This window comes from Lolium rigidum, chromosome 6 (genome assembly GCF_022539505.1).
Source record: "Lolium rigidum isolate FL_2022 chromosome 6, APGP_CSIRO_Lrig_0.1, whole genome shotgun sequence".
Taxonomy (NCBI): domain Eukaryota; kingdom Viridiplantae; phylum Streptophyta; class Magnoliopsida; order Poales; family Poaceae; genus Lolium; species Lolium rigidum.
In genome coordinates this window covers 43,162,663-43,232,863 of record NC_061513.1, presented here as the reverse complement: position 1 = coordinate 43,232,863, position 70,201 = coordinate 43,162,663, and the positions used below count along the sequence as shown (strand labels likewise).

Sequence of the window (70,201 nt, the reverse complement as noted above, 5' to 3'; positions counted from 1 at the left end):
TGTTCATATTTAAATAACCTTAGAGTGCATGATAGATCATTGCAATTACACTAAGTACTAACATAGCATGCACACTGTCACCATCACACTATGAAGGGGGAATAAATTGCATCAATACCATCATAGTAATAGTTAACTTCATAATCTACAAGAGATCACAATCATAACCTACGCCAAGTACTACATGATGCACACACTGTCACCATTACACCATGGAGGAGGAATAGACTACTTTAATAACATCACCAGAGTAACACACAGATGAATAGTGATACAAAGCTCATATGAATCTCAATCATGTAAGGCAGCTCATGAGATCATTGTATTGAAGTACATAGGAGAGAGATTAACCACATAGCTACCGGTACAGCCCTTAGCCTCTATGGAGAACTACTCCCTCCTCATGGGAGACAGCAGCGTTGATGAAGATGGCGGTGGTGTCGATGGAGATGCCTTCCGGGGCACTTCCCCGTCCCGGCGGCGTGCCGGAACAGAGACTCCTGTCCCCCAGATCTTGGCTTCGCGATGGCGGCGGCTCTGGAAGGTTTCTCGTACCGTGGCTTTTCCGTATCGAGGTTTTAGGTCAGGGACCTTTAAATAGGCGAAGAGGCGGAGTCGGAGGGCTGACGGGGGCGCCACACAATAGGGGGGCGCGCCCCCCCCTTGGGCCGCGCCGCCCTGGCGTCTGGTGGCCCTGTGGCCCTCCTCTGGTGGCTCTCGGGTGTTCTGGAAGTTTCGTGGAATTCTAAGATGCTGGGCGTTGATTTCGTCCGATTCCGAGAATATTTCCTTACTAGGATTTCTGAAACCAAAAACAGCAGAAAACAACAACTGGCCCTTCGGCATCTCGTCAATAGGTTAGTTCCGGAAAACGCATAATAATGACATATAATGTGTACAAAACATGTGAGTATCATCATAAAAGTAGCATGGAACATAAGAAATTATAGATACGTTTGAGACGTATCAATGGGTTCGCGTTTCTCCCAGCTCAGGAGACTTGTGGAGGAGTGCTGGTAGCCTGGGACTCTGCAGTCCTATCTTTGGAGCACATATCCTTTGACTCCTTCCCAGTGAATGCAGAGGTGAAGATGGCCGGATGCGAGCCATGGTGGGTGACAGCAGTGTATGGGCCTCAGTCTAGGGCTGATAAGCTGCAGTTTCTGGGAGAATTGACGGAAATAAGAAGCCTGTGCCGTGGGCCCTGGCTCTTAATTGGGGATTTCAATATGATCCTGCGAGCATCAGAGAAGAACAACCTGGATGTTGATCGCACCATGATGGCTAGTTTCAGAAATTTTGTGGGGCAGTTGGAGCTGAAGGATCTATATCTGCATGGTCGGCTATTCACCTGGAGCAATGGACGCGAGATACCGACCATGACAAGGATCGATAGGGCCTTGGGCTCGGTGGATTGGGACCTCATGTTCCCGGATGCATGTCTGCAAGCATTGGCGGCATCTTTCTCGGATCATGCGCCGCTGCATCTATCCCTGAATAATGGGCTGAGGCCCAAGAGGAGGTTCAGGTTTGAGGTGTTTTGGACCAAACTACCGGGGTTCATGGAAGCGGTTAAGGAGGCATGGGTGTGTGATCCAGCGGTTGTGGATCCCTTCAAGCGGTTGGATGTCTTGTTCAGAAACGCAGCCAGGTATCTGCAGGCATGGGGACAACGTACGATAGGCAACATCAAGATGCAGTTAGCGATTGCTAATCTAATCATCTTGAGGTTTGATGGTGCCCAGGAGCGGAGACAGTTAGAGCCACAGGAGAGATGGTTGGTCAGTACCTTGAAGTTGTCGGTCTTGGGGCTCTCATCGCTCGAGCGAACAATGGCGAGGCAGCGCTCTAGGGTTTGTTGGCTTAAGGAAGGGGACGCAAACTCCAGATTATTCCATGCGGTGGCGAATGGGAGACAGGCAAAGAATTTTATTCCGGCGGTGCGTGTTGGGGAACGGATAGTTACTGACCAAGCCGACAAGGAGGATGCCTTCTTTCGTGCATATTTTGAGCTTTCGGAGCTTTTGGGACGGAGCCCGGTCAGGGAGCACACACTCGATATGGAAAGTGTGGGGATACAGAGAGCGGAGCTGCAAGACTTGGAGGATCTGTTTACTGAGGCAGAGGTGTGGAAGGTTGTTCAGGAGCTACCACCGGATCGTGCTCCGAGCCGGGTGGTTTCATTGGTCTGTTCTACCAAAAGGCTTGGAGTATCATAAAGCATGATGTGTTAGCAGCGGTGTTTAAGCTGGCAGTAGGTGATGGGAGAGGGTTCGACAAGCTCAATGCCTCCTTGATCACCCTCATTCCGAAAAGGCCGGATGCCATTGATCTTGTGGATTACAGACCGATAAGCTTGGTGCATAGCTTCGGGAAGCTGTTTTCCAAGTTGATCGCCAATAGATTGCGACGAAATTTGGGGCTTTTCGTGAGTGCCAACCAGTCAGCGTTTGTGCGAGGGAGATGTCTCCATGACAATTTCCTCCTTGTCAGGCAGGTGGTGAGAAGGATCAACGCCAGGAAAGTGAAAGGGTTTTTTCTCAAATTAGACATCTCCAGAGCCTTTGACTCCCTGTCCTGGGCGTTTTTGTTCCAAGTGCTTCAGAGGATGGGTTTCGGTGATAGATGCAGGAGATGGATCGGGTTGCTTTTGCGCACGGCCACGGTCCGTGTCATGGTGAATGGCGTGCCAGGGAGGAAGTTCAGGGTGGTTTGTGGCCTTCGGCAGGGCGACCCCACTTCGCCTCAACTCTTTGTTATAGCAATGGAGGTTCTCACCATGTGCTTTGTAGCGGCAGTTGAGGCGGGACTTATGGGCAACCTGCCGGGGTGCAGACGATGTGGCTTTGTTTTTCAAGCCTGAGGTGCAAGATTTGGTCACGGTAAGGGAAATTATGAGGGTTTTTTGTGAAGCTTCGGGACTGCGAGTAAACTACGCCAAGACAACGGCAGTGGTGATCAGAGGGGAGCATGAAGATGGTTGGGTAGTGCGGCACATTCTCCAGTGTGAGATTGGGGAATTCCCCTGTAAGTACCTGGGGCTTCAACTCTCCACGGGCAACCTCAGAAGGGCGCATTGGCAGCCGATGCTCGATCAGGTTATCGCCTCACTTCCGGCGTGGCAAAGGGGTTTGTTGGCTAGGTCCGGGCGTCTGGTTTTGATCAAGGCTGTGGTAATGGCGAGGCCGATGCATCAGCTGCTAGTTTTGGACGCTCTGGCGTGGCTGTTCGAGGAGATTGATAAGTGGATGCGGGCGTTCTTTTGGGCTGGGAAGGATAAAGTGAATGGTGGACAGTGCCTAGTCTCTTGGCAACAAGTTTGCAAACCAGTGGAGTATGGAGGCTTAGGTATTTTGAATCTGCGGTACGCAGGGACTGGCGTTGAGAGCTCGTTGGGAGTGGCTGCGCCGCACGGATCCGGGGTGGCCATGGCAAGGCTTGCCGATGATGAGGGCCGTGGAGGCCGACGGGGTCTTCAACAGTTTGGTTGAGATCAAGGTTGGGGATGGAGCTAAAACCCTTTTTTGGACTGATAGATGGTGGAATGGGCGGGTGATACGTCCCTTTTGCATCACTATTCTATATCATAATTTACTGTTATTCATTGATATATTTCATATTTAGAGATGATACTTATGTTATTTCACCTATTTTGCATGTTTCATGATTATTGGAGAATCGCTCACCGGAGTCAGGATTCTGCTGGGAAAAGCATCGTCAGAATGCAATATTTCGGAAGATCAACAATTGACGGCAATTATACTGAAGATCTTATTTTTCCAGAAGACGAAGCCAGCCAAAAGGATGGACCAAGGAGGGCCGCCATGGCCCCCCCCATAGGCCGGCGCGGGCCCTGCCCTGGCCGCGCCGCCTTGTGGGGAGGGGGCCCACAGCCCCCTCTGGCCTCCTCTCCTTCGCGTACTTATTCGTCTCGAAAACCTAAGCTCTGGAGAATAATCACGAGGAGACACAGCCGCCTCTGCGGGGCGGAAAACACCAGAGAGAAAAGAGCTCCCCGGCAGGCTGAAATCCGCCGGGGAAATTCCCTCCCGGAGGGGGAAATCGACGCCATCGTCACCATCATCGAGCTGGACATCATTGGGATCATCATCACCATCATCTCCATCATCATCACCGCCATCTCCACCTCTGCACCTCGTCACCGCTGTAACATCTAGGGTTGAATCTTGATTGTTTGGTAGGGGAAACTCACCCGGTATTGATTACTCCTTGTTATTGATGCTATTGAGTGAAACCATTGAACCAAGGTTTATGTTCAGATTGTTATTCATCATCATATCACCTCTGATCATGTTCCATATGATGTCTTGTGAGTAGTTCGTTTAGTTCTTGAGGACATGGGTGAAGTCTAAATGTTAGTAGTGAATTATGTTGGGTAATATTCAATGTTATGATATTTAAGTTGTGGTGTTATTCTTCTAGTGGTGTCATGTGAACGTCGACTACATGATACTTCACCTTTATGGGCCTAGGGGAATACATCTTGTATTCGTTTGCTAATTGCGGGGTTGTCTGGAGTGACAGAAACCCGAACCCCGTTGGTATATCGATGCAGGAGGGATAGCAGGATCTCACAGTTTAAGGCTGTGGTTAGATTTATCTTAATTACTTTCTTGTATTTGCGGATGCTTGCAAGGGGTATAATCACAAGTATGTATTAGTCCTAGGAAGGGCGGTGCATTAGCATAGGTTCACCCACACAACACTTATCAAAACAATGAAGATTAATCAGCTATATGAAGCGAAAGCACTAGACTAAATTCCCGTGTGTCCTCAAGAACGTTTGGTCATTATAAGTAAACAAACCGACTTGTCCTTTGTGCTAAAAAGGATTGGGCCACTCGCTGCAATTATTACTCTCACATTTTACTTACTTGTACTTTATTTATCTGCTATATCAAAACCCCCTGAATACTTGTCTGTGAGCATTTACAGTGAATCCTTCATCGAAACTGCTTGTCAACACCTTCTGCTCCTCGTTGGGTTCGACACTCTTATTTATCGAAAGTACTACGATACACCCCCTATACTTGTGGGTCATCAGCGGGCGATCAGTGAAATCGCGCCTCTCGTGGTTGCATCAGTCAGTGCGGCAAAGAGAAGGAGGAGAACGGTGAGGGAGGCCCTGCAGGATCATGCTTGGGTGGGAGACGTTCCGACCAACATCGGTGCGGAAGGTGTCCGGCAGTGCATCCGAATTTGGCAAGCAGTCAATATGCTCAACTTGGATGTGGCGCAAGAGGATGTGATCGCTTGGCCTTGGTCGGCGAGTGGAGAGTACACAGCCAGCTCCACTTATAGAATGTTGTGTGTTGGGAGTAAGAGGTGGGAGGGAGCTACGTATGTCTGGAAGAGCATCGCACCGCTCAAGTGCAAGATTTTTGCGTGGCTTGCGCTGCAGGGTAAGCTGTGGACCTCGGATCGGAGAGTACGGCATGGATTACAGGACGTCGTTTCGACTTGCTACACCTGCCTGCAAGAGGTCGATACAGTTAGGCATGTTTTGGTGGGGTGTGTTTATGCTAGACAGGTGTGGCATCGCTACTTTCGGCTCATGGGCATGGAGGTGCCATCACCTAGGGAGACCGACAGCTTGCAGGATTGGTAGTCACTTGCCAGGAAGAGGTTCAGGAGGAAGGAGAAGAAGAGCTTTGACACTTTCATCATCCTGATTGCTTGGCGTATATGGAAGCAACGCAATGCAAGGGTTTTTGACAATGTGGCCAGACAGTTCTCGGAGGTACAACTGGTGGAACAGATCTTCGAGGAGTGGGATCTCTGGGCAAAGGCAGGTCTTCGAGGGTGTAATTTTTTCGTGAGAGTAGTTCACTAGAGTTTTAGTGTGTGTGGTGTGGTGTTGTTCTGGTCACCGCTGTCCGCAGCCGGTGAAGTTTCTGTAAACCTTGTTCTGCCTTCTATAAAACAAAGGTACGCAATTGCGTACTCTCGAAGAAAAAAATTTACCTGGCAAGCATGGCTTCGTAGAAGCAGTTTGAGATAATGCAACCTCTAATATGTTTGATTGCAAACAATTCTTACACTGCACTAGTTGTAAAGCAAAGTCTCCGGTGTTTGCTTGCCCAGAAATCGTATTTCAGTAGATTACATCGTGTATCCCGAATGCAATCACGCTCTACCCTTCTTGGTGAGCTTACCCAGTTAACCGTATATGCCGACAAGGTGTCCGACGAAATAGGACCAAAGATCTCATAACCAACAAGGTTAGCATACGGATAATAGTTCTAGCAGTGGATCATAGTGTTGCACCACAAGTTCACGAACATCAGCTCGTGATGCAGTATAAGTTCATCAACCAAGGGGTAATTACATAAATATCACCTCGTAAAACATACAGACTTGCCATTAGTTCAGATTAAACCTAGCTACTCCCAAAACATACATCATGGATGCGATCTTCATCATCATCAGTAGAACAAGCACCAAAACAAGCATCCAATGCTCGGGCTCCTCAGAGGTGATACTTCTTCAAGAAGGCACTGAACCAGGCCATCCTGCCTTCTACCCATTATGTCAACGATTAGGTAGAGCTCTTACGGGGGCTAGGTTACCAGGATACGACCGTTCCGCAATAGAACATGGCACTAATGTATCCCCTAAGGTCCCAGCACCTTTTGATCAATACCGAAATCATAACATTAACATTTCTATATGATAATTTGAGAATGAAAGTCAGAAGTGGAATGGAAACATGGATTTTGAGTTTAGTTTGATCGGGATGAGGAATTGGACAGGATCGGGCATCAATCAGTGCCCTCCGTCACAACGGGAAATGCACTCATGAATTGATGAATTATCCGCCACTGCTGTTGATGCCAGTCGGGTTTGTCTTTTGCCCTCCACTTCTTCTTGAAGTTGGAAGTCTATGACGAGGGAGCTCCTCGGCAATGCCCACCTTGAGGGGCTTAGGATGATGGAATCTTGCAGGTTAATGATACGTCTCAAACGTATCTATAATTTTTGATGATCCATACTTGTTTTACACCAATTCATATATGTTTTGTTTACACTTTGTTGCACTTTTACATGATTTCCGGCACTAACCTATTGACAAGATGCCATAGTACTAGTTCCCTGTTTTCTGTTGTTTTTGTATTTCAGAAAAGTTGTACATGAAATATTCTCGGAATTGGATGAAATAAAAGCCGAAGTCAATATTTTACCGAAACGAAGACGAAGTCCGGAGGGGGGAAGAACAGGCGCACCAAGGCGCCCAGACCACCCATAGGCGCGGCCTAGGCCTGGCCCACGCCTAGGGTAGGTGTGGGGCCACCAGGCGCCCCACCGACCTCAATCCTCTGCCTATTTATATATCTTCTCGGGAAAACCCTGGATACCCGAGCCTCCATCCACGAAAAGTTCCGTCGCGGCCGCCATCACCGAACCCATCTCGGGGGGTTCTGAAGCTCTTCCTGGCACCCCGCCAAGGGGGAAATCATCGCCGGAGGCATCTACATCGCCATGCACGCCTCCGAAGTGATGCTTGAGTAGTTCATCCCTAGACTATGGGTCCATAGCAGTAGCTAGATGGTTGTCTTCTCCACTTTGTGCTTCATGTATCGATCTTGTGAGCTGCCCTACATGATCAAGATCATCTTTATGCAATCCTCTATGTTTGGTTTGCTGGGATCCGGTGAATGTTGAATACTATGTTGAGATTGATTATATATTCATGTCATATGTTATTTGTAATCTTGTATGCTCTCTGTTGCTAGTAGAAACTCTGGCTAAGTGGTCACTTGTGACTCCAAGAGGGGGTATTTATGCTCGATAGTAGGTTCATGCCTCTAGTTTCCTGGGAGAGTGACTTCATAACTTCTAAAGTTGTAGATGTGATGTTGCTACTAGGGAGAAAACAACAATTTTTATCCAAGGGTAATTCTATTGTTTACTTTACACACATTGCTTAATGCGATAGTCTGTTGCTTGCAACTTTATACTGAAAGGGGTGCGAATGCTAACCTGAAGGTGGATTATTAGTCATAGACGCAGTTGGATTACGGTCTATGTATTATGTTGTAATGTCCAATATCAAATCTCATAATAATTATCTTGTCATGCATGGTCGATATTCTGTCAATTGCCCAGTTATAATTTGTTCACCCAAAATGCTATTTCTTTATGGGGAGACACCTCTAGTAAACTGTGGATCCCGGTCCTATTTCCTTTACAGATAAACTCAACTGCAATCATGTTCTGTTTACTTTCTGCAAACATCTTCTTCCATTCGATACATCTAATTCTTTGTGTTAAGCAAACCGGTGAGATTGACAACCTCATTGTAAGTTAAGGCAAAGTACTTTGGTTGTGTTGTGTGCAGGTTCTACGTTGTTGTTGATGCCGGTAGTGCGTCCTGCCACTAGTCAGCTAGCAACACTTTCAGAAGTCACGGCTTTCTCCTACTGGTCGATTAAACCTTGGTTTCGTACTGAGGGAAAACTTGTTGTTGTGCTCATCACACCTTTCTCTTGAGGTTCCCCAACAGTGTGTCCACATACGACGAGTACACGCCATCAAGCTTGTTTTCTGGCGCCGTTGTCGGGGACTGAAGAAAAGTTACACCATAGAGATTTCCAACCCCCATGGCAATCTGCGCATCGCAAGTTGTTTTCTGGCGCCGTTGCCGGGGAGAAAGAGGATTTCTGCAAGGGGAGTCTCTCATCTCCAATCTTTTTTACTTTGTTATAGTTTTCTTAGTTTACTTTACTTTGTTTTGTTTACTTATTATTATATCAAAAACACACACAAAAAATAGTTTACTTTTATATTTGTCTTTATATCTAAAACACAAAAAAATTAGTTTCTATTATAGCTGTTATTTCTGTTGCTTAGTTTTGATTTTGCTAAAATGAGTATTCCTGAAGTTGAGGTTCGTTCTTTTAAGCAACAAGGGGGGGGGGGGAGTTTGAAAGATGCTTGGTATAGAATAAGTAATGCTCATCATAGATGTACTAAAAAATATTCTACCATGATCCTTGATGACCCACAAGTATAGGAGATCGCAGCAGTCTTCGTGGGTAGTAAAACCCAATTTATTGATTCGACACAAGGGGAGACAAAGAATACTTGAAAGCCTTAACAACGGAGTTGTCAATTCAGCCGCACTGGAAACAGACTTGCTCGCAAGAGTTTATCGAGTAGTAACAGCTTTATAGCGAGTAGCAGTAGTGAAATAACAAGCAAGCAAAGTAACGAGACAGCAGTAGTGATTATAGTAAACAGCGAGGATTAAAATACCGTAGGCACGGGGACGGATAACGGGCGTTGCATGGATGAGAGAAACTCATGTAACAATCAAGCAGAGCATTTGCGAGATAATAATAAAACGGTGTCTAAGTACAAAGCAATCAATAGGCATGTGTTCCAATTATAGTCGTACGTGCTCGCAATGAGAAACTTGCACAACATCTTTTGTCCTACCAGCCGGTGGCAGCCGGGCCTCAAGGGAATCTATCGGATATTAAGGTACTCCTTTTAATAGAGTACCGGAGCAAAGCATTAACACTCCGTGAACACATGTGATCCTCACATCACTACCATCCCCTCCGGTTGTCCCGATTTCTGTCACTTCGGGGCCATTGGTTCCGGACAGCGACATGTGTATACAACTTGCGGGTAAGACCATAAACAATGAATATCATGATGAAATAATAACATGTTCAGATCTGAGATCATGGCACTCGGGCCCTAGTGACAAGCATTAAGCATAACAAGTTGCAACAATATCATCAAAGTACCAATTACGGACACTAGGCACTATGCCCTAACAATCTTACACTATTACATGACCAATCTCATCCAATCCCTACCATCCCCTTCAGCCTACAGCGGGGGAATTACTCACACATGGATGGGGGAAACATGGCTGGTTGATGAAGAGGCGTCGGTGGTGATGATGGCGATGATCTCCTCCAATTCCCCGTCCCGGCGGAGTGCCAGAACGGAGACTTCTGGCTCCCGAGACGGAGTTTCGCGATGTGGCGGCGTTCTGGAGGGTTTCTGGCGACTTCGACTTCCCTCCTTGCGTTTTTAGGTCGAGGGCGATAAGTAGTCCGAAGGAGGGCGTCGGAGGCCGGCCGAGGGGGCCACACGCTAGGGCCGCACGCCCCCCTCCTGGGCCGCGCCGCCCTAGGGTGTGGGGCCCTCGGGCCTCCACCTGACTTGCCCTTCTGGCTCCGTGAGTCTTCTGGGAAAATAGGGCCTTCTGTATAAATTCCGAGGTTTTTCCTGAAAGTTGGATTTCTGCACAAAAACGAGACACCAGAACAGTTCTGCTGAAAACAGCGTTAGTCCGTGTTAGTTGCATCCAAAATACACAAATTAGAGGCAAAACAATAGCAAAAGTGTTCGGGAAAGTAGATACGTTTTGGACGTATCAACTCCCCCAAGCTTAGCTTATTGCTTGTCCTCAAGCAATTCAGTTAACAACCGAGCGATAAAAGAACTTTCACGAACACATTTGTTCATATGATGTAAATATTCTCATGCTATGGCTAACACTTAGGCAGTTCATAATAAGATACATGCAAATAAGATCATCTAATAGCTATGTCAATCATGGAAAGGTACCAACAATTAATAATAAGCATCATGAATCATGTATATAAGCAGGATTGCAATGTTCATAAAAGAGTATGATAGAGTGGTATCTCGCTTGCCCATATTTGATCAGCAAAACATAAATGCTCGAGCACCTCTCGAAGTTCATAGAAAGACTAGAAATAGTGATTGTCAAAGATAAAAGCATCAAAGTTATACCACAATCAATCATATTTTGAGACAAGCATATTACACTAAGAATGACAGTTGTGCTCTCAAGAAAGTGCTCAAAGAAAGGATGGAGACACAACATATAAAGATTGACCCTTCGCGGAGGGAAGCAGGGATTAACATGCGTTAGAGCTTTTCATTTGTAAAGCAGGAGTAAAATTATTTTGAGAGGTGTTTGTTGTTGTCAACGAATGGTAATGGGTACACCAACTACCTCGCCAACCGGAATTCCAAGAGCGGCTCCCATGAAGGACGTTATCTCTACCAGCAAGGTAGATCATCCCTCTTCTCTTTTGTTTACACACGTATTTTAGTTTTATTATGGGTGACACTCCCCCCAACCTTTGCTTACACAAGCCATGGCTAACCGAATCCTCGGGTGCCTTCCATCAATCACATACCATGGAGGAGTGTCTATTTGCAGAATTAAGTTGCTTACTGATGAATCAGAGCAAAACATGTGAAGAGAATTATTAGTGAAAGTTGATTAATTGGGGCTGGGAACCCCATTGCCAGCTCTTTTTGCAAAATTATTGGATAAGCGGATGTGCCACTAGTCCATATGAAAGTCCGTCAAGAATAAATGACAAGGTTGAAAGTTAAACACCACATACTTCCTCATGAGCTATGAAACATTAACACAAATTGAGAAGCATTTTGAAGGTTTAAAGGTAGCGCATGAGAATTTACTTGGAATGGTTTGAAATGCCATGCATAGGTATTTATGGTGGACACTTTGGAATAACTTGGTTTTCATGTGTTTGGAAGCACGAGCAGCGTTCCCGCTCAGTACAAGTGAAGGCTAGCAAAAGACTAGGGAGCGACAAATTAAGAGAGCAAGAATCGTCATAATCATGCTTGCGGCAAAATAAATTAACCGAGGCATAAAAGTGATACCGGAACTCGAAGCAATGTAAATCATCGAGGCTTAATTGACTTTTGTTCAGTCATATGCATGCGTGAGCATGTGCCAAGTTAATTCAAATGAATTATTCAGAGGAGGATACCACAATATCATACCTATCTATGAATAAAACAATGCAAGCAAACATCCATGACATGTTACTCATATTAATAAATTGGAGCTAAACATGAGAGATCATGAACTACTAGACTTCCTTAAATGACATATACCTCACATGAACCAACTAAGAATGCTCACATGGATGAGTATATGTACAAAAATGAAAACAAATAGAGTTCATACCAGCCTCTCACCACAATCAGATTGTCGAATATCGTCATTATTGCCTTTCACTTGTGTAGCTTGGATAATATGAAATGAAAACCACGCTCCAGCCACCGAAGACCATTGAACTCATAAAGAACTTTACAAAACCAAAGAAGAACAGCAAATATTTTTGGTGTTTTCGAATTTAGAAACAAGAACAAAAGAAAACAAGCAAACAAAGCAAAATCTTTTTGGGTTTTCTTATAGCAAACCAACGATAGCAAATAAAGCAAGACAATGCAAGAAACCAAGATAAACAAGTGGTGAAGAGAAACAACAGAAATATTTTTGGTTTTTTTGTGTTTTAGGAAAGAAAGAAAGCAAGAACAAGAAAATGAAAAACTAAAAGAATACAGAAAAACAAGATGGCAGAAATCTGCCAAAACCTGACAGCAGTACAGAAATCGATTTTTACAAAAATCTTCCGTTGCTCAGCTCGAAAAGTGTTCAACTAGTGAAAGTTAGATAACAACCTGGGGAACATGCACAAAAATTGGCAGATCAAAATAACGTTCTGGCTGTGCGCACTAATTTTTCTAGTAACAGTACAGAATCTGTTTTCAGGCAGCACTTCCCCAAATATCATCTCCCTCTCATTAGAAAACCACTCAAAGAAACTAAACAAGTATGTACAAGTATCCAGCAACCATAATATGCAAAGAATGAGTGATGCCGGTATACCTCCCCCAAGCTTAGGCTTTTGACTCTTCTTGATCACATTATATCACCCTTCTCTCTTGACCCTTGAAAACTTCTGCCACACCAAACTTCTCATAAACTTCATTAGAGGGGTTAGTACTCAAATTTTTTAATCCACTTTAGTCCTGTAGTGACACATTGCAAGAACTCAATAAAACATTAGCTACAGCTCTCCACGTCTAGAAAGCCTCACTTAAAGTCCACAAGAGACAATGCAAAAAAAACAGAGACAGAATCGTCAAAACAGAACAACAGCCAAGTAAAGACGAATTTTTAAAAGGTACTTCTGTTGCTCAAATCAGAAAACTCAAAACTAATGAAAGTTGCGTACATATCTGAGGATCACTCACGTAAATTGGCAGATTTTTCTAAGTTACCTACAGAGAACCCTACCCAAATTCGTGACAGCAAGAAATCTGTTTCTGCGCAGAAATCCAAATCTAGCGTCAACCTTCTATTAGAGACTTTACTTGGCACAATAATGCAATAAAGTAAAGATACAAAGGTATTGCTACAGTAAGTAAAACAAGTGGAAGAAGAAAGAAATGTTGTTTAGTTCCTCTATGCATATAAAATGAATTTGTTAACAAGGTTGATCAAGTCTTGCCACCAAATAAATTTTACATAGCATAAGAAGAAATAAACCTCAAATCAATCATGTTACCTTGAATTGTATTGATATGGATCCAATCATAAGATTTTGATATTCTTCTTTAGGCTCATATATAGGACAATCAATAGTTCCCACTTTGATAGTTCTCACATTAGAAATTGTATTAACTCCACACGCTTTCTCAATCCTCTTGGGAAAATAAACGGTATGCTCCCTATCATCAACATTGAAAGTAACCTTTCCTTTATTGCAATCAATAACAGCCCCTGCGGTGTTAAGAAAAGGTCTCCCAAGAATAATAGACATATTATCATCTTCGAGCATTTCCAACACAACAAAATCAGTTAATATCAAGCAGCTTATTAGTAACTTGAACAGGAACATCCTCACATATACCAACAGGAATAGCAAGTAGATTTATTAGCCATTTGCAAAGATATATCAGTAGGTATCAACTTATCTAAGTAAAGTCTCTTATAAAGAGAAAAAGGCATAACACTAACACCGACTCCCAAGTCACATAGAGCAGTTTTAACATAATTATTCTTAATAGAACAAGGAATAGTAGGTATACCTGGGTCGCCCAACTTCTTTGGAACTTTTCCATTGAAAGAGTAATTAGCAAGCATAGTGGAAATTTTCTCATTGGGGATTTTCCTTTTGTTAGTAACAATATCTTTCATATACTTTGAATAAGGAGGCAATTTAATAGCATCAGTCAAAGGGATTTGCAAGAATAAAGGTTTCATCCAATCACAAAATTTATTATAGTGTTCTTCTTCCTTTGATTTTAGTTTCTTAGCAGGAAAAGACATTTGCTTTTGCACCCAAGGTTCCCTTTCATTACCATGTTTCTTAGCAATAAAATCTTCTTTAGTATACTTTTTATTTTTATCTTGCTTTTCAGGTTCATCTTCAACCTCTTCTTTATCAGAAACATCATTCTTATCATGATCTTTATCATGTTCATTACCACTTTCAGTTTCAGCATCAGAAATAGAAATACTATTAGGATCATTAACAGGTTCGGAGGATTCTACAACATTTTTATGTTTCTTCTTCTTTTTCTTAGATGGAGCACTAGGTTCAATGCGTTGAGAATCTTGTTCAATTCTTTTGGGATGCCCTTCAGGATATAGAGGATCCTGGGTAGAGACACCACCTCTAGTTGTTACTTCATAAGCATGTTTCTCTTTAGAATTATTTTGTAAGAAGTTATTTTGCACTTTAGTGAGTTGATCAATTTGAGTTTGAACCATTTGAAAATGTTTAACAAGCATCTTAACATCATTGGAGGTTCTCTCCACAATATCATGCAAATTGCTAATAGCTTGAGAATTTTCTATTAGATGATTCTCTACTCTTATATTAAAAATTTCTTGCTTAACAATATAATTATCAAACTCATCTAAGCATTGAGCAGGAGGTTTTGAATACGGAATATCTTCCCTAGTAAAGCGCTGAAGGGAGTTTACCTCAATCGTGGATGAAGGGCGAATTATCTCACATATATCTTCTATGGGAGGTAGATTCTTCACATCTTCAGATTTAATACCTTTCTCCTTGAGAGACTTCTTGGCTTCCCTCATATCTTCATCATTCAATTTAATTAAACCCCTCTTCTTCAATATTGGCGTTGGAACTGGTTCAGGCGTAGTCCAATCATCATGATTCCGGCCTATTTTGGCCAATAATTCTTCAGCTTCGTCTGGAGTTCTTTTCCTGAAAACACAACCAGCACAACTATCCAGGTATGCCCTAGACTCAATGGTTAGTCCACTATAAAATATATCAAGTAAATCATTCTTTTCTAAATCATGTCCAGGTCGAGCTCTGATAAGAGAACAAAATCTTGCCCAAGCCTCAGGCAATTTCTCTTCATCTCCCTGGTCAAATCTATAAATTCTCTGTAAAGCAATATGTTGAGCACTAGCAGGAAAGTATTTTCGAAAGAAAACATCACGCAAATCAGTTGGATTTTTAATAGAACCAGGAGGCAAATTATTATACGAAGTTTTAGCATCATCCTTTAATGAGAAAGGAAAAATTTTAGCGACAAAATAAGTACGCATCTTGATATCATAAGAAAACAAGCTACTCATAGAAGAAAGTTCAATCATGTGTTCTACAGCACTTTCTTTTTCAGTACCACAAAAGGGTGCTTTCTCTACAATAGCTATATGAGATAGATCAAGAGAAAAATCATAATCTTTATCCTTAATGCATATAGGAAATGTGGCAAATTTAGGATCAGGAGATAACTTATGTCTAACAGTATATTGTGTGAGAAACTTTTTAATTTTACTTGCATCAGCAGTAGAATTGCATCTATTAATAAGATCATCATTAAGCTCCACATAATCTTCATCAGGATCATCACTAGAATAATCAAGTTCAGGTGAACTAACAGGTGTAGTAGCATTAGGAGTTTCAGCATTTTCAATTTGTCTAGACCTAGCAATTGTAGCATCTAGAAAGGATCCCAATGAACCACTATCATCAAGCACAACAGAAATATTATCAATATTATGAGAGTTTTCAGATTCAGCAGAAGTACCAGCATGTGAAGCATGTGGTGGTGAAACAAGTTTATCAATCACAGATGGTGAATCAAGAGCAGCAGAGGTACTCAGAGTTGTACCTTTTCTTGTAGTGGATGGTAATATGACGACTTTAGGATCGCGAGTTTTACCCATGACGGAGAATTTGCAGCGAACAATATCAATCCAAGTGAACTTCCAAATAAAGCTATGCTCCCCGGCAACGGCGCCAGAAAACGGTCTTGATGACCCACAAGTATAGGGGATCGCAGCAGTCTTCGTGGGTAGTAAAACCCAATTTATTGATTCGACACAAGGGGAGACAAAGAATACTTGAAAGCCTTAACAGCGGAGTTGTCAATTCAGCTGCACCTGAAACGAGACTTGCTCGCAAGAGTTTATCGATAGTAACAGTTTTATAGCGATAGCGTAGTGAAATAACAGCATTAAAGTAATAGAGACAGCAGTAGTGATTATAGTAAACAGCAGGATTAAAATACTGTAGGCACGGGGACGGATAATGGGCGTTGCATGGATGAGAGAAACTCATGTAACAATCAAGCAAGGCATTTGCAGATAATAATAAAACGGTGTCTAAGTACAAAGCAATCAATAGGCATGTGTTCCACTTATAGTCGTACGTGCTCGCAATGAGAAACTTGCACAACATCTTTTGTCCTACCAGCCGGTGGCAGCCGGACCTCAAGGGAATCTACTGGATATTAAGGTACTCCTTTTAATAGAGTACCGGAGCAAGCATTAACACTCCGTGAACACATGTGATCCTCACATCACTACCATCCCCTCCGGTTGTCCCGATTTCGTCACTTCGGGGCCATTGGTTCCGGACAGCGACATGTGTATACAACTTGCGAGTAAGACCATAAACAATGAATATCATGATGAAATAATAACATGTTCAGATCTGAGATCATGGCACTCGGGCCCTAGTGACAAGCATTAAGCATAACAAGTTGCAACAATATCATCAAAGTACCAATTACGGACACTAGGCACTATGCCCTAACAATCTTACACTATTACATGACCAATCTCATCCAATCCCTACCATCCCCTTCAGCCTACGAGCGGGGGAATTACTCACACATGGATGGGGGAAACATGGCTGGTTGATGAAGAGGCGTCGGTGGTGATGATGGCGATGATCTCCTCCAATTCCCCGTCCCGCGGAGTGCCGAACGGAGACTTCCGGCTCCCGAGACGGAGTTTCGCGATGTGGCGGCGTTCTGGAGGGTTTTTGGCGACTTCGACTTCCCTCCTTGCGTTTTTAGGTCGAGGGCGATAAGTAGTCCGAAGGAGGGCGTCGGAGGCCGGCCGAGGGGGCCACACGCTAGGGCCGCGCGCCCCCCTCCTGGGCCGCGCCGCCCTAGGGTGTGGGGCCCTCGGGCCTCCACCGACTTGCCCTTCGGCTCCGTGAGTCTTCCGGGAAAATAGGGCCTTCGCATAAATTCCGAGGTTTTTCCCGAAAGTTGGATTTACGCACAAAAACGAGACACCGAACGGTTCGATGAAAACAGCGTTAGTCCGTGTTAGTTGCATCCAAAATACATAAATTAGAGGCAAAACAATAGCAAAAGTGTTCGGGAAAGTAGATACGTTTTGGACGTATCAATCCTCCTTAGAAATTTTTACGTTGGTTTATCTAGCTGGAATAGATATGTTCTGGATACTCTCACAGGGGTAATTTTCTGGGTGCTCCCTCTTTAGAAGCCTGCAATTTAATTGAAAGCTTTATAGAAATTCCACCTACTAATGTTGTTAAAACTAAGAACACTTTGGAGGTTGTTAAAGAAAGACTAACCTCCCAAGAGAAAAGTTTGCCAAATTGCCTTAGTAATGCTAGCCAAATTAATGATCCATAGAAAGTATCAATAAAAGAGTCACTATTTTAGAAGCTAGCAATACCCATGATAATATAAATCTTAGGATTGGTAAGCTAGAGGAGGCTATAAAAACTTTAAGTTCAACTTTTTCTTCTCTTGGGTTTAAGAAGGAGAAATCTTTTGTGGGAAAAGAGCAAACATTTATGTATGTTCCCAAGGCACCTAAACCAAAACCCCATAACGTGCTTAAAATTGATAAAAATTTTAGTACAACTAAGAATGGCTTACATGTTGAATCATCTACAGGGGTATCTAAAGTGCCTAGCTGAAAGGCGTTAAAGAAAAGCGCTTATGGGAGACAACCCATATTTTATTTACAATAATTTTTCTTTTTGTTGAGTCTTGGAAGTTATTACCTCTGTAATAACCTCTCCTTATCATTTTTATTTCGTTTTTTGCCAACAATAGCCTCTAATAGGGAGAAAGTAAGATTTGGGGAAGTTGTTGTCCTGAAAACAGATTTCGTGCTGTTACCATAAAAATTCGTAAAAATATCCAGAACGGAATTTTGTGCTATCATTTTTTATGCATATGCTCCAGGTTATTATATAACTTTTGTTAGTTGACCACTTTTCGAGATAAGCAACAGAGCATTTTCGGAAAAATCGATCTTTACCTGTTGTTCTGTTTTGATAAATTTCTGGCACTATTTGCATTTGCCTCTTAAATTTCTTTATTTTTGAGTTCTTTTGATCAAAGAGCTTTTTGAAGAGTTGATACAGTAGCTAGTGCTTTAATAGATGTTTGATATATGTTAGTACCGAACACAAGTGGATTTGTTTATTTTGATTGAACTTGCTGCTAATAGAGAACTGTTTGAAGTTTTGTATGAATGAAGTTTTCAAGTGTAGGGAGAGAAGAATGATGTGATGGGATAAAGAATGGGAAAAAACTCAAGCTTGGGGATGCTCCTGCACCCCAAGAAGTAAGCAAGAGGTACAAGCGTTAAATCTTGGGGATGCCTTGGGCATCCCCTTCTTCATCAACAAAGCATCAGGTCATCTTTCTAGACGCTATATTTTTATTGCTTCATATAATATGTGTTGTTCTTGGAGTGTATTTATTTTTGTTTTTAGTTTATTTTGTTTTGTTTGATGTAGCATATGGTTGTATCCTAACATTCTTGTGTGGGAGAGAGACACACTCCGTTTTATTTACATATAATGCTCTAGTTTTCGCTTTTATTGTTCTGTGAGTGTTCTAGTTTTCTAGGACTGCGTTTAGCTCTTGTTCTTTCACTCGAATTATGTTCAGGGCTCGGTAGTATTGTTTATTTGTGTATGATTAGCTCTCTGGTCCATAATGTATTTCATCTCTGAGAGCTATTTCAAATAAGTTGATTGGTGTTGGAGACGAGTAAAATGTTTCATTCCTATAGTGATGCAAAGGGAAGCTTGTCTAGACTGTGGCAAAGACTTTGGCATGTCATGGTGGATGCTATTCTTGTCATATGCTTAGTATTTATTGTTGTAGCATGACTTTTCTCAAATGGCTGAGAGTGTGTGTCATTGAAAGAATCATGTGTTGTTTCCATCATAAAAGCATAATATCGTGGTATTCTCCTTTGATACTTTATTGGGTTGACTTGGCGCATGCTCATACCATATTATGACTATAACCAGTCAACTAAAGCCTCTATGATTTTTTTTTGACTTTTAATATCACTTTATGCTTTGATTGGTGATGTTTTGTCGCTATGCATGATTATGACCATTATTGCTCTCTTAGTTGGTCGCTCCCAGTCTTTTGCTAGCCTTCGCCTGTGCTGAGTATGATCTCTACTCGTGCATCCAACCACAATTAACCAAAGTTTGCCAATTGTGTCCACCATATCTACCTAGTAGCATTTTTGGTATTCCAAGTAAATCATCGTGTTTTTATTTGTCTTCCAAATTAAATTTTGGCATGAGAAAAGTAGTTAGTAAAGCTCTCACGAACTTGATGGCACATTTACTTTCTTGCACTTAATAAACTTGGTCATTGTGCCTATCTTATGAAGTTTATATGTTTGCAAATTGTGAGTTGGGAGTTGGGAGTTAGTATAACCATGTTTTCATGGGGAACAGTTTCGACATTGCACTTATATTTAGTTGATGTCAAGTTCTTTTGTTTATGGATGTCTAGCGGTGCGAAATAAAGTGGAAACTTATAAGTCCATGGAGTTTGTATATGAGTTAGAGAAACGTCTAGGCCGCTAATCTAAGCCATGGATCATTCATGGTGGAAATTTACAGCTAAGCCATAGTGAGCATTCTATGAAGCATTTGCAATAAAAAGCTATACTCATAGTAAATAAAAAATTGATGAGATTTTCATTGTCTGTTTGTCTTGTCATTTTGGCATGGGATTGCTCTTACAAGAGTACCTCCATATCATCGGGCAAGAGGTACCCCGTTTGCGGTTCTCAATGATACATGTATACTTACAATGACAAGAACTTATTTGGAACCTAAGTTGAGTAGCATGAGGTTTAGGTACTCGCATTCAAGTTCCATGAGATTTTCAACTTGTGATTTGCAAGCATATAGCTCATTTTTGACTAACTTTAATCATTCAAGATTCTTATGATAGGGGCAATGAGAGCTCAAAGCTAATAAGTACCATACTTCTTGGAAGGTTTATAAAACTTGTTTATCTTGCTTACTCTGCAAAGAGTCTCTTTTTTACTTTTATGTTGAGTCTTCACCTTCTACTTTATGCACCGATTAAGAGAGCATAGTTGTCATTCTTAGTGTAATATGCATAGTCCCAAAATTATTATTGATTGATTCATGATTGTCCTATTGCTTACTCTCAAATTACTTGTATCTAGTCACCCTTTAAACTTTGAAGATGTCCTTGTATTTATCTTTTGTTATTCCATAAGGACATGTTGAGTACTACTTTGTTATGTTTACTCTATGATTATAAACACACAGTTTCTTTCAATGCACTATTATTCATGATCCTTTGTTTCAGTTACTCTTTATGTTATAGCATAGTTGCTAAGTTTTATTAAATTATATCTATCATGCCTATGTTAGAGTACTTAGATCCCAGCTCACAATGCTTTACATGCTTGATCAAGATTGTGTTGGCTTCATGGCACCTTTAAAATTATCTTTGTTATCACTTACCTACTCGAGGATGAGCAGGAGTTAAACTTGGGGATGCTTGATACGTATTAAACGTATCTATAATTTTTGATGCTTCATGCTTGTTTTACACCAATTTATATATGTTTTGCTTACACTTCGTTGCACTTTTACATGATTTCCAACGAGGCGGTGCTCTGAATGCCCCTACAAGAAGTAGGAAGCGCTGCCAAATGGAGAGATGGAGTTTCTGATTACCCTCCCTTCCTTCAAGGACTTGGACCGGGTGGAGGGAATTCAAGTTGGGGTCCCATCTTTTAATTCTACTATTTCTACTTCCAAGTGGTTGTCAGCCGAGGTGCCTGACAAGTTTGAACTTCAGAAGCTTTGGCTCCATGTTGATGGTGTGCCACATAGTGTGCGCCATTTCTTGGGGTGTTGGGCTATTGGATTGCTGGTGGGCAAGACAGTTGATGTCGACCTTAATAGCCTTCGACGCATGGGGGGTTGTTCGCTTTCAGGTTGCCATGGAGTCCAAGGTTCTGGAGAAGCTGTCTGATGATTCGAATGTCTTTGTTAAGTCTGATGTGCTTGTCAAGTTCAAGGGGCTCCAGTTTCGGTTTCGACGGGAGCCCGATGATTTTGTGCCTGATGCCAACTTCATCCCGCTAATTTGGCTCTTGCATGAGAACCTATTTATCTTCTCTCTCATCTTCTCTCCCCTCCAACTAATCACAAATATTATATTTAAATCCTTATAGTCTGTTGACTTAGCTTCATTGTACTTGCTCTTATATGGAGTACTTGTTCTAAATAATGTGATGGCGTTGACTAATAAAATGGGCAACATTGCACTGTGTCATGGACGGCGCAACATGTGCGGTCACCAGGAAGTGAAATCGATATGATATGGCCCGCACAATAGAAATACGCAGTGGCACCTAGATCCAACAGAACCCGGTTTACCGTATGGGCTAATATTTCGTATTTTCGAACCTCTAAATTTTTAAATAGGGATACATATACTTATGTGCGTGTCAAATTATGTACCGAAATTCAAAAATATGTAGTTTAAGGAAAAATGATAAGTTTACAGTGAACAGTCCCAAGGAATACCGTACATTTCCTAAAGGCATGTAACTTAGTACGTGCAGAATCAAACTCAGAATTGAGAACCAACCTAAGGTTGGTGGTTATACCCCCAGCCCACTAGAGTTCAAACCCCAGATTTTACATCTGTTGTCTCATAAAGGCGAAATATTCATTCCGTGGGAGACGATGTTCCCGTCGACAGCGAGGCGCCTGTGATGACTTTGTCAATTTCAAGGTCCAACACGCCAGCTCAGTCTTTCGGAGGTGCTCATAGGGGTGAGTGTATGCACGTGTATGTGGTTTGTACTGCGTTCCTCAAAAAAAAAAAAAAAATCAAACTCAGAACTGTTCCAATCAAGATCAGCAGTACACATGTTCTAATATTCGCCTTACACGTTAGAAATAAACTATGGCTGGATAACGATATGATAATCTTTGTCTTGACTTTCCATGCTAATGTGCAGTATAGTAACTCTGATGGGTCTCAGTTCTTCCACCCATTCATCTCACGTGGCGAGAAAAACGACACCGGATGCTGACAAATTAATGAAGAGGTGGACTTTGGACTAGTCAGAGTAGATTTTAGACTTTATTAGTGTTGACACATCATTAAACGAGGAAATAGATGTTTATGTATGTTAGTCACGTTACACTCTACTATAACTAGTCTTGGCAGCTATATGTTCAGTTCAGTGACAGAAACTCAATTCGGCTCCCGGGTGCGTATGATCCCTCTACCATAAAAGCATATTTCCAAGTGTTAAAAAAATTTGACAAAAAAATTTACATGTACATCTCCATAATATATGTGTATTCGTGAAGTTTCACGAAAAAATGATATTTTTTGTAGTCTAAGCGAAAAAGAGAAAATTTATCTTGTGACAAGTCTTTGTTTCAGCGGAATTTTGCCTTTTTTACACATGTCACATGACATGTCGATTTTTCATACAACGACTTTGTGAGCGTGTAGCACATGAAGATGTACGTGCGAAATTTTTGTTTCAATTTTTTTGACAATTTAAAATATGTCTAACATGTATTTCAAAATAAAGGGAGCATACGCTCCAATGTGCCAAAACATCACTCCCGTTCAGTGAGTCCCAAAGACTTATCCTTAAAAGCGACAGAAACACACGGAAGGCTATAAAACCGAGCCCTCTCTTTCATGTCTTTCTAAGCAAAAGCTGCACAGTATCAACTATACCAACTCACCATCATGGAGGTGGAGATGAGCTCATACACTCTCTACTTCCTCTCTTTCGTCACACTGCTTTTGATTCTCGTGTCCCTAGTTAGTCGCAAATCCACACGAATCAGTTCCTCCAACAATCTGAGGCGGCCTCCCGGTCCATGGGGTCTGCCGTTCGTTGGGAGCCTCCACCACCTCATCACGTCCCAGCCACAGCTCGCCCTCTGGAACCTGGCCAAGAAGCATGGCCCGGTGATGCACCTGCGGCTGGGCCAGGTCGACACCGTCGTGATCTCCTCCCCGGCGGCGGCGCAAGAGGTGCTACGGGACAAGGACATCTCCTTCGCGTCGCGGCCGAGCCTGCTGGCGACGTATATCATGTGCTACGGTAACATCGACGTCGCCTTCGCGCCCTACGGCGCCTACTGGCGCGCGCTGCGGAAGCTGTGCATGCTGGAGCTGCTCAGCTCGCGCAAGGTGCGGCAGTTCGCGCCCGTCAGGGACAGCGAGACCATGTCGCTCGTCAAGGAGATCCGCGCCACCAGCCGAGGGGGTCAGCCGGTGAACCTTGGCAGGCTGCTCGTGCTGTGCACCAGCGCCATCACCGGGAAGGCGACCTTCGGCGAGCGTTGCGACAGTGACCTCCGAGACAGGTTCATGTCGGCCATGGAGGTGGTGCAGGCTAACGGCTCGGGGTTCTGCGTGGGGGACCTCTTCCCTTCTCTGGGGTTCGTCGACGTCGCTAGCGGGATGAGACGCCGTCTCCAGAGAGCGCACCAGCAGGTCGACACCGTAGTTGACAAGATTATCGCCGACGCCGAGGTACGACGAGAGGAGAAGAAGACAACGACGGCAGGAGATGACCTTCTAAGTGTCATGCTTCGGGTGAGGGACGAGGGGGATATTGGGTTCCCCATTGGCAACACAAACATTAAGGCAATCATAGTGGTAAGTGTTCTTAAGTTTTTGGAAATGTTGGCGTGACATATTTTTTTGAGATGGATAGACTACATGTTGAGAAAAATAGTTTGACACATTATAGATTTATGTATTATTTTTTACGTATATTTATTATAGGATTTATTTACGGCGGGGACAGAAACCACATCGTCCACCGCAGAGTGGGTCATGACAGAGCTCATAAAAAATCCTAAGATGATGATGAAGGCACAAGCAGAGGTGCGGCAGATGTTGGACAACAAAAGCCCACAAGACCATGAGAACCACATGGAGGGGCTACACTATACGAGGATGGTGATCAAGGAGACCATGAGGCTACACCCTGCGCTGCCACTCCTGCTCCCTCGTGTTTGCAGGGAAACCTGCGACGTCGGTGGCTTCGAGGTCACGGAGGGCACCAGGGTCTTTATCAATGTGTGGGCGGTGGGGAGGAGCCCTGAGAACTGGCACGAAGCAGAAGAGTTTATGCCAGAGAGGTTCCAAGATAGCGAGGTTGACTATGACAAGGGTACGCACTACGAGTACTTGCCATTCGGAGGCGGGAGGAGGAAATGCCCTGGCGATGTCTTTGCAACGGCTGCATTGGAGCTCATTGTGGCGCGGCTACTGTATTACTTTGATTGGAGCTTACCAAACGGAATGCAACCAGACCAGTTAGACATGGATGTGACGGTGGGCGCCACTGCGAGGAGAACAAACCACCTGCACCTAGTGGCCTCGCCATACAAAATTCCGATGGAAAATTGAATATTGCAAAAGGAATCTGGTGATGAAGGATGAACAAAATTTAGGGCATGGGGAACCAATGTATACATCTAAATTCTCCGGAGATCTGAATAATAAAGCTCTAATCTCGTGTCTATGCACGTGTCTACTTTTCACATGTGTTTCACCCTAGTGTCAACAAGTTCAACCAAAACGATCATTGAATCACAATTTGAAGTAAAAGCATTAGGCCTGACATGTGGCGAGCAACTGAATGAGATAAGCAGGTGAACAATCGACGGATGATCCTGATGGACGTGCCTCGGAAGAAACATCTCTTTTGTCCGAGTTTATTTTCTTTCTTCAGCTGACCCTTTACATACAGAACGCGTGTAAGGTTCAGGTCTGATAGGCTCTGTCTTTCTTTTTTTTATCACAAAAGCTTTTGCCGTGCAATCCCAACTACCCAGAGCAAGTTTCTAAGGGAGTTTCCCACATGAAGTTGCCATCGAAACGTGAAATCATGTAAGACGGCCACGTTACCACGTGAAACACATGCTGAACACATCAAGACCTCCAAGAAGTTATGGAATTCATGGTTTCGTCTAAAATAAAGACCTCAAGACAGTTATAAAGGACTCGACGAGTAGCAATCAGTGAGAGAAATTGTATCTATTGGTACACATGTTTGTATGTGTGTCAGTGTGTGTTTTAAGGATGATACACATGCTTTTGTCAAGCAAGTCTGCTCTATAACATTACTACTCACTATATCATAACCTCAGGGGGAATGGTTATGGTGCTAGAGGATCAACAAAAAAGGGGCAAAAATGGTGCCTGTCAGTAAACCGTAATTCCACCTCATGGTGCTAAGCTGAACTCCTGGCGCACAAGGAATGACCAGCATGGCTTTGCCGTGAACCAAATGATGTCGGTATAGCCATTGATGTGATAATATGTACACGATTCACCAGTCCCTCACCACCAGTCTGGAATTTTCAATCTCCTATTCCTGTGAATCGCCAGATTAACTGCAGGGATTTTGTGCTTCACCTGCCGCCATATCATGTTCACAGCATCACCCTTCCTGGGAGGGTACTGGAACTCATAGTGACTAGAGACATTTTTTAGCTTTGACCACATCTCAACCCACTTCTCTTTAGGCATCTGTCTGAGCTGGTTCAGCAAGTAATCGGGTCTTAGAGCTTCCTCAACTGAGAAGAAAAGTGAGAACTCACTGTAATCAATCTCATCCTCAAAAGGCAGCTCAATTCGGCTGCTGATGATCACAGGAACACAGTGACTGACAATGGCATCAAACAAGCGGCATGAGGAAGGAGTATCCCCGGCAGGATGGAGACAAAACTTTGATGACCGCATACCTTCTGTAGACTGTAGGAGTAAACAACTTCCAAAATATCAGTACTGATATAATGAAGCCTCAACAGAAAAGAAACTCATGCTAACATACTGAAACCATAGACAAAAGCCAATATAGAGTTAAGGCACTAGTAAGGTGAGGACAAGTACATATAATTCTATGTCACCAAATAAAGAAGCATCAGAATGACAGAGATGCTTACTGTTTTAATGCCATCGCCCGTGGCAAGACTATCCTCAAAGCGCACACCTTCTTTGTCTTTTAATATCTTAGCGAGTTTTTTGCGGATTTTCCCTTCCTGAAAAAGAAAACCTAAGATGCCATACTCTGGAAATAAACTCAACTACCATAAATGCTGTACTGAATGATGAAATCAGGATGGGTGACATCCGAAATTGATGACATACATCTTTCCTAACTGTGCGTCCCCGAAAGAAAAGCAGTGTAGGGCGAGCCTCAAATGGATCAGATGGGTCATCGTTAAGGAAGGAATCTACAACATGCACATACGGTGCTACAACATCTTTCTTCAAGGAAGCCAATTCCTTTGTATATCTCCCAAAGTCTGAAACTATAAGAACAGATGCATTCACCATATCTCTCAGAAATCTAAAAGCATTTGGGTGGTGCATTGGAATCACATGGTCACGGCCTGCAGATCGTTGCCAGTATTTAGACTTCCACAGAATGTCCATAAGTTCCACCTGCAAGAACAAGATAGAAAAAATGTTCAGAGCAGTTTTGTTTAATGATTACTCGATGAAATACCTTCTTAGGATTACACAGAACTAGGACAAAAAAACAATACACATCAGATATTCCACAGTTAGGGAAAAGTAATTTCTTGTGGCTAAGAAAACTTTAAATATTGACATGACAGAATAGCAATCAAGTGAGTTGCAAGCAATGGAATATCCTTTGCTTCAAGATTAGTTTCATTATTACGGATGTCTGAAGGAACCTTAATGGCATGTGATGCAGAAATATTGAGCACAGGACGAAAACATGTGAATCCAGCCACATTGTATGGTCAAGGAACACTTAGTCACTGTCTTATTATCCCAATGAACTCTTAGAATACCAACCTCGCATGATTGCCAACTATGAGGCCGCAGTGATGAACGATGCACAAACATCATCTGCATCAATTCAACTTCTGGCTATACTAGCACAAGAAGTAATACCGACGAGCCTTCCCTGTAGGGACTAGGGAGCATCACGCACCATATTAAATAGGGAATTTATCATCGCAGTTCAAACCGTATGAACACAACATTAACAGCTCACAAATTATATAGTTGCAAATTCTCAAACATTATCTTGTTAGAAAAAGGCACATTCCATTACTGTGCGTAGGAGGCAGAGGTCTGTCTGGTCCAACATAACTTGGGGAGACCACTGCTGCTAAATGGTGCGGCCGACAGTGATGTAGCACCAACTACATGAGAGCAATGTTCAAACCCCGACGGTTTGTATTCGATGAGATTTTCAGTGGATCACTGACTTTTCGCTTATATTTCGTCTGTTTAGGTAGTGATATATTGTTTTTTTACTGGCAGTACTTTTGGCTGCTTACTGCCACAATGGATCGTCCCATCTAAACGATTTTCCACAACACAGAGCATATTTTGTGCAGAGCCGTCTCAATCTGAGCCGCTTGAGTCAATTCTAGGCCACAGGACGGACAGGATTATCAGCAAAGATATGGAGGGAGCGGGCACCTGGAGTCGGCGGTCGTCCTCGGTGTCCGGATCGGTCATGTTGCGGCCGTGGACGTTGAAGCTGAGCGAGGAGAAGAAGGGCACGAAGAAGGCCTCGGCCGCCTCCGGATCCCGCACCCTGACGGCCTCCCTGGCGCCTCCTCCGCCGCCCTGCAGCTGCAGCGACGCCATCATCCAGTACTCGACGCTGTGCTGGCGCCTGATCCCACCCGCGGACGGCGGCCACGCGGGGAACGCGGCGCCGGACCCGTTGGCGGGCGCCGGCGCCGCGGAATTGGTGGGCATCATGGCGACGTGGAAGCGCGCGGGGAGGTCGTACATGAAGACGCGGAGCGGCGGGGCGGGCGGGCACCTGGCGGCGAAGGGGCGGAGGTTGAGGAGGATGCTGCTGGGGGAGGCGTGGGCGGCGGCGGGGGCGGAGGAGACGAGGTAGATGACGGTGGAGGAGAGCGCGAAGAGGAGGAGCAGCAGGCCGAAGACGGAGGCCACCGTGCGGATGCTCGGCGCGGCCATGGCCATGGCCGGCGTCGCGGGATGGATTTGGGGCAGCACGGGGCTTCCCCTCCCCCAGTTCTGTCGCCAGTCGGTAGCCTGCCGCGTCGGGGCGTTGTAATGGGCGTGTGAGAAGTGGGGATGTGGTCGCAACTCCCAACAGTTTTTTGTTTCTCAAGACCGAAATTGGACATTTCCATCTTTTATTTGACACAAAAAAGACTGAAATTGGACCTTTTTTTGTCGGATTTTTTTTTGTCGGATTTTTTTTTGTCGGATTTGGATTGATGATGATTAACCCTCAAAAAAAGATTGGTGATGATTGCGGAAAACATCTTTCTAAGCTGATATCACAATTTTCAAGTTCAGAATTGTACCTCAAAAAATGTTTACAATTGTTAAAATAATTCGTAGAAATTTCAGCGTGAAAAACATACTACCTCTAATCCATAATAAGTGTCGCGATTTTTGTTTAAATTTAAGCAAAAAAACCACGGTATTATGGATGAGAGTGAGTAACTATTTACAACCTGGGTGTACACTAGAACTACACTGTTAACATCGACAAGCACGATAACGTCTTGTGATACATAGTGGACTGCTACCACTCAGGTACACCACTACACCCTCAAATCAGAAAGCGATCCGAGGAAACCGTGCAGTAGATTTCCTACTGACAGGACTGTGGCCTCTCCCATGAAGAGCTAAGCTGCACGTTTTGGGTGTTTACTGTCTTGGTAGGACGAGACTTCAAAGCGACAACTTCTTATGTGTACCATTCTTTGCGTACTGGGCAGGGCAGAATGGCAGATGATGCCTTTGCTTGGTAAACATTTTATCACAGATGATGCTTTGCGTACGGGGCAAATGCTACTGGGAGGCTCAGCGCATATGGTGTGTTGGCTTGGTTATTCCTCCTTGATAAATCACAAGTATGAACAGTATCCGGTGATGCTTACACTTCTCGAGGGCACTACCATGCCCAGAAAAAGGTAGCTACTCAAGAAACTATCGGAGATAAAATGTTGGCAGCGACGTCAACAATGCATATATTCTGAATGCTGGGACTAGCTGTAAAAAGCCAAGCTCTTCCCAACATTTTTGGTCAACGCCAGGCTGATCAATGGACGGCAAATTCCACCCGAAACTGGGACTGCCACCTTCTGTGTGGCCTGCTTGGATATACCCCATCATTCTACGCTCTACCTATGCAACGTTGGGTAGGACTCCGACATGATCAGGACAACGAGTGAAGTCCACCCAGTAAACGACCTCGCGCCCTTTCCCTTCCCTTTGTTCGTCTGGTCGTAGTTTTCCCAGAAGAAGCCCGTTTCTTGGTAGTTCCGCACGATATTCCTGCAAAATGTGGGCAGACAAGCAACACCAGCAACCGATTAGAGAGGGTACACTCGAGGTAATTCTATTCAGCATGCGAGGATGGTGGGTGTACCGGATAAGGTTTGATCTTAGCTCATCATATAGCTCCCCTGCCCTGCCCATGTAGGGACCGTCCTCTGCAGTACAGCACGGTGTTAGATCACTGTGCGTACGGTGAAGTTTACGAAAGGCAGAGCATTGCTCGTTTCACAGCATCCAGATGAAGAGTTTACCGTGTGAGTAGTGATGCAGCGCTGAAAGAATCATGTAGTTCATGTTCATCCAAATGGCACCTCTCCAATACGGGGCATCATGCTCCGTGTTACGTTTCATGTACATTGAACTGGACCAAGGATCCGCAACATATTACTCAGAATCCAGATACGCTTTTTCACATAGTTGTAAGTTCCAAAGTGCTAATTAAGTCAAATTTGAAATTTCATAGTACAACAATTGAGTTGTTATTCCTTCACAAAGAGAAATAAATAGTGACTTTTAGATATACCTTGTTCTAGAAAGTGACCGGAGGCCATAATCCGTCCATAAGATAGACCTATCAGATATAAGGTCCAGCTGCTTTTCAAGAACCCATGATTCCTGCACAGAGTTAAATGGTGCTTATCACTTGAGTAGTTTAGATGAGCATCAGTACCACTGGGTAAAATACGAGTAAAAGTGAGAAACAGGCAGATGGAAGTTACGAGCTTACAGGTGGAATGGTTCCCATCATGAATGGGAAAAGGCTGACATAACCAACATGGGGTACTAATTGCAGCTGAGGGGGTTGTAATGTCTCTCTCAAAAGTTCCCGTCTCATGCCATCCTTGTCTTTCAATTCATGCCATCTCAATCGAACCTTCAACAATGATCTCAAAATCAATAATCATGTCTTGTAATGACAAATTTTAGATGTAAACACCAACCTTTTCTGTATGGTTACCATAATCAAAATAGGCACCAGTTTTGTTATCCAAGTGCATCTGTTAAAAATGAGAACACTTTAGAAAGTGAATGCAACAAAAAATTATGAAATGTAAATGGAACTCTAGCAATCGCTTGAAAACGTTTGTGACATACATAAACTCAAATACCAGTTGATAAGAATCATGTGGTAGTTTGCTGCTTTTTGAATTAAAAAGTACATGATAAATCATGAATTCGAAACATTGTGCAATATTTTTGGTCTCCTACTGGCATATGGAAATCATAATATTGAAATACTCTGCAGCAAACAGAAGGATCAGCATGTTGCTCCAAAACTACTCCAAAAAAATCTGCTTATGGGAACACTCAAATTTAGGCGGGACGTAAAACCAAAAAAATACTCACCCAAGTTCTTGATAGCGTTAATTACCACTGGTTGCACAGTTTCTGTCTAGTTAAAATGGTTGTATACGAAAAGTGTATTATATTCATAATTATTAGCATTGCAAATGCATTTATTCATATCCAAAATGTAATGCAGCAATTGTTTTATTTCAATGATGATTGATCTACAAAAAAAAGATGGCATCCATAAATGAGAGAAATTGTCAGAATTTTCAGAGCAATACCTTGTTAAGTGTCCCAAAATCTGAAAGTTGATTTGACATATTATAGTAATCCTGTAGAAGTTCAATAAAAGTTTGTTCAGGAAGAGCCACTCAGAGAATGGTTGGGACAAAGCCATAACTCATGGTCTATTCATGATACCTTCTCAAGAGAGGTGTCCATTTTAAGGAACTCGGCAATTGAGCGCATACAGTTTGAAGCTAGAAGCATCCAAGACCGAAGGTCAACATGCCGTTCATCGTCATTAGGATGAGATGCACGAGGATAGTCATCTAACCCAGATGTCAAAGTCTGTACAGAAGTCAGCAACATTAAGCGTGATCATGCTGCTTCAATAATGTAGAGAGGGCAAGGAAGAAACACTATTCTCAACAACTGAAACTTGTGTATTTGTCTTTCAAATCAATTAACTTGATAGTGGTAGAAAGCAACTAAGAATTGTTCCCAAACCTTCGGGTTTAACTCCCTTGTTGCCATATTGTCTCTTCCATGCCAAAAAAAAGTCCCTTCATATTTCCCTAGAAACAAATTTTCAGGTAAAAAAATTTCAATGATAAATAAGCCAAAGGAAGGCAATGTGGACATGACAAGTACAAAAATGATGGGAAATTCACAGATAGTGGAAACGTATATGTAGGGTTGGTTGACTTCTGATCTAGAAGATCGACAGGTTTATCAGCTGGATTAGCTGTTTTCTCTTGCCTAGCTTTGGTTACTTCCTGAGAATTATGCTGAGTTGCTTACTACAATTAGGGTGCATTTTCGATCATATGATTGTAGACCTAATCGACAGCTTGCAAGTTCAGCATGGTGATGCATTCTGAACACTGTCCCCATGCTTGCTAGAAAAAAAAGCAGAGTAAATATGGATATAAAAAACTGGAACAGCAAAGCTCACCTGATTGTGTACTGTTGAACCACTGAAACCAAGAATTCAGCCGCACATAAGCCCTTTCAAGGAAAGTGGATATCTTTTCGGCTTCCTCACCTGAAAACTGGCGTTCATGTATGCCACTTGCCAAGTCTGAGATGAGAAATTAAAAGAACATGATTAAACTCACGGGATTGAAAGCATTTACCACTTTTGTTGGTTGGTCAGATCCAGACATTAACAAAATTTTGATGCTTAGGCACTGCAAATAACTCTCTGAACACATAATTTTATACACATGCACCAAAACAACTAACACCACAATTTTTAAAAAAAAAAATATAAGCCATGTTTTCTCTTGTATGAGTGTTATTTTCTATGCCATGGATACCTGAAGTAGGAGGGATAAGGGAATAGGCCAGTGGCCAAATGATGGTAGGGAAGTTGTTTAACCTCCGAACCTGCCTAGGTTCAAGTCCTGGGAGGAGGGCATAAATCTGGCCATCTCATTCTTTAATGAATCCTAAAGGTTCCTTGCCCGTTGTCATAATAAAAAGGAAGAGGGGAAAACATGGAAAATTTTGTGTGTAGCCTGATTATATATATTTGTCATTTTGAAGCATGCAATATGGAATATGTGCAAAAATACAAAATTAAACAGCAAATCTAGGAAAGAACTTAGACATCTCAGTGAAGCAAACTGATGAGAACAAGACATCATAAAAAAAGAATAAGGGAGGAACAGATGTCCTACCACGGAGCGCAAGAAATAAGGTCGGTGGATTTCCATTGGAAGGGTACTGCAGAACAAATTCCTCGGGAACTTTGCTGCATCAAGCCAAGACTAGATGATCTAAGGAATTGAGAAATCATTAGCTATGAGCATAGTTCATCGTTCTTACTGGACACTAACCTTAAAGCTTCAGCTCCTAAGATTTGCTCTCGAGGAATCCATCCATCTGCATTAATTAGATCTAACCAATGACCAATTATATCCATGGATATATGAGCATCCCAACGCCTGTAAACCGATGTATGTCAAACAATAAACACAAAGCAACAATACCAGCATGAAAGAAAAATTCTCCAGATAATGAAATGGTATAGCACAGATGATGCATCGAACATTATAAAATTGATCAAATGCTTACCAAATGACTAGCTGATGGAAGCCCTCATCCCACAGGAATCCCCTAGGGAAGAATGAGCGACTTGGCACAGCTGTATATAACGCAGCAGGCCAATATGGAATATATTTATCCCCATTTTTTTGCTGCAATGGAAATGCTCCAAACATTATACTTTTCGGTGATATGCAATAACCTAGAATTTCCATCTGGCCTACTAACAGAAATAGACTCAACACAGTTCTAATAAGAAGAAACTACCCGGGAGTAGTAGTATCTTAGAGTAGAGCAGGTCACTACACAGAGTAATGTGGCCAACACCTATGAGGAAAAGGAAAGAGATAAGATTATGAGGTGAATCTCAAACTTACTGAAAAAGTTTTGGGGAGTGCAATTTTTGACTGCCCGTAGAAGTAGCCAATACCACCAAGAAGACTTGATAAGGCAACTCTACCAACAGATAGTTCTTTGGAAACGATCTGCAACAGAGCCACAATAACATCAACATAGATCCATGACATCCTTTTGGTCAAGATATATCTAATGCCTAGTACACTATTTGTCACCCTAGCAAGAAATCAATTTGCATTTATCCTACAACTGTCAAACACACAAACACTAGCAAATGAACCACCCTATCAAGTACTCCCTCCGTTCGGGATTATAAGGCCTACCTACGTTCGGGATTATAAGGCCGACATGTAGGCCTTATAATCCCGAACGGAGAGAGTACACCCATGAAAGCAAATACCAGACTTGATTAGTGAAAGTAAATGTATAGGCGGTAGGAAACACTAATACAATGAGAGAATAACTCTTTTTTCCTTTTCAAGCTTCGCGTTTCATTTCATTGAATAGATAGAGTTTGTTACAATCCTCCTAGGAGGCATGGATTACATATAGAGATTAATACAATGAGAGGATATCAGGATAACAACTCTAGATACTGCCAGTGCTAAGAAAAAGATTGTGGAAACCACAAAGCTCATCCAATGAGCTGCACATTATTACCTTGTTATTGACATTGAAAATTTGATTGTATCTCTCTTCAAAATCCTTCCGCTTCGACTCAAGGCGAGTGCTCAGCATGGGACCTGAAAATCTGACATCATTACTGGTGTAACAATTAACAAAAAAAAATGAATATACTGTGCATCCAAACTTCCTAAAGTTCAGGTTCAACAGAAGGCAAAGATGCAGGTAAATGGATCTGATATTTAATGCAAAGAAGAAAAAGAAATGAAGTCAGGAGCTCATGTCTCTTCCTTCAAAATGTTCAGTGCATGCATGGATGATGGACAGTGAATCCCATAATGATTAGATCATATCTCTACAGAGTATGCACTATGCAGAAAAATCACCTGTCAGCCTATTAACACGTTCGGCAATCATTTGACGTTTTGAGCTAGCCCCTGACAGGAACACTATGTCTATTTTGGCAGGAAGTTTTATGGAAACCTGCAAAAACACATGGAAAATGTAAATAACAAAGCGAAAAGAAAATACTAATTAAGCACCCGGTGCATAGTGAATCGGTGACTAATTCTAAGTTTGACAGCTGATAGATACATAGCGTGTATCATTGTACATTGATGGAAAAAAATTCACCTCTGAAGTACCTGATAGATCATTATATTTGAAGAGTCTTCAGTCAAGTCTGGCAGGTTAAGGTTCCCAGTTTGCATTGCCTAAAAGATCCAAGAAAACAGCTAAATGCATTGCAAACACAACTTCATAACATAAAATGATACACAAGATTCCAAAACTTGTTTTTTCCAATAATTAGGTAAATGAAGAGGAGTTAAGATGGTACATTAGTTGCAACGGCGTGTTGAACTAGATCACTTAGATTATGCATATTAATCGACTGGAATCCAGCTCTGTGAATCTCCAAATTGTCCTGTGAGAAAACAGATTTTTATAAACATAAATTTCAATCATATTGCACTACCAGTAGCAACTAATACAAAGTAAAATGAAATTACAAGTACAAGGTGATAAACCTAGAAATTGATATGTATACCTCAGATCTCAAGTGGAGTTCCCAGTCACCAATATCTTCATGCGACCCAGACGCCAAAAGAACAGGACCACTTGAAGAAGGTTCATTTGAGCCCATAGTGATCGACTTTCCTTCTTCGTCGGCAATATAGAAGAACAAATGTGTGGTGCTTTCTTGGGATTCACTTGAACTTGACCTAAATTAATTGTAACTGGAGGGTGAATTTCTGTTGGTTCCTTAGATGATGTTCAGGTAGGAAGCAATAAACAAATGATAGCTTGCTCATGTGGGATTTGGCAATGAAAAGGTTAACTCCAATAAATTACAGTCCCTCTTTCCTTCGCACGGTCTATGATGCACGACTTTGACCACTAATATATACTTTCAGAAATAAGTGACTCATCTTTGTCTAGATACGGATGTATCTAGACGCTTCAGTGTGTAGATACATCCGTATCTAGATAGTGGAGTCACTTATTTCCAAATGGCAGTTGTACCAAATTATATGGTTTCTGAATGTATAAATGGTATCGTTGTACTCGTCTTGCAAATCTCTTTCATTTCATACATTTATACAAATTTTATCAGAATAATATAAGTACAAATCATAGTCAAAACTGTAAGTTGTTAACCAGCGAAATTTAAGGGCGCCTTATATTTTGGGACAGAAGGAGTACCATTCTTTCCACCTCATGATTAACACTAGATTGTACAGATCACTTCTCAAACCGTAAGTTTTCTTTCTGTTTGCAACTAATGAGTGTAGACTTACCCCTCGTTCTTAGCATCCAATCGAACTGCCCAGTCTCCACCATAGCCACTACCCTCTCCTTTCTCTTTTAGAAAACTAGTTGTCAACTGTAGGCCATGATCAGTCAACTCTTGACGTCCATAATCCCTACCATTATGATCTTCCCAGCCATATTTGCTAAGCTCATCAGAATCTTGGCAAACGTGACGAAGAAAATATTGTCCATTTTTCACGCCAATCCACATCAACCCAGCAATTAGAGACAGCGGAGTTCTGTAATATAAATTGCATTAGCATGATTTTTCACAGGCTTGGCAGTACAAAGTCGTCATCACATACAAATACTATTTCCAACTAGTAAAAAACCAGCATGCTGCACCAGCGGCAGAAATAGTACACCACACCTATACATGTGTACTGATCTAATGAGAACAAAAGAAACACATTTGTGTGCCTAATGTTCGTGAGACAAGTAATTTCACAGCGAATTGCCATAGATAATTCTAGCCTGTCCTGGATGACTAAGAGAACGGAATCATTTCAATTGGCATGTCTTAAAGGGCAAGAAGAATAGATCACCAAAGTGAAGCACCTAGCACGAACTCCAAGATATACATTTGGCCTGTAAGTACCCCAATACAGGCTTTCCTTGTGATCACCTTGGAACTGCAACCGATCAATATTAAACATCAGAAATCTAATATGGATAGTAGCAAAGATCGATAGTATGCAACAAATGGGAACCCTACATCACATAACAGTAATCCAAAACAGAGTAAATCAAACACTCGCCTAAAAAAGTAGAGTGCATGCGCATTAGAATCAAAAGCGCCATTATCACTGTACTCTACATCCCGCCTCTTAACGAGTTAAACAAATTTTGCAAATCAACGGGAGAATGCGCGCTTAATAATTACTTCGCTCGAGCTTTAACAAAGCATACACAGCTTGAATTCATAGTTCGTTGCACTAATGTCACCAAATGTTTTACCCCGGTTCATCCTAAACAGCTATATCCACTCTGCTATGCTGTTCGAACATATAACAGTGGTGTCCTTCTCTTATCTTCCTAATATCCACTACGCACTGGTGTAGCAAAGCATGAACAATAACTTAGTAGTACAAAATAACACTTGCCTGACCAATTGGGGCGTTCTAATGTAGCAAGACAAGGAAGGGGTCAACAGAAATAACGCCACGGGATAACGATCCTCACCTGAGGCAGATCCATCATCCGGGGCGCGTCGAGCGGCGTGACGGAGCGCGCCATCCTGCGCAGCGCCGCGGCCCCCTCCGACTCCGATTCCGCCTGCCACCACCCGCCGTTGTACGCCACGAAGGCTACGGACAGGAGGGAAACGGAAGCAATTCCTAGGAGGAGGAGGGTTCGGGCATTCACGGCCATGACGCGCAGGGGGCCATGGTCGCCACGGCCACTGCGCCGCGCTGCTGCGGCGGCGGCGGCCCGGCGCGCGTCCGGATCAAGGCCAGATGAGGAGGGGTCTCCGCGGTTCCTGGAGGCGGCGGCTGGACGCCGCGTGCTCATCGGAGGAATCTCGGCGATCTCCCCGTTGCTGCTTTGGTTCTTGGACTCGACGCTCGGCTAGACTGACCGGAGACTCCAGGGGAGAGCAGCGGGGTTTGGCTTTCTTCTGGTTTCTGCTTTCTCACCGCGTTAACGGAAAAGGCAATTTACGTCTCAGGTAAAGGAAAATGAACCAACAATGCGCAGTAGGTCCATTCATTGTCTTTGTGGCCCATATGTCATAATTTCTGGCTATCTTAAATTTCCAGAAGATTCTCAAAAAAAATCTAAAACCATGCAAACAATGCAACATCAGCATTGTAAAAGGAGGGCACATGTTAATAGACCAGTATGTCTAACTTCACCGATCACAACAAGATAGCTGACATGATTTAGTACTTGCATATGCATGGCAAAAGTTCATTTAGTTTGGGTGATTACATTCTCCTTTTTTTTTTATATCTAGTTCCACCCGCTGAGGCCGCGGCCATGGCTGCCTCTCTTTGGTGTCCCATCTCATCCTTTCCCCACCCTTACCTTGATCTTTTCCTCTCCCCCACAAGGCTCCCTAAGTCTGGGTTTGCTCCTCTTCTCCTCTCCTTTGACTGTCGTCTCTTGGGTTGGCGCGCTCACTTGTTGTCCTCTAGGGTAGGCTCGTTTCTGTGTAATGTTGTTCTGTATAATCTTGCTACGCACTTCATGTGCTCGTACTTGCTACCTCGTAGTATTATTGACAGTATAGATAAGAGATGTCGCGTGTTTTTCTAGACCGGGAAAGACTCTTCGTCTGGGGCTCGTTGTCTATCTGCTTGGGATAAGGTTGTGTTGTCTAACTACTCCACATCCTTCTGGCTGGACAAGTGGCTACCTGTCAGGCCACTTGCAGAGCGCTTCCTCGCCCTTTTCGCCCATAGCACTCCTCAGCATGCCATAGTGGCTATCGTGGTCACCTTGGGGCTTGATCTGCAGCCCCGCCTTACTACGGTTGCTGAGTCTGAGCTCTTCTTGGTGCGCCGGATCATCGACGACACGCGCCTTGGGGGCAGCCCCGACGGACGCTTCATCGACTCTCCCTCGACGCCTCGCTTCTGCTCGCGGGAGGCCTACCGGATGCTCTCTCCAGTTCGCCCTAGGGATGTATCCGTCTGCGTCTCTTGATCCTCGCGCCTCCCGTCGAATCTGGAGATCTTCGCTTACCTCCTCGACATCGACCGCTTGAGTACTCGCGCCAACCTCTTCTATAAGAGTTGCGCCCCATTCGATATTTGTGTCGCGTGTCCAGCCATCAAGTCTGGGAGGCACTTGTTCTTCGATTGTCACTTGGTTGCGGATGTTTGGTCCTGGCTGGATGTCCCAATCCCAGCCGGGCGGTTCTCCATTTGGGACCTTCGATCCCCTCTCCCCCTTGCCGATGCTACTTAGCATATGGGGTCGCGACGACTCTTTGGGACATCCGGAAGAGCCGCAACGACCTTGTCTTCAACAAAAGACCCTCCACCCCGAGCTCCGCGCTGCGGAGAGCGTCGACGACCTCTCCCTCTGGCGGTGGCGACTCCCGACCGCTGACCGAGCGGCTCTGGACTCGCTAAGGTCCTACTTTTTGGCTAGAGCCATGTGATGCTTGTATCTCTCTCTCCCCGCCCCATGTACTTCTTCGACCTTGTACATATAGACCGGATGCTTGGCCTCTTCGAGTAATAATAAAAAGCTGCGGGGTTTTTCCCCATCAACCTCAGAAAAAAAATCTAGTTCACACTTTTCAACCAATAAATCAATAGATCCAGCAAAAAACAAATCGATCAGTATATCTAAATCTTAGTTTATTCATTTCTTTTTAGTTTTTTCTCTCATTTTCTTTTGATTTCCTTATATTTTTGTTGGGATATTTAGTCTACCCAAACTTGTCTCGAAAATGGCTTTGATGTTTTTATGTTATATCCAATGATTTGGTGGACTATATGTGGAATATTGTCAGTTGTGCTCTTGGAGTAAGTTGTTAGTTTAATAATGTGGAAGAATGCCTACTGATTTGGCTTAAGCAATATTCTGGGAATAAGAAAACAATCATCACTGTTGGAGTATCTACGGTGTTGTGGAGTATATGGAAAGTTAGGAACATGGCCTGCTTTCAGCAAACTTGGCCTAGTGATCCCTCTCTAGTTCTTTTCCAAGCCTGCTATTGGATTGATCTTTGGAGTAACTTGCAGGTGAAGGAGGATGTAAAAATGGAATTACAACGGGCCCAAAGCTGTTGGAGCAGGTCGCGTCTGAAATCTTCAAGGATAGAAGGAGGTGGGCGACTTGGATACCCCGGCTGGAGTGATGCTGAGTTTTTGGGGAATGATATGGAGGCGATGCTGAAGATTCGGAAGAAATTGATTTTTCAAACTAGTCTTGACATTCGCAGAGAGACTTCCTGAAAGTTGTAGTAGTTTTAAGCTCCTTCAGCTTTTTATGTGCTCTCTTCATATGTTGATGTCTTAGCTAGCTTGAAAACCCCCCTTTTATTTTCGTTTTGAGGTGGTAGTTGTGTAAGGAGGATATATGTTATGTGATTTCTATAATGAAAATCGGGGGAGACCCTTGATTCTAAAAAAAACTTACAATCATTGAATCATGGTTGTTTCAGCTGCGTGTGACATTAAATGGAAAAGATGATATCATCATGTATTTTCGGAAAACAAAACATCAAAACGTGTTTTAGCTCTCAAACCATGAATTTGATTTACTATATGATTCATCCTCACCCTAGACTTTGGCTCGACGAGAGCGTTGATACTAGATTTGATATGGATCGTGAAAACAAAATGCCGCATTACCATTTTCAGTGATTTATCAATTTTCCACTCTATTGGTACCAAAATTAACACCATTCGATTTACTTGCCTTCATTAAGATATTAATGTGTTGCATTTTCTTCTAGATTCGTAACATCGTAAGCATGGACATTCAACACTTATGCATGGATGTAATCACAAAGTTAAAGCACCTCCCGTCGCATTCCCAAACAAAGTTCGTCAAAAGCGTCAGATCGCTTCCCCCCAAACAAACGATCAAGTGTGAAAGTTGTGCTCCAGGTAGAAGTGATAGAGCCCTTGTGTGACGGTTTGGTCGCCCCGGGCAATATTTGAAGCTCGCCCAGACATAATTGAACTTTGGGGCATGCGGCTAGAGGAGGTTAAGTGTCCGGCGTGCCCTAAAGATCTTTAAGGAACGCTTTGGGAAGAAGCGAATGGAGATGCTCTTATGGAAAGACTCGCTCAATCTCCTGCTTGATCCCTACCGGCGAACCCTAATTTGTTCCCTCTTAGCCGATATAGCCAAGCAAGCGAGGAGAAGAACGGTTAAAACTACAACCTAGCCTACGCAGACACATCTTAACCAGGAAGTCAACAATCACAATGTTAACCTTGCCATGTCAACGATTTCAGCGCCGAAACGAGCATGGCACATACGTGAGCTGAGGGTGCTCATTTCAGGGATTGACTGTTTAGGGTTTGGTTCCGACATCGTCTATAACTTCATGGTTTTTTACAAACTTTGCTCCATAAAGAAACTAATGGGCGAATGGATCTGAAAATTGGAGATTGACGAATGGACATGGCAGAGGATTCCGTGAGAAAATTCTCTCTTACCAAATTCTACCTCGGACTAAGAAGAAACCTGGACATAGCTAGCAACAAATTACAACTGAACATCATAAAATCCAATGGAGTATATCATGTACAGTAATTTCTGAAACATAAACAGTCTTCATGACGAAACGGGAAGGCATGCCGGGGCGAAGCTTCCATGCCATCGCTCTCAATTCCCAGACAAAGAACCACGTTTTCATGGCGGTGAATCTGTGATCGATCGTACAGTATACAATATCAATTAATCAATGTATGCACTTCCCCCCATCGAACCTCCACCCGATCCTCCCGGCCTGGCGCTCCCACACCGGGCGCGACACGTAATGCTTCCAGTCCTCCACGATGCGCTTGAGGTCGTGCAGCTTGTTCTCCAGCCCGATGCAGCAGGTCATGTGCACGGTGGCGATCCGGTTCAGGTCGCGCCCCAGCTGGCAGAACCCGCTCACGTCGGCGCTGTCGACGAACCTGATCTTGACGCCGATCGGCGGCGCGGCGAGCTCATGCTTGATCTCGTTGAAGACGAACTGGTCGTGCTCCTTTGGGAACCGCGCCCTCGCCGCGTGCCAGTACGCCATGGCGCGCGCGTTCCTCGCCGTGGCCTTGAAGTAGATGAAGCCCGTGTTTGGGTAGTTGCCCAGGGATTCCGGGTCGCCGAAGTAGAAGTCGCTCGACGTCGTGATGTCCGCCGCCGCCGTGATGTGCACCCTCGGGTCCCGGAACCACGCCACATCCACGTCCTGTACGTCAACGCCTCGATCGTGAGATACACATTCAAATGTTTCTTAACGGAAACCGAGAAAATGAAGAAAAAACAATGGCGACGTGCCGTGAAGAGGAGGTTGTAGCCGAGGAGGAGGACGCGGTGCTGGAGCCGGAGCTTGCTCCAGACGAGGTCGAGGTAGTCCTTGGTCATGTAGCTCTTGGCGCCGGAGAGGTCGAGGCCGTCCACGTCCGGGAGGAGGAGGTGGCAGTGCGGGTGCAGGGAGCGGCAGCGGCGGTGCGCGCCCTCGTCCATGGCCACCACCACGATGTGTTTGACGAAGTGCGAGATGTTGAGCCCCACGCGGAAGCTCTCCAGGAAGGAGTCCAGCAGCGACCCCGGCGCCGCCCACGCCTCGTTCACCGACGTCATGATCACCGTCCCGTCCTCCATCGCCGCACGCCGCAGCATCCGCGCGAACGCGTCGTCGTCGTCCGTCTGCATGCCAGAGCCCAGAAGAAGGTGTTCTTGAAACCGTTGAAGCAGAGAGGAGGCAACAATCTAAGCTAGCAACGGAGGAAGAACAGATTAACCGTACCGCATTGGTAGGAGACGCATTTCGAGCTCGTGATCTTGCTCCGCTATGCTCCTCTGATACTGCTGTCACCTTCGCCGCCCGTGCAGAAACTGAGCCAGCCACGGGCTGCCTCCTACTGGCACTGATGTCCGTCGTGGGCCACGCAGGACCTGCGGTGGCGGTGAAGAAGAAGACGAGCAACACGGTGGCCGAGGCGGCCCCGAGGAGGAAGATAACCGCCGGCGATAGGCCGCTCTTGGAGCTCGCCATGAGGGAGCAGATCGATTAAGGACGAGGCACCCAGGGGAAAGGACTATGGCATGCTAGGAGTATTCGCAACTTGGCACATTGCAAGCTCTGTTCTACTATGTAGGAGGAGTAGTATGTGCTAGCAAGAGCTTGACTTTTCTTGGATACTGATTAGTTGGTGTATGATAGTACATCATAGATCGCCGTGCCAGTTCGTGACTTCGTGCCCTCCGACTCTCATGTTTCGTGTGCTACTACTAGTCTACTACCATTTCTTCCGGTAGTATCGTTACCAACGAACGAATCAACGTGAGGTTCAGTAGAGTCCGCATGCGTCGTTGCGCCAAACGAGTCGAGTTGACTGCCGACGTAACATGACACATCAAACCGGATCGGAACGGACTCGTGCGAAAGTGTCAAGAACATCCCCATCTGTGAGTTACTCTACTGAAGCTAGCGAATGCGACAGATGAGTGGGATCTTACTTAGGGCCACTTCTTTTCGGCTTCTCTGTTGGTTTCTGGAAGAAGCTTCTCCCCACCACCTTCTCCTAGAAGCTCGAATCCAAAATTTGTTTTGGCTTATAATCTAGTTTGATCTAAACTCGAGTATAAGCCAGAACAAATTGGCATCGAAGCTCACGGGAGAAGTAGGTAGGAAGAAGCTTCCCCCATAAGCCATCGTAGAAGCCGAAAAGAAGTGGCCTTTAAACGAGTTTGCCACGTACCACGTGATTCCATCGTTGCTACAGTACACACAACTCCCGGAAGCAAGCAAGCCGACACTCATCTTATCTATGGCCCCTCCATATTTCAAATTAATTAACTCAGCTTTATATACGTTGGATAAAAAGCTGATTCAATTAATTTAAAATGGAGGGAGTAGCATTTTATTGATACTCTTCTTTCTAACATATGTTGTATATATTTTTTGGTCAAAGCTAAACTTTATGGAGTTTGACCACGTATAAAGATGAATATATTAATCCTTGCAACATCTAAGTATATATCATGAAAATTTACTTTATCATGGTTCTCGTAATATAGGTTTGATTTTTTTTTTCAAAAAAAGGTTGAGCCCCCCGGTTTCTGCATCGAAAAGATGCATACAACCATTATTTAAATTTTATTTCCACAAGGGTCTAACGAGAACATATATCGAAATACCTAAATACATCACGTAACACCGATAAACATGCCACCGGGGACTTGTGCCCTAAAAGCACAAACAACATCCCACCAGCTAGGTACCAGGGCATCACCAAATCATCCTATGAAGAGACGGGAGCACACATCATGTCCAACAAACTCTAAATGTGCACCTCATACACACGATGCAAAGCCATCGCCACTGACAAACCATCGAGCCATCTTCAGGGCAGATCCATGGCTGGTCGTCGACACTGCCACTGTGCAAAACATCGCCTCCACCCTACACGAGTCCAGCATGTCACACCCATGTCGCTAGTTCCTTGCTGCACCACATCGTCGAGACCCGTCGTCGACGCGGTAGATGAAGAATTGCTCCACTAGCAGCCCCTTCATGCATCAGTTGCTAAAAATACATCAAGAGGGAGAGCAACACTGAAAGTGCTACCATCGTCCGATCATGTTTCCCTTGGAACATCTGCGCACGGGAGATTCGCGGCTACGACACACCTTCAACAAGATAAATAGGTTTGATATTGTCAAATTTTAAAAAGTTTGACTTCAGCAAAAAATTATAAGCAACATATCCACCTCACACTCTTACAAAAGTGCCTAGAAGCACATGTTTTAGCTGGGTTCTTGCATTAGAGGCCACTCCCTTCACTTTGTTTTCATGTCTCTCCTTCACCGGTAAAAAACAACACATAAACAAGGTATAAGCCCACTATTATATTTATACTGTACTCTTGAAAATCTAGATCACGACGTGCGCGGTGCAATGCATGGTCCATGAAATTCCATGTGGACAAATCATAGAGAACCCGAGATCAATGATCAACGAACCTACCTAGTCCTAGCAGTACAGTAGCACCGTACTAGAAGACCTATTGATTTGTACGAGTGCATAAGTTGCCGTGGCATTCGTGTACACCGACGCGCACGACGGCATGAAGCGGAGAGTCCGGCCGCCTCCATCGACCGTTGAGCTGCAAAGTTTTTTTTTTCCCAGGAATCAAGCACATGCTCTGTGGTGTTTGAACAAGACACATCTGTGGTTACTGATTAGGTCTACACTGCCTTGAAAATTCCAGGTCATAGAAATTCAAGTCTAGGGAAATATGCGGTTGCGGGACTCTGATATTTTTCTCCATTAATTCCACGTCTCATCGATCTGAAAAAGAAAGCTGCAGCTCCACCGAGACACAGCCCTTGTTTGAAAGGTGCTTCTCAACCTATCTATGCCTCCATTCAAGGCGCGAGTGGCGCCAGTTTTTTTTTTCGCGATTACTCTAGAGAGTCGCGACGGGTTTCCCGAAAAATCTGATAGCTCCTTCTCAGAAACTGCACTGTCGTTCTTGCTGTCTACTTCTTCCTATTTTCATTACCAAGATAGAGCAAAGCTAAAGCGAAAAGAAAATCGCCTCCTACTGCCAGTGTTTAAAGGGGAAGCCATTTTTTTTTTAGCGATAAAGGGAAAAACAAATTGGGGAAGCCAATTTGTTTTTTTTCAATACGGAGACAACGCCTCAAACTCTTGATCGATTGATGCATGTGGCTTTTTATTTTCTTGTTTCTTGAGTTTAAGTCTTACAAAATATTACATCATGGATCACACACGATCGATACATGTACCAACCATCCAAAAACAGAAAGCATGAAATAACTCGGCAATATGTTATCCTGTGATAAATACATGACCAAAACACACAGGACTTCCCACCACAATTTTTCCATAGGATTAGACAGATAACGAATTTCTCCCTCCTAGGTAATCAACTGTTGTCATCAGAAACTTCATCATCACAACCAGAATTGCAAGTGTTGACCACCTTCCAGGAGTGAAGAAGAAGTTCCGACCCTATAAGCTTCCATAGTGACATTCACCACTCCCTCGGCTTCCCTCTGAAGAATGTTCCGATCTGCAGTGTTATTTAAGCATGTCCCGTAATTTATAAAGACACCGGAGCAACAAATTAGACATGCATGAGATGATAACCAACTTGTGGTTGGATGGTTAGGAGGGCAGTGGCACTTCCAAGCCCATCAGAGTTCAAATCTCCGATTTGACATTTTGATGTCTCATTAAAAGGCGGACTATTGAAGTGACGTTCCGTCGACATCGAGACACCCGTGATGACATCATCAGTCTCAAGACCCGCGAGATCAGTTTCTTGAACTGTGGCGACATGGACTCTATCATCTGTCTCCAACGAGTTCCGTGGAAATATGTTCGGTTTGTCTCATTGGTGACTTCCATAATGAAGGCCCTCTCCATTGTTAGCAGAGGCGGAGCTATGTACAAGTCAGGGGGGGGGCCACCGCCCCCCCAACTTTTTGAGAATTACTGAAGGATTTTTTTTACAAGGCTTAGAAGAGAATTTTTTTAGCACTTTGCCCCCCCAAATATTGATATTTTGTGTTTTGCCCCCCCCCCCCCATAATTTTTGGCAAGCTCCGCCACTGGTTGTTAGCAATGAGTCCTGCTGCAGGATAATTTCAAACATTCATGTTTCTATGCATATGCTCCATGAAGTCACATCTTGCGCTACATGGGATAGCCTTAACACAATTATATGAAAGAAATAATAATTAGATACAAAAATACAAGTCAATGCAACCATATAATATGAACAACTAAGAGGCACAACATGTTGGACTAAAACATACTGTCATGATTTCAAGGTCCTCCATGAATTAGCGTAAAATCAACAACATGTTTCTCATACTTAAAATGAACATCAATTTGATTTGAATTAGTTCTGGATAATTCTTAGCTCTGTCAGGTTGTCCAGATTTTCGACAGCCTCATCATGAATGAATAATGTTTAAACCATCTCCTTTTGAATGTGAATTCCCTGAATTTCTTCTCTCCCTTCTACCGTGTCCAGGAGACCAGGACAATGGGACAATGATCAAAAACATTCTTTATGAACAGTAGTAGGAGGAAACAAGTTCTTACATTCTTTATTAATTAAAAACCTATAAAGTGTTTCCAAAGCGAGAACTAATTGATTGTTAGACCATGTAGATTGGCCACCAGACATAGTCAACTCTCTAAGCTCATAATGGAATTAAAAATATCATTCCATTTACTAGGTCTCACATTTTTCTATTTTTATCTGCAGAACATCTTAACAGGTTAAAATCTCCAGCAAGTAGATGTAAAGTTTGATCCCTGGACAATTCTCTCAATTATGTCAGAAAATCCCATGTTTCCTCTCCCTGTGCAGCACCGTAAATGATAACCAAACACCATTTCTTCCTGAATCCTTTGATTAAACATATTAACTTTTACAAAGAATCTAACGATAGTAGTATCACATATGTCAATGCAATCCTGAACGATGCTTTTTTGGCACTTTAAGAAAAAACGATACTTATTAACTCTTCAGAACTAAGACACTAGAGTTTGAGAGCTTGTCCGGGAGTAGATTTCCGCAAGTAACAAATAAGTAATTTTCCCACACATACAACATCTAGCGGCGTTGTGCCATCAACCTCCTGACTCGAATTTTCGTCATGCAGCGACGACCGGCCTTGTGTTACTACCATCTCATCTTCTCCATCACGACCATCGAGCCAAAGGGGGGATTGCATATTTGACATGGCCCCTGCATGTTTCCATGGCGTGTCGTCCCTAACGATGGCACGCGTGGCCGTGGCTTCGAGTTCGTCTACATTGATGGTGGAAAAGGACCCGGTGGCATGCTACACTTGTTTTCTAGGGGCAGTTTTGTAAAAGTAGAGGACTACGTTGTAATTTTATTTTATTTTAAGGTCCTTTTTTGTAAAAGTAGAGGACTGCATTGTAATTTTGTTTTATTTTCTTTCTAAAAGTAGAGGACCCCTCAAGTGTTTCCTATTTTCAAATTACTTTTTTGGATTTTAGCAAAATATAATTCAATAAAAATAGGATATATTTTTTAGAATATTATAGAGCTATTTTTTCCACACACGGATTTGGACATTCACATGTGAATTAGAAAATCCGTGGCCAAACACGGACATCCAACTAGTAGAGATATTGATTCAGAGCTCACAAAGGTCAGCTTCTGTCCAATTCATTTTTTCAGACGGCCCAGTTTATTTCAACAGGAAAGCCCAATTATAGCCCAACTGTACACCTACAAAACCTAGGGGAGTGCAAATAATCAGGGCTTCAGTCCACTGCCTGCCACGATTCGACGACGCACCTGCCAGGTCCTACACGCGCCGCCGCCAGGACCTCCTCCGCCCCGCTCCGACGCCGGGAACCTCTCCACGCCGTGCGGCCTTCTTCCTCCACGCCGGCAATATCCTCCCGTCTCCAGCTGGCAGCAGGTGATCTGACATCTCCGGCTCGATCTCATCCCTTATTTTGGTTTTCCCTGCCGTAGTGCACGCTTGCCCCAATAATCCTACACTTACGGGCTGGGCTTACGGAATTTTTGCTACGGGCGAACGTGGATGCGTGTGATTGGAAGTTTTCTGGGGCAGTTGCTCGGCCTAATTCTCTCAGACCAATACCTGATTCACACGTCTGCCCGTACGATTTTGTATGTAAGGATTTGCGTTTGGTTGCTTGCACTGATCATTGCGAGGGCCGTCAACAAGGGTTAGCAGCAGTAGCCATTAGGTCGCCTCAGTCTGGGGCTTGGAGTAGGTTGGCTCAGTAACAGCCTACTTCTTTGTTGTTGTGTATTATTATTCAATTATTATATATGTTTCTAGTTGTCTAAATTATACGATGATGATGCTATGTGCTGCTTGTAATGACAGGAATTGAGAAATGAACGGCTAAACAATGTGGAACAACGAAAAATTATTGACATTATGTTTCCCATCCTCCAAAACATTGTTACTTGTTTTTTACTTTTTACTCAGTTATATAATCTATATAGTCATATCCATAAATTGGTGTTTTAGGTAATGCTATCTGCATCTCCGTGTTCCTGTACCCATCCTGTGTAACTTAGCTGCAAAGTACTACGTCTACATGTTCCCCAACTTAGGATGGGATTATATTGACCGGTCAGCTGTCTTAACTGTTATTTATTTCAACATCTTGTCACATTGCAGATTTGAACTATGGCGTTGGCTAATAAGCTTGGTAATCTGCTCAAGAAGGTCACTGGCTCGAACCCAGCTCTCTATCAGGCGATAAGATGCATGTCATCCTCGAAGCTCTTCGTTGGAGGTTCAGCCCCCTTATAATTTATACATTTGTTTATCTGTTCAAAACTCCTCAGCTGTTCTGTTGCGGTACTGTTATCTGATTGCCTCGAATAATTGTTGTAGGGCTTTCCTATAGCACCGACGAAGGCACTCTGAGAGATGCCTTTTCCCATTATGGTGAAGTTGTTGATGGTACTAGTGTTCTTGTTCTTTCTCTGTGCTCATCTTGAATTGCTGCTTTTGTAATGGTGTTTGGTTTTTCTTTTGTTCTTTTCAGCTAAGATAATCATAGACCGTGACACTGGAAGGTCTAGAGGTTTTGGCTTTATAACTTATGCAGCAGATGAGCATGCTTCGTCTGCCATCATGGCCTTGGATGGAAAGGTAAATTCATCATCAGGATGAACTCTATCAGCTTTCTTGTTCCCGTCCTTTGCTATACTGATGTAATTGCTACGTCTGGGCGAGAAGGTTTAGTTTATAAAACCATATCCTATTCAAATTCTGTGCGTCAAGACAATGTTTCCCAAACATGGCTTTTCAACTGGCTATTCTAGATATATGGTTGGTCGAATTCCTGTTGATTGTGCTGAAGTTTCAGCGTCCTATTTTTCTAGAGGTCATGATTGTGCCTTAAATAACAAAGAATAAGCTATATGCGGCTGTATATCAGTAATCACTGCAATCAAATTCAAGTTGGATGCATGTTATCCAAGTGTTGTAAATGTGATATTCTTGTATAATAACAATGTGGATTCTGCCATGCTTCCAGCTGCTAGAAGATGATTGTTCCATATACCTTTTGAAGTTTTGCATCTAGTTTTATCCGTGATTTTTTTTTCCTCTCTCAGGATCTACATGGACGCAACATAAGGGTCAGTCCTGCCACCGAGAGGACTAGTGGCTTCCGTGATGGCGGTTTTGGAGGCGGTGGTGGTGGCTACGGAGGAGGTGGTTATGGTGGTGGTGGTGGCGGCGGTTATGGTGGTGGTGGCGGCGGTTATGGTGGTAACAGGGGCGGTAACTTTGGTGGCGGCGGTAATAGTTATGCCCCTCCTGGGGGATCTGGAGGAAATGACGCCTTCTCTGCAAGCAACTTTGCTCCTGCCGGTGGTGATAACTTTGCTGCTAGCAACTTTGGTGGTGACAGTGGCTTCAGCGGAAACCCAGCTGGAAACTATGGTGCTCCGGCAGATTCCACCGGAGGTGATGAGTTCTCCAGTGGCGCCCCTGGTTCCAACTTTGAAAGCGCCAAGAATGACGACCTCATGGACAACATCTTCAAGGATGATGAGTCTGACAAATACGCCAGTAAGGGGGTCTAGCTTGCATCTCCTTTTGCATGTCCGTAGTGATAAACCTTGGATAAATTTGAGGTGAACTTTCATCTGTATCAGAAACTTTCTTGCTAGATGTCTACTGTCTAGAGGTGAAAATAACCTATGCTAGGTAACTGTTGAGGTCGCGATGAGAATGTGCTTTCAGTTACCTGATTTAGCCTATTATTATTTTTCCCTTTGCTAATTATCTTCCAGCAGTACTGCTGAATGTTTGGGAAGCGTTTTCGGTACAGCTTGTTTTGTTCTTTAATCATTCTGAAGCTCATCCCAATAGTCATCCTACAGTGTATCATGTAGCAAGTCATATGTACGACCTTATTAGGTGGTCAAATGGGCTGTCAGCGCTCTGAAATCTCCAGGTCACTGGTATTCTACCGTGAGTGAATAGCACAGTCGAGTGTTTATTCATTTCAAATCCATTTTACACCACTCTGATCCTTGTTATGTTAGATATGGCGTCCCGAGAAATCCTACTGGAGCTAGATTGTGATGTGTTTACAAGGTGGCTGTGATCGAGATGTGAACTTACACCGAATGGCTGGTGAATGATACTCCACTTTACAAGAACTGCAGCTACAGTGACTAAGACCAGACGATACATTCCAACGAAATAAAGTGGGCAGTAACAAATTAAAGCCTTAGAGGAGAACCCAAATTCATGTTCATCAATAATGAATATGGATAACTAATTACAGGCGAGCAATTCCCGATCCAAGAATTAGCATACTATATACGTAGTGTTTCAGCTAGTTTTTCTGCAGTTTAGAGACGACCAAATCAAACAGGCAAACGGAGTCAGGGCAGCAGCGAATCAGGAAAAAGAACTCCGGAGAAGAAAGAAACTAAGAAGCTAGGCAGCGTATACGTGCACCCCGATGGCGACGACGACGAGGGTGAGGACGCAGAAGAAGATGACGGCGTGGACGAGGATGGCGATGGCGCTGGTGGCCATGTTGCCGAGCTCCACCACCCTGGTCCTCGCCGGCAGCTGGAACAGCAGCCCCGGCGACAGCAGCACGAAGAGGACCACCGCGACGATGATCGGACCCCAGTCCGTGCTCGGGTGAGGCGACGCCGTCGTGGACCCGATGTTCCCGTTCATAACTCCTCCTCCCGCCACCGGCCTCCAGCAACCTCTGATCTGGTCACACTACCCTGTGCGTGCTCCTCTGATACTGTGTCGCGCGTGTGTATGGAGTCGCCGATCGAGTTAGCCAGAACAATGCGGTAGACGAAGGAATATGTAGCGAGGTTGCTTGGCGATGGCGGCTTGTCGACGAGGGCGAAGGAAGGAATGCGTGCCCTGCTTGTGGGCTAAGGAAGAGCCGGAAAGAAACCAGAGCACGTACACACTAGATTCTTCCGCTTCTTCTTCTTTTTAGCTTTACAGTGTGAGAATGGGCTCCAGCCTCCAGCTAGCTAGGGAGCTCCTTCTCGTAGTTCTGGCCGAAAGCAAGCAAGAGGAAACCTCGAGAGATCAACAGTGAAAAGAAGCCGAGTAGAAAAGCTTAAAGCAAACGCGTTTTGCGGTGGCTGCCTGCAGCTGATGCTTTCCTCTCTTCCCGTTGCTTCCGTTTTACTGACAGATACTCTTTTTTTTTCCACATATGCTGCCTTTGCTTGCTGCAATACAAGAACAAGAGGGTACCTCGACCCCTCAGGTCATAAGGATCTACCACATACTGCAACAAACTAACAAAGAAATGGTCTCAACTAGTCAGAGGAGAAGTGTTTGTTTGTTCAGAGCAGAGGTGGACACAGAGGGCCAAATGTTTCACTCCTTAAAAAAAAATACACACCGAAGTTTTAGCTTCAGGCGCAAAATTTGGCCGTGGGAGGTGAACCGAGCCGAGAACCTAGGATGGACTCGTTGAATGGGGGGGGGGGGGGTCTACGAAACAGGAAATGGAGTCACGCCTTCAAGAAGGAACACGGCAATCGTCGGTGTCGTTGTTGTCGGCGATGGCCACTGCCATGCAAAGCTTTCACAGAAGCCCTAACCATAACTAGAGTGCTAGACGCTACCACGAGGATCGAGAGTAGCCAAAGACCAGACCATTAGTGCTGACCTACCAACGTTTGATCTAGAAGCAAAAGGGTATCCTTCTCAAACTGGATTTTGGGAAGGCGTATGACCAGGCGGACTGGGAGTTCCTCCTAGAAGTTCTCTTGAGAAAGAGCTTTGACCCATTTGGGTGCATAAAGCTCTGTGCTTTGTCTTAGGAGGCCACACATCAATCGTGGTCAACGTGGAAGTTCATCCTTTCTTTGCCAATGCTCGAGGAGTTAGTCAAGGTGACCCGCTTTCACCTTTTTTTTTTGATGTGGTTGACACTCTTGCGGAGATTCTTGAGAAAGCTTGTGTGGCTGGTCATATTAGGGGTCTCGTGTCACACTTAATCCCGGTGGTGTGTCGCACCTCCAATACACATATGATACGGTCATTCTTATTGAGCCGGATGATACCAATATTATGTTTTTTCGCTTTTATGCTTTGAGAACATGTCTAGGCTCAAAATTAGTTCTAGGAAGTTGTGCTCATGAGGGTGACCATAGAGGTACATACATGCATTTCTTGCATGTTGAGTTGTTCCTTGGGATCTCAGCCAATCTCCTACCTTGGCCTGTGTTATCACCAGAATTTGACCAAGTCAGAGGTGGGCCGCGATCGAAGATGGGTGTGAAGAAATATATATAGAAGAAGTATGTGGATCGGCCTTTTTACCAAGTTGGGCTTAATTGCCCGTGTATCTGTAACATATTAGATCGTATCTTAGTTTAGAGATAGAATCTTAGTCGTGCACGGTTTAGTGCACGCCCGCATTAGAAAGTCCCCTGGACTATAAATATGTACCTAGGGTTTATGGAATAAACAACAACTCACGTTCAACCCCAAAAACAAACCAATCTCGGCGCATCGCCAACTCCTTCGTCTCGAGGGTTTCTATCGGGTAAGCGACATGCTGCCTAGATCGCATCTTGCGATCTAGGCAGCACAAGCCCCACGTTGTTCATGCGTTGCTCGTATCGAAGCACTTTTGATGGCGAGCAACGTAGTTATCATTAGATGTGTTAGGGTTAGCATTGTTCTTCGTTTAAGCATGCTTACGTAGTGCAACCCTTGCATATCTAGCCGTCCTCACGCCTATCTCAGGTGTGGGGGCGGCACCCCGCTTGATCATTATTTAGTAGATCCGATCCGTTACGATTGCTCCTTGTTCTACAAGGATTAGTTTAATATCTGCAATAGTTTGGCCTTACAAAGGGGAGGATCTCGTGGCACGTAGGGTGGCGTTCGCAAGTCCTAAACGGGATGTTCCTAGGATCAACTTCATGTTGGTTTTCTGGCCTTGTTTAGGATCGGCTTACGAGCACCGTGCGTGGCCATCTGGCCCAACCTGGAGTAGGATGATCCGATTATGTGGTGAAAACCCTAAATCGTCGTAGATCTCATTAGCTTCATCTTAATCAAGCAGGACCACCAAGTATTCGTACACCCCGTACGGATCATGGGTGGATCGGCTCTTTGAGCCGATTCACAGGATAACTCGAGAGCCGATCGAGGCTCGTATTTAACGTTTACATGTATGCCCCGCAGAAACTAAGCGAGGCAATCTCATCACCTTCCCGACCGGGTATAGGTCGTGTGGCACGCCCTTGCACTTCGCAACGCCGCGTGTGACCGAAGAGCATTGCGGGCCGTCGCTCGGAGGGGTCTCGGCCAGCCGCAGCTCTAGGCTCCCCCGGCTCTACAGGTGTTGACAAGGCCGCCGCCCGCCGGTGGGTTTTGGCGATCAACACATTTCGGCACGCCCGGTGGGACAATCGTCTACATCAACCACATCGCCATCTACATCCGAGATGGCGGATGGCACGCCGCTCACCTACGAGGATCCGCTCGACGACCTCAAGAAGCAATACAATGAGATCAAGGCTACCCTCGAAGCCGACCTCATCGGCTCTTTTCGCAGAACCCGTTCCGGTGGCATCGGATGGAAGGGGTTCTCACCGGAAGGTGCACTCGATGGGATAGACCTTTCTTCCCCGTCGGAGGAACGCACCGAGGGTCCGCGGCGAGGAGATCAACTACCCGGTGGCTCACTCGCTACACCGCCACTCCGAGAACTTGGTTAACGTGCTCGGAGCGTGTCGCTCTGCGCGTGATCCGAGAGATCATGAGCCACCGGTACTCGCCGTCGGGACCAGCTCTCGGGACGCATCAAGGAGAATTGCCATTCCGGTCCCGTCCACCGCTGCCATTTGCGTTGGCAGCACCTCGCTGAAGTGCCGACTACACCGGCATTCCTCGTCTGCAGAACTGGTGGCGACCCCGGTGACTACCAGTTCTTAATGGAGGCGCCTAAGGAGATCCCTCATGGGTACGCATGCATGTATGTGCCGGATTGTGGTGACCGGGCACTCACAAACCAGGCCACAACATCGGGGACTCCGGCGAAGACGGGAGGAACGTCGGCGACAGAGCGGACGTGGCTAACTAAATACGCCACACCGACGAAACTCCCGAGCCCAGCTCCCGCAGGCGGCTCGTAGCTGGAAAAGCAAACGTGGCGAGGCCAAGTACGCCACCCCGGCGAATCTTCGAGTGCAACTCCTACGGCCAGCACGGCGGATCAGATCAGTACCATACTGAGAGACCAGCTCGGCATGATGCCGAAAAGAAGGGCGGTCGGCTATTCCAAGCCGTACCCTGACGATTACGAGATGATCCCGCTGCCACCAAAATATCGGCTCCCTGACTTCTCCAAATTCGGTGGATCGGATGGCTCCAGCTCCATCGAGCACGTCAGCCGATATTTGGCTCAACTAGGACCGGCTTCGGTGTCGGATCAGCTACGCGTGAGGCTCTTTTCACAGTCCCTCACGGGATCGGCTTTTGGATGGTACACCTCTCTACCAGCGAACTCCATCCGAGTCTTGGAAGCAATTGGAAGAACAGTTCCATATGCAATACCATACGAAGCTTCCGAGTCCGGCATTGCCGATCTAGCACAATTACGTCGAAGCGCGGGGAAACGGTGACGGAATACATCCAGGCGCTTCGAGAATCTTAGGAACCGATGTTATTCGGTTCGTATAACCGAAAAGGAAGCAGTCGAGTTGGCAGTGGCAGGCCTTGCAACACAGCTCAAGGACATGGCCTCCCAAGCAGATTATCCCTCACTGGCGCACATGGTTCAGAAACTATCGGCATATGAACGGCGCCACCCCGACCTGTACCAAGACAAGTTCAAGCGTGCAGTAGTCATGGTCGATACGGAGGAGGATGAAGTGCCTGCGGGAGGCCAAGAGATAGCAGTGGCTGAGTGGACTCAGGGAGGAACCCCGTGGCCTCGCAAATGGGTAAAGCCACCGGTGGCCGCCCAGGGGATTTGATTTTGACGTGACCAAGACCGAACAAATCTTCGACCTCCTGCTCAAGGAGAAACAGTTGACGGTTCCTGAAGGTCTCAAGTTCCCCACGGCGAAAGAGCTAAACGGAAAGCCGTACTGCAAATTCCACAACTCGCTTTCCCATGCCACCAACGACTGCCGGGTGTGGCGTCAGCACATCCAAGCGGCGATAGAGAAGGGGCGGCTAATTTTCAACCAGTACGCCATGAAGGTCGACACCCAACCCTTCCCCGCCGTTAACATGGTAGGAATCACCTACCCTGAAGGTTGCCAGCCAGGCCCCTCGTTCGAGCATCAACATGGTAGGGCTTGGAAACCACTCGGCAAAGATGGAGATGAGGGCAGCTGCTCTCACAGCAAGGATACGGATGAGGCCGCTCCATGCGATCGGCTCCGTCATGATGGCAAGCGCTACGTCACGGAGGGAGAGGTGAAGAATATAAGATATCGGCGACCCTCTCTCGATCACCTCCTCAACAAATATGTTAATCGGTATGGTCAACACCGGCGCCCCTATTACAGTGATAGAGGAAATCGTTTGGCTAGAGAAGCCAGAAGATATCGTCGGCAGGATCACGATGAGGGGGAGCATGAGCGCTATGCCACGGAAGCATCAAGGGAGCAAGACGACAACGCCAGGCATTGGGACTGCCCCTTCTTCAGACACTGCTGGGATTCAGGAATGAGCCGATTGCCCACAATCGGCAATTGCCCGAATGCAATCGAAAAAGAAGGAGGCAGCCAACGTGTCCGTGTTTGAGCGCTTAGGGCCTCTCCCACCACAAAGCAAATGCGCTGAGTCACCTCGTTGGGCAGATATTGAAGATTCGGAAGACGAGGGAGAAGTGGAAGAAGACGAGTACCACCGGCCAAGGTGGTGCCCCGACGGACTCAGCCGTTCCCGTGAAGCGCAGGGTTCGGCGATTGCGCGGCTCGGAGGAAGCCGAAAGGTTGTACCCGCATACGCTAAGAAAGGCACGGCCCGATCCGGCCGCAAAGGTTCAGCGAACCCCGGATGAAGAGGGTCGTCCACGGAAAATGGAGTGGCGCCCTAAACGGAGGAAAGCCGATGATGAGACATCGGCTGGCACAAACATGGTACTCGTCTTGCCGACGGAGCGTAGCGCTCCACGACTCTACGGAGCACACAAGGTGGACGACGACAGGCGCATCAAGTCGGAGGTTGGGTTGGTTTCATCCAGCACCGACCGAGTAGCAAGACCAAACCAATGGGCAAACCAGGAGAGGCTGATCCTTGTGATCGGCCCCAAAAAATTTACGAAGGGAACTTACAAAACCTTCAACGAACAAGCAACGTGGAGGCCGATTCCAGCAATCGGCCAAAATTATCCTCACCTACCTTTCTCGCTCGGGTTCAACATGTTATCCAACGGAGCCGATACCATCAATTTTCTTGACAGAATCGGCTCGGGGGGCACCAGGTATATGGAAATATGAGGGTATACAACAGAAGCATCTCATCTTTTGTTGACGGGTATTGAGATATGGGGGCCGATGCACAGGTCGGCTGTAAAAAAAAAAAAAACAAAAAGTGAAAATCCGAAAATTTTCGAAGACAGCCGATGCAGCAGGCATCGACTTAAGGACATGAAAGCCGATGCAGGGCCATCGACTCAAGGGAGATTTCTTCAAGAACAATGTCAGGAGCAGCATGTCAAGAATCAAGAAACAGCCGATGCGTAGCCATCGACTCTGGTTGTGCGAGGATTATCCAATGCGTAGGGGTTAGTACAACTGGAACGGAAGATTATCAGCTATCAGAGGAAGAAAGAGGATCGGCTGTGGCACATTCTCGCCTCGAGTAAGGACTCGGGGGGCAGCTCACCTTGAAGGCTTTCCGCTCAGAGAGGCCGATTTGTGTTCAAATCGGCCGACGCTACATAAGGAATTTCCCCGCACACAATCAGGCCCAGGTCTACACAGTTCATGCGCGTATTCCTCGTCTCTGTTTTACATCGGCTGAGACTCGGGGGGCAACAGACCTAGTGGATACTCTGTTTAAGAACCGATGAGGATTCCATCGGCTGATCCTTCATTGCAACCCTCTTCACAATGATGGGTACTGAAAATGATTATTTGGTTTGGTTGGAAAAATTCGAAGGTTGTTTCTGAAAGTCCGGCACCTTCCACCAGATTTAGAAAATCATCAGTTGAAAAAGAGAAGGGTGAATTTCAAAGGACCGATGCGGTGCGATCGGCTCATTACGCATTGGCAAAGGGGACGAATCGGCAAGGTCGATAGAAGAGAGAATCGGCTCAATTAAAAGGAATCGGCAAAATCAAGATTGGGGGAAAAGTTCTTCATTGATTAAGAGGAGATTTCTTACATAAGGAGCTAATTGCTCTCAAAAGGGGAATACTAGGGGTTCCACTACCCCATCTACTACTACTGGCCCTATTCTAGAGGTCCTATCTATGGGCCGTCACTGCCCTCGTCGTCGCTGTCGTCGCCATTATCGGCGCTGCTCCCGGCGGGCTTGTCGTCGCTCCAATGGCCGCCGACCGGGCCCTCGTTGTCTTCATCTTCTTCGTCGGCGTCGTCCTCGTCGCCGTCGAAGTCGCTAAGATTGCCCGGCCAAGGGCAGAACCGCTTGGCCGGCGGCTCGTCGGAGGAGCCCTCGTCGTCGTCCTCCTCCTCCTCTTCCTCGCTCCTCCTCCTCCCCGGGAGAGGTGAAGTCGCAGGAGAAGCCGTCGTCGTCACTCCCCTCTTCCGTTTCCCCAACGGTGAGGAAGCGGAGGTCGCTCTCCCCGTCCGTCAAGGACCGGTCGTCCCTCGGACCGGACGGAGAAGTCGTGGTCCGATTCCTCCCCCGCCGCAATGGCGCGGCGGGTGTTGGCCGCGTGAACCGCCGCCGCGTCGTACTCCGGCGTCGGCTCACGGGACGTGGAGGATTGGCTAGCAAGATCCGATGGAGCAGAGGAGGAGGAAGACATGGTGGCTGGGAGGGTTTTTTGGAGTGCTAGTGCGGAGGAGATACAAAGAAGAACTGTTCAGAGCGGTTAAATCGAAGGAGGATATAGTGGAAATTCAATGCCACAGCAGTTTCCGAGGAAGTGGTGCCTAAAAAAAGAAAAAAAAACTGCCAGGTCACGCGGAGAAGTTGAGAGGGCAAGGCATCATCATGAGGAATACTGCGACGGTTCTGCCACGACATGACCCGACGAAGGAAAGCAGAGTGATTTTGGAATTACCAATTCCAAAACCAGGGGGGCATGTGTTATCACCAGAATTTGACCAAGTCAGAGGTGGGCCGCGATCGAAGATGGGTGTGAAGAAATATATATAGAAGAAGTATGTGGATCGGCCTTTTTACCAAGTTGGGCTTAATTGCCCGTGTATCTGTAACATATTAGATCGTATCTTAGTTTAGAGATAGAATCTTAGTCGTGCACGGTTTAGTGCACGCCCGCATTAGAAAGTCCCCTGGACTATAAATATGTACCTAGGGTTTATGGAATAAACAACAACTCACGTTCAACCCCAAAAACAAACCAATCTCGACGCATCGCCAACTCCTTCGTCTCGAGGGTTTCTATCGGGTAAGCGACATGCTGCCTAGATCGCATCTTGCGATCTAGGCAGCACAAGCCCCACGTTGTTCATGCGTTGCTCGTACTCGAAGCACTTTTGATGGCGAGCAACGTAGTTATCATTAGATGTGTTAGGGTTAGCATTGTTCTTCGTTTAAGCATGCTTACGTAGTGCAACCCTTGCATATCTAGCCGTCCTCACGCCTATCTCGGGTGTGGGGGCGGCACCCCGCTGATCATTATTTAGTAGATCTGATCCGTTACGATTGCTCCTTGTTCTACAAGGATTAGTTTAATATCTGCAATAGTTTGGCCTTACAAAGGGGGAGGATCCTGTGGCACGTAGGGTGGCGTTCGCAAGTCCTAAACGGGATGTTCCTAGGATCAACTTCATGTTGGTTTTCCGGCCTTGTTTAGGATCGGCTTACGAGCACCGTGCGTGGCCATCCGGCCCAACTCCGGAGTAGGATGATCCGATTATGTGGTGAAAACCCTAAATCGTCGTAGATCTCATTAGCTTCATCTTAATCAAGCAGGACCACCAAGTATTCGTACACCCCGTACGGATCATGGGTGGATCGGCTCTTTGAGCCGATTCACAGGATAACCTGAGAGCCGATCGAGGCTCGTATTTAACGTTTACATGTATGCCCTGCAGGAAACTAAGCGAGGCAATCTCATCACCTTCCCGACCGGGTATAGGTCAGGTGGCACGCCCTGCACTTCGCAACGCCGCGTGTGACCAGAAGAGCATTGCGGGCCGTCGCTCGGAGGGGTCTCAGCCAGCCGCAGCTCTAGGCTCCCCCCGGCTCTACGGTGTTGACAAGGCCGCTGCCCGCCGGTGGGTTTTGGCAGTCAACAGCCTCCCATTGAGTGATTTGAGGATCACATAGGAGAACTAGGCTTTTGTGACCAATAGAGTGGGGACTTGGGTCGACTCATGGCAATGAAGACACCAATCCTCGGCTGCTATTCTCACCAACACATGCCTCTCTAGCTTGAAGTTATTGGCGATGGGCATGTTATTTATAGGAGATGGTGTTTATGACATCTTGGACAACAACCATGTGAGGTTCTTCTACGACGCTGCCACATGGTGAATTGGTCGAATGAATGCCCCCCCCCCCCCAAATTCAAGGGGGGTTGTGAATCCTTAACACCACGATCATGAATGTGGCCTTGATGCTGAAATGAGCTTGGAAACTTCCGTGAGGCTAGCAGGGCGCCGGACCAACTTGATACGGGGAAAATATTTCCATCCTAATGATCGAGTTATTCTTGAACCCCTTGAAATCAGAATCTCAATTCTGAAACTCATTAGACAAAATCAAAAGATTTATATCGCTTGGGACTAAACATGTTGTGTACAATGTGACATACACACAGTTGCGGTGGGACTGGTGGTTTGACTAGGGCCATCGGTGCGACCCCCTCCTTAGGTTTTTTTTTTGCGATTGTGTCAAACCAGTCCCGTTCATTCGCTGGTGTTGGAGCATAGCCAATGGCGCATCCCCTCCCTTAGATTTTTTATGGTCACCAGGGGGAGGGGGGAGGGAGGGATATTGCTAGACCCAACTGGCCACAAGGAAAGCAGGGGAGGGGGAGCGTACACCCTGCCTCCCGTACATTCTGCCCAGTTGCATGCGCTCAATGGGTTAGCCTTTGCCAAGAGTTTGGCTAGACTACCATGTCCTCGGTGAGGGACGAGATCGCTTGGGCCTTGAAACCATTACGGAGATTTTCGGTTAGGTCCTTGTCTCTGTACCTTTGCCAAATGCATTTGGCATCTAACCTTGAAAAAGTTCCATGCTCACAATTATTAAAATCTTTCTTTGGCAGCTCATTTAGGGGTGTCTGCCGGTGGGAGATCAACTGCTTAAACAACATGGTCCTAGTCTAGGACATGTGCTCTCTATGGGGAGTTTGAGGATGTTAACCACATTTTTTTAATGTCATTTCACAAAAATATTTTGGATCTGTGCTAGGATCTACTCCAAGTCAAAGAGAACCCATCGTCGTCCAAGGATTTCTTGCAGCTGTTGCAATCATGCTAGGACAAAAACAGTCATGGATAGTTATAAGGATGGGTATTCTTCTAAATGGGATAAGAGAATTCTTATTACTCTCTTTCTTTCTCTCAGTTGAAGAAGTAATTGGAAAATAAAACAACAAGCACAAAAATAAGTAATAAACCCCAGTATAGAAGTACGATTCAATTCAACATTTTGTTCATTCGAGTTGATTGTGTCATAGTTCTATAGTTGGACTTTTTTTTTCGTTGTATGAATTGCATTGCTGATATTGATCCCAAGAAAAACAGTACGTATAGCAAGTCCGTGAATAGCCAGCCATCACATTGTAGATTTAGTAATGTATCCAAGCAGTGGCCTATTAGTAATGTATCCAAGCAGTGGCCTAGCTAGGTGACTTCCGGCAAGCTAGCTATATTGGCGACAGGAATTCTTCTCCCCCTCGTCCCTATCTCTTTCTACAGTAACTGAGAGAGGCGACAGGAGGGCGAAAACTTTTCCGGCTCTGGATTCGGCCTTTCCTCTCCCCCGACGGCCTTGTGCTCGTCGGTGTGGAGGGGATTGCTGGATCTGGAGCTCGGATTTGTATAGTTGTAGGTTTAGAACCTAGTAGCTTAGGTTTCTCCCGTCGGTCGGTGTCGTTTTCGGCGCCGGCGTGGATGGGGATGAATAAAGATGCTCGGGATTCGTCGCCGGCGGCCTGTCCTCAGGTGGTCGTCGCCGGATCTGGGAGCTACTGTACCTATCGTGGTTGTTGCAGCGGCGGTGACGGCTTCGAGATGGATTTTGTGCTCTGGCTTCGCCGTGGCATCGACGGATGCTCCGCCGACGATGTGGAGCCAAGGAGCTTCTACAGGAGCGAGTTGCCGGCAAGATGGCGGAGTTCTCTTCCTCGTCTTTTGCTCTGGCCTTGTTTCCTCTTATCTCTGGATCTTTGTGCTGCTGTTGAAGAGTTGGTCGGCGACGCCGGGGACGGAGTCCCAGCCGATGCTCTGGAATCGGATCTTAGATCCTATCCGTCGGGACAAGCGCTTTTGCGGCTCTTAAATCCTTTCTTTGGAGATGGCGTTCGCAGTCTGGACGCGCAGCATCCTTTTTTCCTCTTCTTGCTGCATTGGATCGAGGGGCGGAGGAGCACGGCAGACTGGGGGCCGTGGTTGAAGACGACAAACAGTGCAAGTTCGGACCCTCAGGGGCTTCTTTGTATTTGCTTTATTTCTGGGGTTCGTTTGTGCACTTGTGCTCGGCAGCTGTAGTAGTTTGTTTCAGTGGTGTGTGTACGTGTCGGTTTTTTTTCTTTTTTCGAGAGCACGCGCAAAGCGTGTCTTATCTTTATAGAAGAGAAAGCATAACAAATTACAAGATCAGCACCAAGGTACTGAGAACCCACGCACACACCACCTCCCTCTGAGCCTACTCTCTATCTAGCCTCCCTCCTCTCCTGGCCCTCTCCCACTGGTGGAACTCATCCCTAATCTGAGTGACCGATTGGTCCACCGTCTTTTGCTCCCTGTCGTTTCCGAAAGCCCTTGCGTTGCGCTGCTTCCAGATCGTCCACGCCGTGCTGATGACCATTGAGTCGAAACACTTCCTGTCAAACCTCCTCACTCGCTTGCGGGCCTCCGTCCACCATCTTTGTAGATTCCCTGTGAACCCTGGGTCCGCCATCCTTAGTCCTGCACTGTGCAGCACCCTGCACCATATCTGTCTCGCATAGGGGCATAGGACTAGAGCGTGGTCCACATTGTCCTCCTCCTGTAGGCATGTGTAACATGCGTTCGGGTGCTCTTGCAACCCATGTCTCGCCCTCCTATCAGATGTCCACAAGCGGTACCTCAGAGCCAATCATGCGAAGATCTTGCATTTCATGGGTGAAAAGGAGCCCCAAACCGGTCCGTGGGGCGGGGTCGAAAGAGTTCGAGCCGCCGCTGCCAGGCCTCGCAAGCTTCTAGAGTGTATGTGTCGATTTCAGTTGTTGTATTTTCAATACATGTACACTTTCGCAAAAAAAAAAAGCTATATTGGCGACGACGGCCTGCCCCAGTACTGTCTTCCTTCTTCGTTTTTGAGGACCGAACATCGCTCGTAATATTACGAATGAATGTCTATCTTGACTGACCAACCTATTTGTGCGAAAATCCACGTCTGAGCCTAATGAGTTGAATCATAATATACGGTTGATGATTGATCCTTGTGCACACAGCAGCTTTGCTATACCAGATTACTGAAAGGACTTGCCCCATTGTGATCCAACGTAGACTAGGGATTTCTTGTAGCTGTTGCATTCCATTATCGTCCATCGCGGCTATGTGGATAATCTCTAGACCCAATTTGTAACATAACCAAGTGTAAAGGAGGATCTTTTAATCCCGATTTCACAGTTTTGATTGGACAACCAAGACTAAAGACCGGCCTGAACCGGGACCAAAGGCCCATTTTCTACTAGCTAACACCTACTAACTCCTATCTTATTTAAGAGTGTGGATTTTGTACACCCAAGCATGAGTGTGGGTGCTTTCTGTACCGTTGATGGATTTCTTGAGATGTGTGCTGCCGTTGGACACTTGGACATTTTGTTTTGCATCAGCCTTTTACCTATCACATCTTTATTTGTTTTTTCCTGCCTTTTCTCCGTAGTACACGCGACATGTCTACTTTATCCATGCCGAGCCCTATTCCGTAGGGAGAGATTCTGCGTGCTGCCCTGTAGCAAGGTTCCCGTGCTCCATTTTTTCCTCTCTCCCCGGCTTCCTCCGCCGCGGAATCTCGCTCTCGCTGCCGGCGAACTTCCAGTTTCTTCCTCCGCCCCCGCCTTGAGTATTGTCTATCGCCGTTAGATCTGCACTGCTTGCGTTTAGCCGCCGTGGCGTCTGCTCCGCATTGCAGCTATTCCCCCTCCCATCCTCTCCGCCGGTGGCACGCTGGAACAGAATGTCATCGTCGCACCTCTATGTGTTCTCTCTCCCCTCTCCTTGACTTGCTTATGCACTGGATGCCGAAACAAGTACAGTGCGAACAATTTCCAGAGTTTGGAAGGGGCCGAATCGACACCGTTCGTCGTCTCCACCGTGCCGCCAGCAGCCCAGCGCGCAGGTACAGTAGGTCGTTGCCGAAGCTCCTTTTCTTATCTCTTCCCATATCCTTCCCTCGATTATGTACTGAAGGCATCTTGGTCTCCCTGCAGACAATGACTGCCGGAACAAGTTATGGAGGGAGTGACGGCGCACCATGGAGAGCTTCTTCGTGCGGTGGGGCGCCGTCGAGCCGGTCATGCACGGTGGCGCCATGGAGGAGCAGGCGAGGCGGCGGCGTTGGGTAACGGTGGAGCGGACGATGCGACGGCTCTCGTCTGCATTCTCCGTCGCGCCATTACAAAGGCGTGCTGGCGGCAGCGTCGCGGGCCCGTCCTAGGCCCTATCTGGGCTAGCTTGTCGCGGCAGCTGCGCACGTCGACCTGAGCGGCCGTCGACCGGGACAGACAGCGTGCGCCAGCGCGAAGTGGCTCCTGGCCTTTACGCAGCTCCTTTTTTTCACGCCCACGTCAGCTCGTGCGGGAGCTCAGCCTCGTCGCGCTGCTGCTGCCGCCGCGGGAGCTGCTCAAGCAATCGTCCTCCCCCGCGGCGGGCAAGAAGGAGCAGGGCGTCAGAAAAGTGCCGCCATCCAAGGAGAAGGCGGCGAGGGAGCCCACGCTCATGTTGTTCGACCTACTGGAGTTGGCGCTGAACCGCGTGCTCGAGGAGGTGTCCCCGGCGTCGCTTTCCGCCATGGCGTGCGTATGCGCGAGGCTCAGCCGCTCAGGGCCCTCTGGGCACGCCTTTGTGCATTGTCAGTTAGCAATTCAGACCGGTTTAGGCGCCTTGTTCCTCTGGTTTACTCGTGAGTTGACAATTAGTTAAACAGCAGCAGGCAGACTGTTTTTAGGAATTAGGATCCTTTCTGTCCGATAACACCTAGCAAGAAATCCGTCCTGTACCAACTACCAGTCTACCACCGGCGTGTAAGCTGTTTCATGTTGTGTTTTGATAATGATCAATAAAATGCCTTGCAGCTCTTGCGACTAAAGAAAAGATCAGGTTTTCCTTCTTAATACTATTGAAGTGCAATCCACAGGCTCTTCAGCAGCGGTTCCGGCTCCGCGTAACTCGCCGGCGATCGCTGTCCGCAATGTCGCTGCGGCAGCGGCTCGCAGCCTCCACAATGAGCAGGTGCTTGAGCGCCGTGTCGGACGGTCACTCGCCTGCATCACCGGTCCAGAAATAAAGGGCAGAGGAAGGAGAGAAAAGAGGATACGGTGCTTGTGGAGAAGAACGGGAGGAAGAAGAAAGCAGAGCTGGTCGATGCAGCAATGAATGGGCGTCAGTTTTTAGGATTCCAGGCGCCTGCCCATGACACAGAGCAGTCGCTTCGGGAATCCTGCCTGTGAAAGCCTTGTCGGGTGGCTTTTTACCCTGTTTCTCTGGGACCCACGAGCTTTGGTAAATTGGAGGAAATGGCTTAACAGGATTTCTCTCACCTGCCATCTTTTTGGATCTCAAAGCATCGGACGGCTGCCACAACATCCATACCCATGCTTGTGTGCACAAATGTATTTCCCCTTATTTAATCAACGCAGAGTCTCTTCAGTAACTACATGTACCTAATATTGTGCCAGCGTTAATTAAAAGCTATCGGAGGTAGAAGTTTGGATTGTTTTCACGACTTAATATTGAGCTCTTTTGATTGCACAAAATAAACTACAATCGAATGGATTGTCCAAAGCAACCGGCTGACATATTTTTCATATGATCCTACTAATTGCTGGCGGTGTACTGTGTACACCGCCCCATGCAGTACAATATTGTAAGAGCATCTCTAGTAGAGTCTGTATTTATCCGAATCGAAAACACGGAGTTCGGTCTCCCGAACTGTTCAGTTTAGATGTTTTTAGTCACCGCGCAGATTAGAAATCGAACTCACGAACTGAAAAACGGAAAATCAAACGTCGCGGAAAAATGTGCTGCGATAATCTTGCGAAATGAAACCAGTTCCTGCTCCAATCGAGCTACATTCGAAGATAATTTACAAAAACTAGCCAAAATACTTGACTAACCCTACTGCGCTTGTTAATTTGACTAATTAAACTAGTAAATTAGGCCCCTGATTGTCACTAGGGCAGTTCTTGCGGCGGCGGAGGGTTTTCCCGCGTCGGCGATGCCTATGCGACGATGAGCGCGGCCACCTCGAACGGTGCCGCCTCCGCCGAGCTCCCGTAGGTGAGAGGCAGCCCGTCTGCATCGTCGTCGTCCTTGCCGTCGTCGCGCGGCGGAAGCACCGGCAGCGGCGGGCTGCACGAGCCGGCGGGGCGCCTCGGCTTCTCCTTCGCGCGCCTCCTCGCGCGCTGCCCGGCACGCGAACGCACACGACCACTTGTGTGCTGCCCGTATCCAAGCTCCGTCGGAGCGCGCCCGCCTCCGACTGCACACCCGGCGGACGCGGTGCCGACTTCCCGCCACCGATTCGGCCCCCTTCCCTACCGCTCCATCTTGCGTGCGCCATTGCGGAGGGAGGGGTGGTGGCGGCGCGGTAGCGGAATTGCTCGCCGGTGAGAAGGTCGGCGGTGGTGGAGCTAGTGCTAGCGGCGGAGGGAGTAGGGTTTGGAAACCGAACTCCCCTCTCGCGGCCCGTTTTAATACGGGCGGCTGCCGAGTTTCTCGAGCCCCGAACTCATTTTTCAGGCTAGGCCGCGAGTTCGGTTTCGTTCTGGGCCTCTTTCGGCTTGAACCCGTATTGTCACCGGAATTTTTTGATTTCGGTCCGTTTTCAGTCCGTGTTAGAGTTGCTCTAAGCCACGGCAGGGCATCTTCCTGCCTAAATAATTTTTTTTTTGAAACTAGGCAAGAGACTTCCCATTCATTGATATAGGAGAAGAGAATGGCCAGTTTATGAGGGAAACCAGCTGAAAACCAATACAACACAACACAACACGCCGACCCCGAGGCCGCGCACCACATGAGCCGACGGCCTAGCCACCCCAGTGGCCAAGGCCGACACTCTAAAACACCTCAAAACGCAACAAGGCGGAGGCAAAAACACGGAGCCGCCGCTCCGACATCCACGCCAACCCCCGGGGCCGCGCACCACCTAGCCGAAGACAAGCCGAGGACGAAACCGACAGGACAGACAACATGAACAACAAACTTGCAGTGAAGAGCCTCCACAGTGATGCCTCCAACGAGGGGAGCGACGTCCGAGAGCGCCACCATCACCGGCATCGGCCGAGGCCGGTGCAGGGTTTTCACCTGGAGCACACCGAAACCGAAGTCGTGTTCGCCTGACCGCCGAGTCGAGGAAGCCAAACCGCTCGTCGACGCCGTCAACCAACTCGCTCCACAGCTTCCTCCGGCCGACGGAACAACCAAGGCGAGGACCCCAGCAGGCAAAACGACACAGGAAAGTGTCGCCCTCGCCCGATCCCACGAGGATCAGGGTTTCCCCTGGAACACCGGGCGGAGCGCAAGAACACCACCACGACGACGCCTCCAAGGAGGTCACGACGCCAAAAAAGGCGCCGCCGCCGTCGGTTCCAGCCGCAGCCAGAACAAGACTTTCGCCCGACAGAGAGTCGCAACCTCACACCCGCCGCAAAGGGCCGGCCAGACCACCACCACCACCCCCGCGCCGACTCCGCGCCACACCCACCACCACCACCAATCCAGAGAGCTCCGCGAGCACGACCGACATCCACCGCACCTCGCGGAGATGAGAGGTCGGGCTACACAGCATGCGACCGACAGAGCACCGCCGAAGAGCACCGCGGGCGCCGCCGGAGCGCCACGAAGGAGGGGGCGCCGACCAACACCGACGCGGAGGCCCGAAGATGAACGCCGACGCCCGCAGACTTGAGCTCCCAGGACCAGCCGCCGCGCCGCCCACGCGGCCGCCGCACAACCGAGGAACCCGGGCCGCCGCCCCTGCGCCCAACTCCGCCGGAACGCCGCGCCAAACCGGGGTCGTCCACGCTGATCCGGTCGGAGCTCCAACCGCCCGAGGGGAGAGGCCCCCGCCCCACACCGCCGCGCGAGAGGAGGAGGACCCGCCGCCCGCAGTCGCCGCGCGGCCCTCGCTGGCGGCGTCCTCGGCGGCGGCGAGAGGAGGTGGAAGGGAGGAGGGCGGCGGGCTGGGCTAGGGTTTGAGTCGCCCGAGCCGCCCCCGGGAGCGACGCGGGGACGGTTCGGTTTACAAATCGGGGAACCCGCACGTACTACGGTTAATAAACCCTAGGAAACTTGACACACTCTACTGCACGACGCGGGGACGGTTCGGTTTACAAATCAGGGAACCCGCACGTACTACGGTTAATAAACCCTAGGAAACTTGACACACTCTACTGCATGCCAGCTCGGTGCCAGCCGATCCAGTTGATTTAGTCTTGATCTATTTTCTGCCGTTGGATCTCCATGGATGGTGGATGAGAGGCCACAAGGCAAGTTGTGCCTTGTGAACGTCAAAGGCACCTGATTTCTGTCCGCCTAACTTAGGCTGCTGTCCAAATCAAAGCCCGCGTGGAACAGACGCGGTTCTCTTCTCCTTGTAAGCGATTCTGAATCCTCATCGCGTCCCCTCCGCCTATAATTGGTGAAGCGCTGCCTCCCTTCTCTCCTCCGCCTAAGGTCTCCTTGCTTATATATATGCATGCATTGACGCAAAGGGCTTAATTAGTATCCCACGCATCCATCCTCTGAAACTACTATCCTACGCGCGCAGATCGAAGGTGCCAAACCGTAAAGATGAGCAACTGGCGGTCGAGTGTTGAGAAAATGAAGAGACTGATGGTGCCCATGGGATCGGAGGAGAAGCTGTTCTGCGTCGTCTACAAGGTCGGGCGCCCAGAAGGTGAATCTGACCACGCAGACATCCTGGTCAGACGTATGCACGACAGCATCTACTGGAGTGGTTACGGTTTGTTTCTTTGTTATATCTTCGCCTTTACGCTATGCTAGCTAAATCATAGGTGCTTCGATTTTTGTTCGGTTCTTGTTGCTGATAATGGCATAATGCTGTCTTTTATTTTTTATTTTTTTTGAAATTGCTGTCTATTTTTGTTCAGTTCTTGATGCAAATAATGCCGTCGATTTTCGTTCAGTTCTTGATATGTTAAATTGCTAATCAATAGGGAGTATTACTAGATAGCCAGCTAAAAGTCTTGATGCTAAATCGTTCGTTTGGAACCGTAGATAGCCAGATCTTTAATCAATACAAGTTTCTAGATAGCCAGACCTTTAATCAAAACAAAGGTCCATGCCGCCATGGCAACAGGCTAACAGTTACACAATCAGCTGCTGCCTAACCTACCATTACTTCAAGGATAACACACGCGTGTGCACCTCTATACTCAGATCTGGCAAGATCTTTCTTGGAATTTTTTCCCCATACTTTTGATCGAGTAGCTTTTGAATCGAATTGTAGATTTTGCTTGTGTGTTTATGATGTAATTTTTCTGTTCTTGGTCAATTATTCTGTTTGAAATTTTTGTTTGAAGATATTGGGTGGAACTTTTGTACAAACATCGATTTAGAGCATCTCCAGTCGCGTCCCCCAAACCGTCCCCCAAACCGCGCCGGATCGAGCGTTTGGGGGACGTGTTTTGTTCGTGCCGCGTTTGGGGGACGTCGCTCCCCAGCCGCGTCCCCCAAACGCCGCCCCCAATCAGAAATTCAAATAGATGCATTCAAAAGAGATCGTTCCCGCCGATTCGTCGCGATCGGAGTAGCGGCGATCGATTAAAGTACTGGGCGCGCGATCATATTACGG

General features: G+C 46.0%; 6 protein-coding genes across 7 annotated transcripts; 2 read left to right on the top strand and 4 right to left on the bottom strand.

The window, feature by feature from the left end:
• The first annotated feature begins 23,178 nt into the window (after positions 1–23,178).
• Positions 23,179–24,880, top strand: LOC124668042 (9-beta-pimara-7,15-diene oxidase-like). The gene is made up of 2 exons (XM_047205248.1): positions 23,179–24,099; positions 24,229–24,880. The coding sequence occupies exons 1-2, from the start codon at positions 23,179–23,181 to the stop codon at positions 24,856–24,858; spliced, it is 1,551 nt and encodes a 516-aa protein (XP_047061204.1). The 3' UTR covers positions 24,859–24,880.
• Positions 24,881–25,471: 591 nt separating this feature from the next.
• On the bottom strand, positions 25,472–27,357 carry LOC124659191 (probable arabinosyltransferase ARAD1). The gene is made up of 4 exons (XM_047197127.1): positions 27,283–27,357; positions 26,605–26,901; positions 26,400–26,495; positions 25,472–26,208 (listed from the first exon to the last, which is right to left on the bottom strand). Exons 1-4 carry the CDS (start codon positions 27,340–27,342, stop codon positions 25,795–25,797), a joined length of 867 nt encoding a protein of 288 aa, XP_047053083.1. The 5' UTR covers positions 27,343–27,357; the 3' UTR covers positions 25,472–25,794.
• Positions 27,358–29,261: 1,904 nt separating this feature from the next.
• Positions 29,262–37,673, bottom strand: LOC124659190 (mannosyl-oligosaccharide glucosidase GCS1-like). 2 transcript variants are annotated; one of them, XM_047197125.1, is made up of 22 exons: positions 37,306–37,673; positions 36,682–36,755; positions 36,111–36,362; positions 35,360–35,534; positions 35,150–35,236; positions 34,956–35,024; positions 34,698–34,794; positions 34,348–34,430; positions 33,708–33,815; positions 33,361–33,482; positions 33,123–33,230; positions 32,964–33,037; positions 32,237–32,362; positions 31,789–31,856; positions 31,480–31,629; positions 31,341–31,391; positions 30,711–30,767; positions 30,497–30,643; positions 30,293–30,384; positions 30,021–30,130; positions 29,861–29,924; positions 29,262–29,766 (listed from the first exon to the last, which is right to left on the bottom strand). In XM_047197125.1, exons 1-22 carry the CDS (start codon positions 37,633–37,635, stop codon positions 29,613–29,615), a joined length of 2,598 nt encoding a protein of 865 aa, XP_047053081.1. In that variant the 5' UTR covers positions 37,636–37,673; the 3' UTR covers positions 29,262–29,612. The 2 variants fall into 2 exon arrangements, with proteins under 2 accessions (XP_047053081.1, XP_047053082.1); XM_047197126.1 differs by lacking the exon at positions 37,306–37,673 and having other exon boundaries at positions 36,669–36,755.
• A 3,821-nt stretch (positions 37,674–41,494) lies between these two features.
• Positions 41,495–42,796, bottom strand: LOC124662529 (uncharacterized protein At4g15970-like). Its single transcript, XM_047200356.1, has 3 exons — positions 42,548–42,796; positions 42,076–42,447; positions 41,495–41,986 (listed from the first exon to the last, which is right to left on the bottom strand). The coding sequence occupies exons 1-3, from the start codon at positions 42,794–42,796 to the stop codon at positions 41,495–41,497; spliced, it is 1,113 nt and encodes a 370-aa protein (XP_047056312.1).
• Positions 42,797–48,886: 6,090 nt separating this feature from the next.
• On the top strand, positions 48,887–50,565 carry LOC124661675 (glycine-rich RNA-binding protein 2, mitochondrial-like). Its single transcript, XM_047199550.1, has 4 exons — positions 48,887–49,099; positions 49,201–49,269; positions 49,355–49,461; positions 49,929–50,565. The coding sequence occupies exons 1-4, from the start codon at positions 48,991–48,993 to the stop codon at positions 50,400–50,402; spliced, it is 759 nt and encodes a 252-aa protein (XP_047055506.1). The 5' UTR covers positions 48,887–48,990; the 3' UTR covers positions 50,403–50,565.
• Positions 50,566–51,267: 702 nt separating this feature from the next.
• On the bottom strand, positions 51,268–51,519 carry LOC124662528. The gene has a single exon (XM_047200355.1). It carries the CDS (start codon positions 51,517–51,519, stop codon positions 51,268–51,270), a length of 252 nt encoding a protein of 83 aa, XP_047056311.1.
• Between the last annotated feature and the right edge of the window lie 18,682 nt (positions 51,520–70,201).

Bases quoted from the DNA above. Each gene is read 5' to 3' on its own strand.
- LOC124659191 (XM_047197127.1), bottom strand. From the start codon at position 27,342: ATGCAGATGATGTTTGTGCATCGTTCATCACTGCGGCCTCATAGTTGG. The intron at 26,496-26,604 runs GTATGTCATCAA...TTTCTTTTTCAG, and splicing joins GACGCACAGTTAGGAAAGAT to GAAGGGAAAATCCGCAAAAA. The intron at 26,209-26,399 runs GTAAGCATCTCT...TTACTCCTACAG, and splicing joins CGGGCGATGGCATTAAAACA to TCTACAGAAGGTATGCGGTC.
- LOC124661675 (XM_047199550.1), top strand. From the start codon at position 48,991: ATGGCGTTGGCTAATAAGCTTGGTAATCTGCTCAAGAAGGTCACTGGC. The intron at 49,100-49,200 runs GTTCAGCCCCCT...TAATTGTTGTAG, and splicing joins CTCGAAGCTCTTCGTTGGAG to GGCTTTCCTATAGCACCGAC. The intron at 49,462-49,928 runs GTAAATTCATCA...TTCCTCTCTCAG, and splicing joins TCATGGCCTTGGATGGAAAG to GATCTACATGGACGCAACAT.
- LOC124662528 (XM_047200355.1), bottom strand. From the start codon at position 51,519: ATGAACGGGAACATCGGGTCCACGACGGCGTCGCCTCACCCGAGCACG.
- LOC124662529 (XM_047200356.1), bottom strand. From the start codon at position 42,796: ATGGCGAGCTCCAAGAGCGGCCTATCGCCGGCGGTTATCTTCCTCCTC. The intron at 42,448-42,547 runs GTACGGTTAATC...TCTGGCATGCAG, and splicing joins ATGCGTCTCCTACCAATGCG to ACGGACGACGACGACGCGTT. The intron at 41,987-42,075 runs GCACGTCGCCAT...GTTGACGTACAG, and splicing joins GCTACAACCTCCTCTTCACG to GACGTGGATGTGGCGTGGTT.
- LOC124659190 (XM_047197125.1), bottom strand. From the start codon at position 37,635: ATGAGCACGCGGCGTCCAGCCGCCGCCTCCAGGAACCGCGGAGACCCC. The intron at 34,795-34,955 runs GTACTTCAGAGG...GTGTTTTTGCAG, and splicing joins CAAATATAATGATCTATCAG to GTTTCCATAAAACTTCCTGC. The intron at 29,925-30,020 runs GTAAACTCTTCA...GCTGTACTGCAG, and splicing joins GCTGCATCACTACTCACACG to AGGACGGTCCCTACATGGGC.
- LOC124668042 (XM_047205248.1), top strand. From the start codon at position 23,179: ATGGAGGTGGAGATGAGCTCATACACTCTCTACTTCCTCTCTTTCGTC. The intron at 24,100-24,228 runs GTAAGTGTTCTT...TATTTATTATAG, and splicing joins ACATTAAGGCAATCATAGTG to GATTTATTTACGGCGGGGAC.